The sequence below is a fragment of the Buceros rhinoceros genome, unplaced genomic scaffold (genome assembly GCF_000710305.1).
Source record: "Buceros rhinoceros silvestris isolate BGI_N320 unplaced genomic scaffold, ASM71030v1 scaffold2858, whole genome shotgun sequence".
Lineage (NCBI taxonomy): Eukaryota > Metazoa > Chordata > Aves > Bucerotiformes > Bucerotidae > Buceros > Buceros rhinoceros.
The window spans coordinates 7,169-58,929 of NW_010424906.1; the positions used below are offsets into that span (position 1 = coordinate 7,169).

At 44.6% G+C, this 51,761-nt stretch overlaps 1 protein-coding gene across 1 annotated transcript; it reads right to left on the reverse strand.

Moving 5' to 3' along the window:
- Positions 1–21,057: 21,057 nt before the first annotated feature.
- On the reverse strand, positions 21,058–39,234 carry PRCP (prolylcarboxypeptidase (angiotensinase C)). The gene is made up of 9 exons (XM_010140935.1): positions 39,193–39,234; positions 34,648–34,788; positions 33,635–33,736; positions 33,142–33,323; positions 32,279–32,436; positions 31,129–31,301; positions 28,700–28,864; positions 25,998–26,185; positions 21,058–21,330 (listed from the first exon to the last, which is right to left on the reverse strand). Exons 1-9 carry the CDS (start codon positions 39,232–39,234, stop codon positions 21,126–21,128), a joined length of 1,356 nt encoding a protein of 451 aa, XP_010139237.1. The 3' UTR covers positions 21,058–21,125.
- Between the last annotated feature and the right edge of the window lie 12,527 nt (positions 39,235–51,761).

The following is a 51,761-nucleotide window of genomic DNA, read 5'->3' on the forward strand; positions in this document are numbered from 1 at the left end:
TTCAGCAGTTTTTAATGAACTTAACTGAACAGGTAAACATGTTTTTCTATTCCCAGCCCCACCACTGCAGTGCTGGGCAGATCTAAGAAGGCCTCCAAGACCTAGAGCTGGACCAGGAATATGGTTTTGCCAGGTGACATGAAGGTCTAACAGATCCATGTCAAGAAACATCGGGTGCAGGGCAGCTGATGTCCCTCGTTGAGCTGTCATGGGGCAAATCTCAAATGAATTCCACGACCTCCTGATACCAGCACAGATTTTCTTAACTCTATTTATTTTTTTCACCATTTATTTTCTCCCCTGATGAAGTATGTCTGCAGGAAGTTTAATGTCATCAGGAGCAGGAATTGTTCCCAACACCCCTTTCTTACAGTTAGAAAACCCTTTTCAGTGTTGCAGCACAGTTTGCAGGCTGAGAAGACCACCGGTCTGCAGGACTCGGGGACAGCAAGAGTCCCTGCTCCCGCATGAAGCACTTCTTTGTCCCATCCTTGGCCACAATATGTTCTCCCACGGAAAGCTCCAGACCCTAAATCAGCACTTTACAAGCATCAGCTACCCAAGTTAACCTCTGGATTTTGGTGGGTTTGCTCTCATGCTTAGCTTTGGGCACGTCTTGCTGAACGGAAGACTTAGGCTGGAGCAAGAGGGGTTCAAAACCAGCCTGTGAGACCCAGCTACATTTCAAATGTTCATAGGATTAGTTAAGAGTTTAAATCCTAATATCTCACTTGTTTATAAATTAACCTAGATAAACGCATAATAAATCACTGTGCACACGTATATATCCAGAGTGAGGGTATACTGTGGTTAGGAGCTCTGCAAACAGCGAGTACATACAGACTAAAAATACTGTTAAAAAAAAAAGATTTTCAAAATAAAAGCTATAGCTGAAAAACGTCGGATTTGTGGTTACCAGAAATGTTTTCCTAACCAGATGTTTTCAGTCGTTTCTTAACAGAGCCACTCGCAGAATGTTCCCTGAATTATTCCATGTTTAGAAATGGTGTCTGGCTAAAAGAGAGAGGGAGACGAGGGAGAGAGTCGCACAAACTGCCATTATCATGCAAATAGCCCCAGAGGAAAAAGGACAGTGAAAATGATAGCACTGATCTAATTATCTGCAGGCCAATATAGCTAAGTCACTGAAAGAGGCCCACAGAAAAGGCTGCCACAGAAACACAAAAAACAGCCAGAAAACAATAAGGAACTTAGCAACAGTATAAAAACGGACTTCTTTCTGTGCACAAAGAGTAGTTTTATGAGCATTTTTCTTGCTTTCAGTTTGCAGAAAAGGTTAGAGCACATTTTAAATTCTATGCCAGGATTTCCCCCCCTCCCAGCCCCTAAAGATCCTTTGGCACGCCGTCATATCGCTGGTGGTGGGAATGCGGCTGCTCCTGCTTAGCGTGTCCAAACCACCACGCGTGTTGGGGGCTGCTGAGTTCGCGTGAGGTGGATTTTGGCAGCGCCCTTCTCAGGGACTTGGGTTTTGATCAAGACATTCAAGCTTTTCCCTTTTGGTGTATTAATCATAGAATCATGGAATGCCAGTTTGGAAGGGACCTCAAGGATCATTTGGTCCAACCTTTCTTGTCAAACACTCTTGTCTTCCTTTTGGTGCTCCCAGGGGGTTCCCAGCTGGTGGATGGAGGTTTGTGCAGTGCCCACCTTCCCTCGGGTGACCTGTGTGAGGGTCTCAGTGCTCCCTCCACGGGAAGCTGCAGGAGGAGCCCAGCTATTGCAGCCTGAGCCTGGGCACAGCCATCCCCACAGCCTTAATTCACCTCAGTAAGGACCTCAGTAAGGACCACGAGATGCTACCCACTGGATTGTCAAAATACAGACAGTGACAAGCAATTAAAAAAGCCCCCAAAGCCACCTATCCTGGCTGTCAAAGAGGACTACATGTGAGCTTCTTACCCACAGCTCCTCCGCTGTGGACCTGGCATTTAGGGGCATGATTTAGTAGTGGACTTGGTAGTATCAGGTTAACAGCTGGGCTTGATGATCTTAAGGTTATTTTCCAACACAAATGCTTCTGTGATTCTTGTTGACCAAGAGAAATGAGCAGCTCCAGAATAACTTTCCTGCGCTACTTTAGTGATCTTGCCTTGTGATTCCCCCTTTTCCCACTGACCTTGAAGGGAGCCCCCATGATCAACCTAATAAAACTAATCCTACCAGATCTTAAAAACTCAGGGCACCTGCCAACCTGCTCCAATGTCCTTTGGAGCTACAGGTATCAAACCAGCGCAGATCAGTTGCCCAAAACGTCCTGAAAATGCTTTTTAGCCACTCAGAGGTCACCTTACTCTCTTTTGAGTGGAAAAAACTCCCAGTCGGTAACAGTTTCTGTTGGTTCATGTTTAAACTGGGCTGGGACCAAAGCTGGAGAGACTAAAAAAGCACAGCATCTCTCTCTCCAAGTTCTCCTACTCCTATTTTTAAGCTAAACAAGCTTAATTAAATCTCAAAACATCCATAATTAGCCTTGCATCAGCAATGTACAGATGCTACAATAAATAGTTGACAGATGTGGTATGGCTTGTCCATATGGCTGGATGATCTAAGAGAATGAAGGTGAGGGAGGGCAGGATCTTCTCTGGGGTAGTGATTTCAATTATTCCTTTTGGGCTCCTGGAAGGGACTTTTAAGCAGGATCTGAACGAGAAATGGGAATTCAGCTTGGGTGTGGAGAGTCATCAGCAGAGGCAAAATTCAGTCCTGAGGTGGCAGCACAAGGAGGAAGGAGAGAAACAACTAGGAAACCCTGAGGCATGAGGGGATTCCGGCTACGGTCTCAGACACAGGATAAATGGGTGCTTTTGCCAATGACTCGAGCCAGTTCTGAGCCTGGCACCCCTCACAAACAGGCAGAGATTCAGGAATCGGAAATACAAACATTGTCTACTCGCTTTTGCCCAGAGACAGTTTATTTAGACCTGTCTGGAGGAAGTCTGGTGGTTTTTTTGCAAGAGACCAACTTTAAGTCATCCCCTTGCAGTCTAGTGTCTTCAGCTCTGATCTTCAGGTGAAGGGCACTAGGCCTGGACCTCTGCAGAGTGAACACATGAGGTAGATCACTATTTAAAGGCAGATTTTCCTTAGAAGCATGGTAAGGGTTCACAGGATGGTATGGGCTTCATGGAGGAAGAATCAGAAGGAGAAAGCAAGCTGAAAGACTCAAAGAAAAATATCCAAACAACAGTCTTTTGAAGGGATGGGCAGATCCACTTGATGAATTCAGTTCTTGAGAAAGATATGTCAGCTCCTAAGTGCTTAAAAAATGCATTGCGGATAAAGTTTCTTCTGTCCAGCCAGCAAGTGCTTCTTGCTCTCCTGCCCAGTCTGTGACCTAAGAGACACAGACTCTAACTAGTTAGTTGATCCTAACTGTGGATTCATGTGCGCATGACTTGAGTGGAGATCTATGGAAACTTGGGTCAGTAAAGGGAATTGGTCTGGGCAGCAGAGCCCTGTTTGGTCAGAAATCTGCTAACAAGCCACCAGCAGACTTGTGTGCATCTGCCCTGGTCCTTCCTTCTTCCCCGTCTCATCCCCAGATCACATCACTGTCTGGAGACAGCATCATGTGCAGGCCCATGGTGAACACCCTGAGGAGCTACTCCTTTTTTGATCTTGCCAGCTTCACCTGAACCCTAATCAATACCCCAGTGCCCTTCTCTGCATTCACCAAACACTTGTACCAGCTCTTCCTACCCTACAGACCCCTTGAAAACACAGACTGGAAGATAGCAGAGAAAGGAAGGACAGAAGTCAAGCTGGCATGAAGAGCGTGGTGAGCAGCTCTTCCTCCATCTCTGCCATCTAACTGCACAGTCTTTCTGTGTTTGAAGATGCAACGCACCACGGCAAAAGAAATAAATCAGGTAAAGGAAACTACCACAAATGCTAAGACAGAGAAATAAAAGGCAGTCGGCCCATCCATCCAGCTCTCCAGAGCACTCCTTGCACCTTATTTTGATGTTATAAAGTGTCCACAAAACTCACCTATTTCCTGGGAGAGATTTGTTAGCTTTTATACTACTAGAGTGGGAGCTGTCATTTCTGTGAATAGTCAGCTAAGGTTGGAAAACAGATTTTGGTGGCAAAATTGGCTCTGTCAGAGAAGTGTTAGTCATGGTGATTATCTGCCAGAGAACGCGAACAGGCTACAAAGTGATAAGAGGAGCTGTTGGCACCAGAGATCCTGTTTAAATTTTTTGTACAATGTACATGGAATTTAATTTATCCAGGCTTTGCAAACAACAACTGGTCGCTGTGTCGGATGGTCCAGCACCAGATCAGCAGCCTCCAAATTTGTACCCAGTCAGATTCACCTCATTTGCTCCATTGGAGAGAGATGGGAAGGGTCTGAGCCTTCTTCCTCACAATGCTGTGTGGTTTTTAGGTCTTCTATATAGCAAGTCTCTCCCCACTGACCTCTTTTGTGACAGTATCTATCCAACGCACATCCTCACTCCCTGTTGTTTTTTTCCCTGCTGCTTCCCAGTCCACTCTGTTGGAAAAAATGACACAATCAGAGAAATACCTGACATTTCAGCTGATCTAAATTCAAGATATCCTGAGTATTGAATAGCAGGCACGAAGACAACTGACAGGCAGGCCATAGCAGATACCTCAGGAAGGAACTAGATCAAGCACTACTTTGGTTAACAAGGACCATGGAAACTAGGCTTAATTATCGATATCTAAAGCCCACCCTTATCAATTCAGTATATAACAAGTTCAACTCCTTTCTGTATTTCCCAGCTGCAAAATCCACACCAGTAATCTGCTCTGATGGAGGTGTGGAGATGAGCCTCGCAGTCTGATGCCCACAGCCCATGATTTGCACCATGACATGAAGGGACCTGACATGTCATTTGCACCATGACATGTAGAAAGGTCCAGCAATAACACAATGGGGTAACGCTTCCTTAGGACTCCTCTGGATATGGGGAGAAGGGAGCCGAGACCAAAGGTGACTTTGTGAGGATGACCTGGGCCAGGCACCATCAGCCTTAGACGGGGCTGCCCATCTAAGCCCACCAGCTCTTCCCACGACCAAGCAAAATTATGACCTTCTTTAAAGTGCCTGGGACACACAGGTCCCTCTCTGAGCACGTGGAGGGTGTATCTGTACTGGTGGCCCAGGAAGCTGGTTTCCAGCCACTTTGGCCAATAGTCTGATTGCTGGCTTTCACTAATCCTTGCCCAAGTTGATCCTGCTGGCACTGGTCCCTAGTCACTGGCCAAAGAGATTATGGCAACAGTACACCATTAGTCCAAGTTGGGCACTTGGGGCCATAGGGCCTGCCTGGGAGGTATGTGTTAAGGCTTATACAGGACCAGAAGACACCATCTGAGCCACGAAGCTCAGCTACGCTGTCAGAGGTCCTCAAGCCATGAATTGGAGGAGGTTGGGGACAGTTTGGGGAGAGTGTTCCTCTATGCTCATCCCATTCTTACAGCTTTTATCAAAGGAACCACCTCTGTCAGGGACATGACGCTGCTGTAGCAGACATTTAGTTCAGAAGGAACTACAGAGCGTCCATTCCACTTGCCACTATGCACCCTGGGCTGTAGGAGATAAATGCCAGCAAAAGGAACTGCAAAATGCCATATCAGGAACTGCAATGTGCCTCAGGAAGGGAGGAGGGGACACCTGCCATGTTGGTGTCTGGGTTTCCACAATAGCAGGGAATTCATGAAGTAAAGTCTCAGATGATGCCACGAAATGCCCCAAGCTTCACTCCACAGCAGAAGGAAATAAAAAATTTAAGAGCACAATACAGAAGAAGCTGCCTTGCACCCCTCAGACTGATGTCTGATCAGTCAAGATCCTTTGGGACAGAGAGCAGAAGTGTTCATGCAGCTTCGTCCAAAGGCACCTGCACAGGATGTGAAGCCCTGGGTTCAGGTATCTGCTCCCGATGCTGCTTTGGTATTTAACATGAAAGACCAAAGTGCTGCCCCCTCTCACACCCACCTTCCCCATCTCTTCCTCCATCTGCAATGACTGATGGATGTCCCTGAGTCCCCTCCAGCTGCGACAGCAATGCTCTGCCTTCAGGATGAGCCCCAAAGACAAGGGCGATTTAGTCACTGGAGTTTTAGCTGGAGATAAGATGTAATTCCCTGCCCAGAGGGATGTTTCTTATTGGGCTATACATGGGAGGTCACACTCCTAAAGGTGCCTAATCCCTTCCAGTTTGTAATGAGACTCAGGGAATAGTGCTTAAACTCAGAGATGAGCTGTGATGGTAACTGTCCAGAGCTGGGAGACTTAAAGGAGAATGTGCCACACTTGGTCAGGTACAGCTAAGGTAAATCAAGAAGAAGAAATAATATTTTAAAAAAATTAAACTCCCCAAATACTTTAAAAATTTAGTACACTTTTATCCACAATTTCCAGTTTTTCTATTTGCCACACACAGTATTATACTTTTGCTTTTGAAAACAAGAGAGAAAAAGAGAGAAACATGAAGAAGCAGGAAATAGTAAACCACACAATTTTCTATCTTTCCAGGGAGACAGCCTCCCCATTTAAAAAAAAAAAAAAAGTAAAAGTAAAAGCAATCTGATTTAGAAATCTCAGCCAGCTCTTGGTAACGAGCTGCCCTACGAGCAGTGCAGTATTCCTCCACCCATCCCCACGGCAGTCGCACGGGCACATCACTCACGCTGCCTTTCCTATCCCTGACATGTGGCTCCATGTAATGCCGCTGCAGACGTGAGGGAGAGCAGCTCACGATCTCCCACTGCTGCCTTCCTCCACTGGCACCTCTTTCCTTGGCGAAGGTCAGGGTCAGCCTTGGCTGCATGCTCTGTGCACGTGTGTGCATGTGTGTGCATATGCAAACTCCCATGCTAAGCAAGGGGCTGCTGAGGTTTGACCTTCTCCCAAGAAGAGATGTGCACACCTCAAAACTTGCTGCTGTCACTGTCCTCTTCTTTTTTCTGATGCAAAACCTTGCCTAAAAGCAGTTGTGTAAAGATGTGATCAGCAGAGTACTTGTAACTGGAACAACCTGGAAGAAGAAAGGCTGCAGGACTGGTAATGAGGGCTCCTCATCCACCTTGAGGACACAGCCTGCTTAGGGAGCCTGAAGCTGCCAGCACATTTTCAGGAGCCAATCATTTCACAACCAGGGTTACTCAAGGGTAAGAGCACGGTGGTCACTGCACTAAAGTCCTGTTCTTCACTCTGGATTTGAGGCTACCGTGACCACAACAGGAGCAGAGAAACCCTGTGATGGCACCAAGCCACATGTCCCAGCCCTGGAGCAGCCCTGTGCATGCATCAGCAAACACATCAGGGCATCACCCTCCCGAGGTCCCACAGCTGTTTCTCCGGGAGCCACTTACTGACTTGCCTCAACCCAAAACAACGTCAGTCATCATTCCTCTTCCCGGCTCAGCCCCACCCCCGGTGCAAGGAAAAGTGTCGAATAATCCTCCTCCGTTCGGTGTGTGGTCTGGTTTTCTGTGTCGTCATGCAGACAGTGCAGAGACGGGGGGGTCAGGCGGGTCATCAGAATGCTAATAAGAAATCTGATTGATGAGCTGGTGCCTCGGGGATGAATGGGATACTTAATTAATGACTTCTGCTCTGTTTAAGAAAAAGTTTCTCTTAACTCCCATCCCTCTTTTTTTTTTAGAAAAAAAAAGGAAAAAACCCCTCTATAATCCCAAGTTTTCCAAACAACATAAAGGGAACTTCAAAGACAGACATGGTCAGTTTTTATGTGTTGGGTTGGTTCAGTGATTCTTTCCTTTCTTTGTTTACAAGGGCAGCCAGGCTTGATTCCAAGGCTGAAAAATAAAAGGCCGCATTGTTCAACCAGATTCTGGATTTTTACAAGAAATTTCCTCCTTCCCAGTAGGGCAATTAACTGCTTCATTTCTGGGCCCACAAGTGCCAAACCACGCCACCAGCCCTGTGAAACTCGGCAGCGGTCGGTTCCTGCCAAAACACGGCTCTGCTTCGGAAACAAGACGTACTTGGGGAGATGCTATTGCCCCATTGAAAGCTAACCGGCCAGCTAGGACTGCCGGGGGGTTTTCAGGAAAATAAAAGCCCTTCAGAGAAAATACCTGGTAGGCACTTAGCTTAGGAACATCAGACTGTGTATTCAGGGTGATTCGAATGGGATTTCAAACCAGCAATTAGCAATGGGGAAACAGCAACAGTTCAAATGATCTCTTTCCGGATTGATTTGGAAGGTTATTTCATGCTAAATGAACAGCAGCAGGAAAGAAGATGAAAAGGAAAATAAAAGGGAAAAAAAAAAGGAAACCCACACAAATGAATTTTTAAACTCTGAGGTCTTTTTTTTAAGGACCCGGCTCAGCTGCAGCATTCAGGGCAGAACAAGCTGCTCAGTATCAGGTATGGGCAGATGGGAGATGGCAACGAAGAGATGCAGGTGACGGATTGGACCCCTTGTGTTTCCCACCCAAATTCGGTCACTCCCAGCAGACAGCTCAGGCCACCACACGGGCCCAAACATCACAACACGCAGCCAGACCCATGGGCTCGGCAGATTCATGGGGGTCGAGCCCCTTGGTGGACCCAAGCGGGGAAGGAAGTAGCATCCCTCAGCCCCATGGGGGCTTCACCAGCCATTCACCTGGGTTTAAGGACATCCTAATTGCACTGCAAGAACAGTTGGGTAAGCGGGAGCTGCTCATGCAATTAGGGAAGTGGATGTTTAGCTGCTTGGTTGATCTGAAACCCATGGGAGGAAGAGATGGATCCTGACCAAGCCGGTGGCTGCCCCCGGCAGTGATGCTCAGCCTGGGCTTGCAGGACCTGCAAGCTGCCTTTTGCTGGGTTGGTAGAGCTGAATTTTGATGTCGCTGTCTTAACTTCTCCTTGCAGTAATCCTGTGTGCGTTTGACATAACCTGCAGATCTGTTCAGCTGTAGCTTTAAATACAACTAAAAAGAATTTCTTTTAAAGAATCAAGAGACCCTGAGGGCACAGAGTCTGACTCAGTCTAAGATTTGGACATGCAAGAAAATGAGCCAACTCCAGAAGAAGAAATGGCAGGCATGGCTTTAACCCAGCAGCCTGGTCTGCTGACTCTTTGTACTTTTTAAAAAATAAGGCATGAATTTTTAAAGTGAGTAGACACCTGCTTTGGCCTAAGGATTTAGAGTACCAGTTACTCTCACCAGCCTTGCCAGTTAAAATCCCACTAATGGGAGATTTAGGGTCCCTCATTCAGGTATTTCATTACCTAAAGAGCATTGACCTATCTAGAGGGCTGGGAAAGTTCAGAGTCACCTTCCTCCCTGTGGTCTTGACTCCCTGCAGCTGTGGTGTCCTACTCAATTTTGTTCAAGAGATTAATGCTACGGAGACGCAGCAAAGCAGGAACACAGAGTGCCCAAATGTTCTCATCTGGGACCACGTGGTCCATCCAGCTGTTATTTTCGGGAATTTGACTGAGTCCTTCAGCTCTTCCTGCTCAAAGGGTTAATAACCAAACAGGCTTTAAACAAGTTGGAGAACAAGAGGAAGAGGAGGAGAAAGAGGAGGGCAGAGGTGTGGGAATGGAGCAGGTCTCTGACCCTCCTGGGGACCTTGCTTCGGACACACCAGCTAAAGGAAAGGGAGGAAAAGAAACAAGTAAGAAAAGACCCAACAAGCCATGCTGGGCAGCCAGGAAAAAAAAAAAAAGCAGCGTTTACTGGGAGGTGATTTGCATTTGTATTGGGCACTTGGGGAATAGGGATAAAACACTCTTTATTTTTAGGGGGAATTCAGGGAATATCAGCAGCAACATCCGTGCACAAGCACAAAAGAGAAAATAGAAGTGTTTTGTGATCCTGTTGTTAGGCAGCAACAGTGATAGCATCAGAATAACGCAACTCTCACCCCTTTTTCCTGGGTGTCATCAAGAAAAGTGGCACAAGTGCAAAATTACAGTCACTCCTGGCAGTGGTGCATGTGGGAGAAGCCAAGGAGGGAGGGTGGATGGAGGGGTGGATGTCACTAGCAATTTATTGCTGAACTGTGAACAAGAGGAAGGGCCTGGAGCCTACACCTAACATCAGAGCTCTCCATAACTCCTGTCATTGATACAGGGGCATCTTTCTCTAGATCCTTCTCAAAGCCCCACCCAACCTGACCTTGAACGCTTCCAGTGACGGGGCATCCATCCAGTTATAGGATGTCCATACCTGCATTGCCCAAATACATCCTATAGCTTCCTGCTGGACTTCTGGGGCTCTCTAGTCTGGTGGCTTTGCAGGTTCAGGGGCACCTCTCCTGGGCAGGTGGACATCTATCAGTGGCCGGACCTCTGCTTAATACTGATCTAGTTAAACAGCCATCTGAATTCTGCCTAAGCTATGAAAGAGCAGTGAATTGGCCAAAGTCGTGACAGATGGAAAAGGGGAGCCACCCCATGTGCTTTGTTTTCTGGTAAGAAATGTGAAGGCTGGTCCCAGGCACTGCTCTGCTCTGTCTCCACTGGGAAGGTGACATCCTTCAAGACTGTGCTTTGGCAGCCCTTGATCCAGTAACGCAGTTATAATCCGTTCAACAATGGAGCAGCGAGTCTCATTACAGCTGTAAGCGCTTTGCTGGATCACAGACACAGACAGCTCTGTGGACAGACCCATGGTCACTCCTCATACGCCAGGCACTCCCAGCGGAGTTTGAACTGGTCCACCAGCGCACCGGTCCAGGGTATTGCCTACCACCAGGCAGCTCCACATGACCAGCTTCCTACAGTTCTGTGGAGATTGGCTCATTTTGCACTTTTAAGGACCAAAGAGAACCACTGAGTTCATCTCATACCCCAAGTCAAAGTGTTGATGCTACTGCTCCTGTTACAACCTCAGCCTGTGGCCAGGGTGATGCTCCAGGAGGGCTCCATGCACAGTGGAGCATCCCAGGCACAACAGTCTCTTCCCAGTCGCTGGTGGTGACCTATCTCGTACACGCGTGGTGGATCAAATGAAGACATGGGTCCACCACCTCAGGTAGCGCCTAAGCAACAGTGCAGGTCTATTACCGTGTTATGGGAACAGCTCTGAGGCAAAATCTCTTCTGCTGTAAACCAGCATCTGCTATCTATCCCCGAGATAACGTCCAGGAAGCCTTCTCTGATCCTGTAAATGCCCTTGAAAAACATTTACGTGCTCCTCCTCATGAGGAAGAGTCAAAACCAGGGAGGTTTATCTTGTCTGTTTGTTAGTGGTGGGTACCAGATCAAAGCAAGGTGGTACGCAGCCCTCTGCTGTCATTTCCCAGCTGAGTAACAACTCACAGGTTACTTCAGGCTTGATTCACTTCAGTCTTTGCCCACGTAATTCCTTATTGCACTTTTGCAACAATCTCTAGGCCACGTGGAGCTTCAGCGGGGTGAGGAAGGGTCACAAACCCACAGAGGTGATGCAAAACAGTTTAAAACACAGCTGTGGCAATGTTCCCCTGGTGACGCTTGCATTTCCTGGCACTCAGTCCCTACACATTGCAGAAGATGTTGCCCTCTACACCTGCTTGGAGGTTTTATATACGTCCTCTTCATCCAGAAAGTCTCCATTCACAAAAAGAAGTTTCCATTGCCATTTCTAGATGTTTTGGAGGATGATGGTGGGAGGAGAAGGGAGGGACAGAGATAGCAGAGGTCGAGCCCCCGGCTTACTCCACTGCTCAAATCCCGGGCTGTGGCATTGCCTTCCTTTTCAGCTGACCCAGTTCGAGCGCTGTGACTGCCTATTCCCACGCCACGTCAAAGAGAAGGTTTACATTGTTCACTGGATATTAATTTAAATTATTCTGGGGCGCTTGGAAACCACCTCCCTGCCCCCCACCCCGTTCAGTCTCCATGGGGACTATCACAGCGGCTGGGAGATGGAACTGAGCAGCCACGGACACACTGATCTTCCTCCTGTTCTGCTGCAAACTGCTGCCATCAATTGTCACTGTCGAAGGGGACACATTTCACTGAACGACTTGCCAGGAGAAGATAGACAGGTAGATTTTATAACTCATTAGAGGCTGGTACAATATCCTATTAACGCCATTTCCCATTTGTTCCTCAGGTTCACACGCTTGTGTTGTGGTCCTTTTCTTCACACCACCATCCTGCTGCTCGTTGATGGTATTAATAACACACCCAGCAGGAGGCTGTGCCCCCCGGGGTCCAGGCTGCCTGAATAATTATTGAATGACATTAGGGCTGTTCTGTAAATCACTTTGTGACCCAGGAATTCAGCAGGTTACCACTATAACTCAGGCTCTCGCACTTGATTGCACTCCCCTCCTGCTGCCCCAACATTTATTAGTCTAGTTTGTGTAACAAGTACTGACTTCATCTGTGGGAGGAAAGGTAGGAGCCTCCGCTCTCCTCCAGCGTGACCTGGGAGGGCATGGTCTTTTTTACTGGCCTTGTTTGTGGTGATTGAGAATGGGGGACTGGGCTTTCCAAGGAAAGAACGTCCTTCACTTCTTCTCCTGTCCTCTATAGCGCACGGTGAAATGCTGCGGGGCAGCCAAAGGGCCCAGTTTGCAAGGCTGGACACAGCAGGCTGTAACGGGGGACAAGAAGGTAACTCCTTTCTTTCTGAAGGAGGAACACTATTTTTTCCCCATGCATGCTCACACATACATGCACATTTCATGGAAGGGGTCCACCGTTCTCCCTTTGGACCAAAGGAATGGAGCTCTGCATCACCAGAGCTGGACTCAGCCAGCTAAGCCAGTGGATCTGTGAGATGCTTGGAGGAACACCAACAGGCATTAGACACAGCAAGAAGCTGAGCTGCTTCCTATCAAACTGATGCATGTGCAGGTGTGGAAACAGACCTCTGGGTGCTTGAGGAAGCCCAGTGTTGGAAATAGCGACCCACTGGACTATGCCTGCCATCACTCCTGAACCACTCCCAGCACCTGTCCAGATGTACTGGATCCCCTCCCTGGCTGTGCTGATCAACCTTAGAGCACCACTCAAGATCTGGGCAGTGAAATCACTTTCAAAGGTTTATAATTCCTCCTGAGGAAAAACAGACACCACCTCCCTGGTCTTATTCCGGTCCAGATTCCTCAGTTACAAAAGGGTGATATAATACCTGTGATATACCAACAGCAACCCAGTGCACAGTTCTGTCAGACTCATTTGACCGTACACACCGCTCTCCAAAAGACACCCCTTGCTGTTTGAAGGAAGGTGGCTCAGGCCACTCTCCTTCCCCATCCCGGATGTTTGGACAGTGCTGAAGCCTCTCACAGAAATGACTGGGCTGTGATGACTGATTTGTCTGACATCAGGCATTGCAGCAAAGCACATCTAACAGACCTGATTACATCACGGCTTTGAGGGCAGAGCCACGTGGGGCTTTCCTCCCTCGTCCTGGCAGACCGTCAGATCTCAGCCGCAGAATCCATGGCGGAATTGGTGCAGGGATGCAGACAGCAAGAAGGTAGTCAGGAAAGATGTCATCAATGCTGCAAATACTTCAGAGAACAAGTGCTTTCAAAACTTAGTCCAAGATATCTTCTACAAGTGAAGAAGAAACTATGTTGTTCTCAGGTTTCAAGTTCTTTGGCATTTTTTAGTCTTGCAGATGACACCAAGTTGGAGGGAAGAGTTGACAATACACTTAGGGAAGGGCAGCGATTCAGAGAGGTGGCTGAAGGAGGAGACAAGAACCTCACGGGATTCAACGAGAGCAAGAACAAAGCTCTGTCCCTTTGGGAAGGAAGAATTCATTGCAGTGGTGCAGGCTGGGCACTGACAGCCTGAGGAGCAGCTCCACAGAAAAGGTCCTGGGGTTTCTGGTGGACATCAAGCTGGGCATGAGCCAGCACTGTGTCCTGGTGGCAGAGACCAACAGCCTCCTGGGCCATATGAACAGGAACAGAGCCAGGAGATCCAGGGAAGGGATCATCCCTCTCTAGTTGCTGCTTGGTGACTACAAATTAAATATTACATCCAGTTTGGTGACTCTCGGCAGGAGATACTGGTTAAGTTCTGGGGAGGACCACTGGGATAGTTGGGGCTGTAGCACTTGACCTGTGGGGAGAGGATGGGGGAGCTGGACTCATTCAGTTTGGCAAAGGAACAGGTTTGGGGGCACCTAAGAGCATCCCCAAGTCCTACTGGGCCTCAGGAAGACAGAGTAGGACTTTTCATAATGGTGCACAGTGAGAGGATAAAAGCACGCTGGAACACGAGGTTCAGACTAGATGCAAAACTAGTTTTCTGCCATGCGGACAGTTGAACAAGGTGCCCAGAGAGGCTGTGCAGGCTCTGTCCTTGGAGGTTTTGAGGACCCAACTGGATATATCACTGAGCATCCTGGTCTGACCCCATAACTAACCCTGCTGTGGACTAGAGACCTCCTGAGGTCCCATCAACCTGAACCATCCTATGACTACTGATCATACAGCAGCCCACAGGGGAGATGCCAAGGCCTCATCTGTACAAATTACTTTCCCCTCCATCAGAAAATTCAGTTTGATACCATCTGAGACTGGTTTTAGGTTGTGCACTAAGTCCATGAATACTGTCTCTCCTCGGCAGAGGACCTAGTGCCAGCTCCATGTTTGGGGTAGCCAGAGGAGCACATAGGGCTACAGCTCAGTGACTGTTTCTGTGAGGAGGGTACACTGATGCTGAGGTAACTCTTCTCCCTGTGTTACTCTGCTGGGTAGTGAGAGGAGACAGTGCTTTTCACTCGTATTGGGAACAGCAGATGTTTTATGTGCTGTTTTGAGCATGTTTGGGTAACAAATTACAAAATGCAACCTGTTTGCCTCTGCTCTAAAGCCAAATCCACATGCCAGTGTCCCAGACCAACCCCTTGCTTTGTAAAATACTGTGGCAAGGTATTCTTTTGCTAATGGTTGTGGACAGTAGGATTTCCTAATGTTCCTAAGATCTGTGTATCCAGACAGACATGGAGAAATCAAAGATTCACAAGCGCAGCCCTATGAATAGTGGAGGAGCCGTGCAATGCCAAGCTGGTACCAGCTGCATCCCACAGCATCAGTGCCACATCCCACCACAGCTGTAGTCACCCCTGCTCAAGTGTCACCCTGTGACAACTTGTCAGCAGATCCAAACTTTTCCAAAGGGTTGATACGGAACACAGGACCTTCGGAAAATTCCCCAAAGCCATGGGTCCGTGTGGGGAGGGCTGCTCACCCAACACACAAAACCAGACAGGGTCCTGCCATCCCAGGAGCTGCGTGCAGCTTTCCTGCATGCTCAGGAAGGAGAAAGCATTTCTGTATTTCATGCTGAGGGGGAACGTGGTTTTGCAGGAGGGCAAAGGGTGGACCCTCTATTCAGGTGGCAGTCAAAGGGAGCGGAGAGTGCTCGGCTGCCTGCCGGAATTGGCCCCGTATTGGTTACACCCCCAGCTATTTGAGGAAAAACTTGGCCTCTCAAAGCTCTCTGCCTCTCTCCTGCGCCTTTGTATTCTCTAGAAGGTGAAGCGTAAGGATATAAAAAGCTGCAAACAAGTTCCTACCTCTGGAGACGAGGCATTTACTCTAAGAAAGAAAGACCAATTGCTTCCCAGAGCATTGTCCACCCACATTAGAGAAAGGATTAAGCAGATACATTCAGCTATTCTAACAGATTTTCTTTAAACCTTGAATACGCCTCTCACACTTGGTAAGATAATCACATTAGTTTTGTCATTAAAAGATCCCTTTTATAGAAAGTACCTAAACCGCTTAAACCACCCAGAGAGGTCGCATACATTAGAAAACAACAAGACAAACGGAAGGGATTTGCTATTCCCGGTCTCAGTGTTTCACTGCCCCTACTTTCTAAACTGGGGGATTGAACTAAAAGATTTTGCAAATCACCAGTGGAGGGGAAAGCCCCTGTGAGCTGGGCAGGAGCCGCCCCTGCCTGCCCTGAGGAGCCCCCGCTCCCCACCGAGGAAACACTCGGATATAGCCCCAAGCACTATGGAAAATGCTCTTTCCGTATGGAGATGCCCACACATTGCACCCGAAGCAGCATGACAGCCAGATGATTTTCCTGGGCTGCATATCTGGCACCCAAATCCCAACTGCAAGAAAAACAGTCATTGATGTAGTTTGTTACTGCCTTAGAGGGCACAAATACAGGGTGCTCCGTGCTAAAGGAGCACATTTGCTGTCTCTGCATCATGCCCCAGGAACCAGAGGGACCTCCATCATGGAGCTGATGCTATAAACCACCTTCTTCATTGGCCTTGTATTACTGAGAGTACACAGCGCGGACAACTGCCTTAAAACATGTGGATCAAATAGTTTCAGATTTGGTGGCGAGAGCGAGTTGAGCTGGGGTTAAAAATGAAAGGCTGATATGGGGCTTCAATGCTCGCATCTCCGCACCTGGAGACAGCGCTGTGAAATGGAGGAATCAGAGTAACAGAGGAGCACAAGCCTATTCGTACCAGTGGAAGCTGCAAGCAGACGTCCAGCATCTTTAAAATGATAAAACTGGGGTGTCTTTGGGGTTTTTTTGACAATAGAAGGTGGATTTTGACAAGCACTTAAGCACTATGAGTCTATGCCAGATATCATCCTCACTTCAGATCTTTTGCCATTGCTTCACTGCTCAGGTAACACAAAGTAACACATTTACTGCTAACCTGCACCGCCAAACCAGACCATTTTAGTTTTTTAACGTGGATAGTCTTAAAGTAGCTGGCTTTGTAAAGTCATTTCTGTAACACCAAGGCTTTGGTTTAAAAACACACGAAGAGGCTAGATGATAAAAAATCCAGTGGCTACAGTAATGGCACCAATCAACACCAACGACACTATCATAGCAAATGACAGAGACAGAAGTGTAATGGGATTCAAAGGGTCATTTATAAATTGTTCCTATTGAGTTACAAAAAAAAAATCACATCTGCACAGTTTCAGCTTCAGAAAGACTCCTATTTTAAGGAGCAGCATATTTCAGAAAGATGAGACAAACGTGTTACTCGCCCAGCTCTGCAAGGACCTGATTTATTATTCCAACAGCACAAACCTGGCCCCACAGTAATATTTTGGTATGTTCCTTCAAGCCAGTTATGGCTATGAGGGCAAGTACCATTGGGTCACAAGTCTGAGTAGTTTCAGGCATATTAGCTTTAAAATCTTTCACTTTTTCCTCTAAACACACAGTTTCACGAATGCATGCCCCCAGCATAGTGGTGATGTTCTGCATCAACAGGCGAGAGCAAAAAAAAGTAGGTTTGGAGTACACAGTCCTCCTTCAACCCCCGTCTATGGGCTGCACCGCATCCTCCTGATGCCAGGAAGACACAAAGATTCCATTAGTCCTAGACAGAGCTGAAATACCTGAGTGTCTGTGAGCACAGCCTTTAACACACAGAAAACTCTTTAGGTCATTTGCGATTCCTTAGAGATTAGATTCACAACAGCTAAATACCCTTTTAAAGAACAATGGCAGAAAAAAAAGAAGACCCCTTTATTTAGGGCACACTGACAGTTGCCTGCAACATAGTGGTGGGCAGGCAGTACTGGAGTCTCACTGTGCATACACTTTTCCTGTGATTTAGAAAATACCCAGGTCGCTGGAGGGACTTTCCTCTCTCTAGTCTCCTTTGATGATGCAATATTTGATGATCTTCAAAGTTAAAATTACCTATAAAAGCAAGAAGCAGCAGAAGTTACTTAGCTCCCTCCCAGGACTCTGCAGCCTTGGTCCTGCCCGGTTAATTCTTCGGGGCTGGTAAAGCAGCCCAGTAAAAACCTCCGCTTGCCAGGTCAGGGAGTGTTATGGATCTATCCAGAGAACCTTCATCATCACCGACACCCAGGAAGCATGTGTTTGCTTGGGACTGGAATAAGCTTTCAAAAACAAACTCTATTTTTCCCCATCACAGCTCGCTTGATCGCATTCGACATGGTCACCTACGGAGACCAACCAGCCCACGCACCCGCTCCTCACTGCAGGGCTAGACCTCCGCAGTGAGCAAGGACCAGGTGAGTGCAGACTCACTATCTGACATCCTGACTGCCATGTCTGCCTCACTGTGTGAGGGTGCCCTTGCTCTCCTCCCACTCCACCCCACTCAAGCACAAACAAGACAACGTTATTTGCAAAACTCTGAATCCGCCAAGAAAAAAATCCATGTCCTTGCAAAACAAAATTCAACTCCAGAAACCTGATTTAAATGTTTTAACACATTTTTATTGGCACAAACTGCAGTTTCACCAGTAAGACTCATGCTTTGGGGATTATCATTCTTTCTTTTGCCTTCTGCACTTTCCCCAATGAGTAGGAAACATGCATTTTAAATCCCAATCATTCATGACGTGTGCCAAGGACACACACAAGCCTGAGATGAATCGCCACAAATCAGCCATTTCCCGTGGCCCAGACTGGTCTCCCTTGCATTAAGCAAGCAGGAGAGTTAAGATGTCGATGGGGCAGCCAACCACCACAGCCCCTTGGTAGCTTACAGAGCTGTGTACATAGATTCTAAGATGAAGTCTGAATGATTAAGGTAAACAAGACCTAAAGTTTCAACTACTCAATCTGAGGGGGAAAAAGTAAAAAGGAAGAGCAATTAGAAATAACAGCAATGCATAAACTAATGCATAAGCTGGTCCAAGCAATAAGAATCTGGTCCAAAGTGCGCTAGAATCAGAGACTCACAGACAGAAACTGAATGGGAGAATAACATTAAAAACAAACTAAACAAAAACCACAAGAAAAAACCCCCAACAAACCCAAATCACAACACTGAACAATTTGTTTTAAATGCAATTTCTCAAAATTCAAACTGGCAGCTTTTGGGGTTTTTTGTTTGTTTGTTTTTTAGCTCCAGTGAAGGTAATGAACTTTTAGATTACTGATTCTGATTGAAACTACAAAAAGTTTCCAAACAAGAAGAAGCAGCTGTTTCCTGAGACAGTAAGTGAGCTGGCAGGGGAGAACAGGGACACAAGCCAATTACTGTATGTTCTTATATGCAGTGGCTGTCGATTTGGACTGTTCACAGCCCACTGCATATCCTGGCATCCTTCTCCACACAACACGAAAGTGTTTCCTAGAACTTGCACTTCCAATTAATCAGTGGGAGCAGTTGGACCAGGCTCTTGCTTGCATTTACAAACCATTCATGAACCAAATTTATATTTCTTCTTCCAGATTCCATTCCATGCCTCGCAGTGAACCAGGATGTCAGCACACATCAATTAACACGTAAGAAGATGCAGTGGTATGTCTAAAAAACTTGACTGTAACTCACTTGATTAGAAAACAGTAATTCTTGTTCCAAAATATTCAAGACCACCATGTCATTATGAAGTACGTGAGCAAGGGACTGGAGTGTATTTACAGGAAGGTACCAAAAATCGGAACTGTTGGAAAAGGACTTGCCAACAGCTTTTGGTTAACAGGTTTCAGGCAAGCTCTGCGTAGCTCTTCCTTTTTCCCCTGTGGGTTTTTTCCTCTCATCTTGTTTTCTAAGAGTCTCTTAAGTAACAATCTGGATCAAGAGCATGGTTCAGATTGCGGAGTCTGAACATAAATAATGTGTTTAATGCAAGACGAGGGAATGCTGCAAACTCTGTTGGAAAGAAGATGCACAGGAGTGTTTTAAAAGATAAAGTTTGAGTGTTGGGTGCACTTTGTTCCCAGATGATGGGAGGAGACTGGAAACAGAAAAGGCCACCTGGTGTCTTCGGAAAATACTCAACTATCAGGCATACGATCAAAGCTGAGAAAACTTTTCAACAGAACCGGAATTTTAAGAGTCTGGGGCAAGAAGCCTGCCCGAGTCTTTCTGAAATGGAGTTGTCCTTTAAACTCCAAAGAATCCTTTTCTGAGGAAGGGCTTCAGTGTGAATGAAGCCAAAGCTGGAAAATGAGGGGACTGCCCCAGCCATTTATTAATGTCAAATATGCTGTCTCATGAATCAGGGCAGTTTGTCTGTTTTGGAAGCCTTACAGAAGGCCCAGTGCACCTGGCCTGTTGAGCTCAGCATCAGGCTCCAGGCTGATCCAAGAGCATGGCTGCATTCTGTGTGCTGAATAGTTTGTCTCAAACATTTTTTTTTAAATAGGCTTTTATTAAAGAGCCATCAGCAAACAGATCATGCAGAATTTGAACAATACACAGAAGGGGGGGGAGGGGGGAACCCATACAAGGCACAGCCCCAATTATTTGTCACTTCTTAAGATCTAGACAGCACAAGTGTCACATTTGCTCTTCAAGAGAATAGCTTCGAAAGATTCCTCGTTTGAAAAAGCCAAGTGTTTGTGGGGACACGCACATATACACACAAAATACACCCTGAGTTTTCTTTGGCAAGAATCATCACAGTGGCAGGTATTTCAGGATTAGGACAAGCAGCGAAGGAAGAAATAAAACCCTCATGCAGGTTGTGCACATTCAGACAGTTACCAGCAGAGTGAGTCGGGGCCCAGCCCTGACCATTCAGTACAGCGCAGAACAGAAGAGCCACCCGAGGCGGCTTTGGTTAATAAGCTGCCAGAAAACTAAGGAAGGGAAAAAAAAAAAAAAAAAAAAAAAAAAAAAAAAAAAAAAAAAGATATTTCCTTCTTTTTCAGCATTGATTCCAAAGGGCAAGGGCTGTTTCATTTCCTTACAAATGGCACAGCCTTCCCTACCTTTCCACCAAACATCACAGAAAGGTGTGGTTTCTGTTCCCCCATTATCTCCACGTCCCTGCCATAACAGTTTACACCCACTGAGGACGTCTGAAATTCAATCCCAGTGAAGGCAGCAGGAGTTTCGTTGTCAACAGTGCTGCATTTAATCTACTGTATATACCAGCAGTCAGGCAATCACCCAGCGCAGTGAGGAAGGCATCAAGCCTAGAACAGGAACTCTTTACCACGAAACACAGCATTTGAGAAGAGCAGAAGTGGAAACCAAGCCAGAGCAGGCAGCTCAATGCACACTCTTCAACTAAGGTTTATTATCTGAGAACACTCTCCATCCATCTGCTACCTGCTGCTCTCGTGGGCACAAGCATTGTTAGCACTGTGAGGAAGCACAGGTGAGGAAGCAGGCGTGAAATGTCCAAATGACCACGTGATAAGGCCTGGTCCTACTCCCAGCAAAGCCAGAGGAGGTATAACGGCCACAGTTGTTGCAGCAGTATCACTTCAGTGCTTGTGCATGGCCTCTTCGATCCACTGCTTCATGTAGCAGATTTCCAAGGCACGAGCTTGCTGCACGGATTTGGGGTCCAAAGAGTTGTGGCTGCGTAGGTCCAGGTGATGGGCTCCATCCGGGATCCCAATTGCCACAAGGGAATCAGTGATGTTCTGGGTCACCCCACCTGCAGACCATGGGTCCAGGCCACCGTTGCTGTAGGAAAAAAGACTTCATTGGGGTACATTTGCACAGCAGTCAGCAGTGGGGCTGCAGCTCACATCAACATATCCACACTGACTTTCAATTAGTTTTGCCCGTGCACCAACAGAAACAGACTTCAGCCCTGTCTCAATGTCTTGTGCTCACCCCTCGGCTGAGAGGAGCCTTCTTGACAGAGGTAGAGAGCTATGAGCAGCTTAAGCAAGGTTACACTTCTGTCATTAATTATCTCAGTGTCGCCAGACAACATGAGAGCATCCGGTTCCTCCATGTTGAAGCCAGGACACTCAGATAACTCTGAGATATAACTCTGATAATAACCTATAATAGGGCCACAGCCTCTGGAGATAGATCTGCTGCCACCTGTAACTGTCATAAAAGGTTCACGTTCCCCTGTATGGAGACATGTCCAAATTCCCAAATCACAGCACTCTGCTTTCCTTTCCTCCTTTATGGGTTGCCATAAACCAATAACCAGCTGGACCCTTTAGAGATTAATTTTCAGGAAGTTCTACCTTTTGCTGCCTCAGCTGGGTGCCAACCTGGTTTTGCAAAGAAATGTTTGGATCTTCCCTTAGTCCCCTTATTCCTAATAACGACCACATTACAATAAAGCTTTTATCCCTCAAGAAACTGTCTACAATGACTTTTCCTCTGTGACAGGACAATTCAATGCAATTTTCTCCTCTTCCTCCCTCACCCCAAGTCAATGAAAGGGTTCCTTGCACCGTAGATCTGGCTGCAAGGAATGCCTGGTCCGTGGAGCAGGCCAATGGCTGAACAGGGATGAGAGTTTTGCATCTCCATTCCTAGCTTCGGACTTGACCCATTAATTCCTACTACACCTTATTTTCCTTTACTGCAAGGTTCTTCCCACATGTGATCCATCTTTCTACAAAAAGAAAGCAACATCCACTTACAGAACACCTACAGAACTACGCAAATCCAGATCTGTTTCTCACTTAACACACTGGACACAAAAGGAAACATTAGAGACGGGCTATTGTATGTCAGCGTAAATGTCTAAAAAATTCAAATTCAAGGAATTAAAATTCAAAATTAATCTAAGAAATTTAAACACCCTTGGACGTTAAGAGATATGCAGCTAGAAAAATACCACAGAAAACAATGGAAAGAAATAATTAGTGAAAAAAGAGTTTTGTAGAAATAACTAAGAGTAAAAACCTGATGGGTCTGAACTAATACTTTGTTTCTCCATTGAAAAAAAGGCATTTTGAATCTCTGTAGTTCTTTATATTCAGTGGTTCTAAATATGACTTACGAGAAGGGAAACATTTTGTATCTGCTAAACAAAAAGCACACAGAGCTGAGCTGTAAGCAAAAGCGTTTGATTTAAAAGGTCGCCTGAATCAGCAGAGCACCTTGGCAACAGGGGGATGAGTTGCTGAGAGACCCAAGATGTACATGAACTTGGATCTTTTGGTCCAAGTCATGTGGAAACTAAGCGTGCCATGAAAAAACAACACTGTCTCTGGCTTTTCTGGGAGGTTCTGGCTCTATTCGCTGCAGCTCCTGCCAAACAATGGCACCAGAGACACTGATGCAGTTTGGGAAGTGATACTTGCTGAGAGCAGGGGGGTGGAGAACTCACCACAGGCTTAACAGAGCTACAGAATAAGCTCATTCAGTACCAACTGGAATGGTTATTTCTGTCTTAAAACTAAGCATGCATGTCAGTACTCAGCTGCCTGTCTTACAGGACAGGAGTTTCCCTCATGTAAACAGAGGCAGTTAAAGAAAGAAAAAAAAGTCAGCCATTCCTTTCCAGCGGTAGCCAGGCAAGTAGGGCTTCAGAAAAAAGAAAAAAACCCAACCAAACACTATTGTGAAATATCAGCACACTACTGCTGTCTTCATTTCATCGCATTCCCTTGACAGCATAAATAAGGTCCTCCCTACCCCACAGCAGACAGGTCCCTTTCCTATCATCTCTTCAGAGGCTCCTCAACCCTCCAGCCCTGCCCACAAGGAGAGCTTTTGCAGCACTGTCTGTACATCCTTTTTTAACATGCCTGCTCTCCACAACTGCCAAGTTTCCTTCTATTAATATTTTTCTCTCGCCTTCTTTCTTCAGCCAGACATTATTCTGCCTTCTCTTCTTTCCCTCCATTCCCTTATTTTATGTGAACAACCCCTGCTTCTGCCCATACCTCCAGATCTCTCAAAACAGAGCCTTCCCTCTCTGCCTCTCCGCTGCCAGTGCAGAACTGGATAGGTGGGCGCCCTAACTTAGAAGCCAGGTATGATTCATCCAGATTAAAAAATACCAATTTTCAGACTGTGCACACCAAATTTTGTACTGTCTGATATAACCTAGGCTGAGTTTGACCACCCCAGTGTGTCGATGACAAGACAGTACCAACTGTCACCACAAGCATGAACCGTGTTAAGATGCATTTCCACCTCTGTGCAGCACTTCTACACCAAGTGCACAATGTGTTCCAGTACAAGTATCAGGAGCGGAAATGCTGAAAAAAGGCAAACAGGGCTCTGAAAACCCCAATTTCCTCAAACCACTATTTTACTAAAGGTGGACAGGCAAGTAATATCAGGACAGGCAAGTAATACCTGCCTACACCCTAAACTAATACTTTGTTTTTCCACTGAAAAAAAACCAAGTTATCTTGAATCTATGTAGTTCTTTATTTTTGGTGGTTCTAAATAAGACTTAGGAGAAATGCTTTTTATCTGAAAAAAAAACCAAACCCAAAACCATACAGAGCTCACCAGTAAAGCTGACCAATAAAATAAGCAATATGTAACCCCTCATACACTACATACCTCCAAGAAAGTACCAAAGTGGCACTGGAGGTTCCCACGTTGATACCACACAATGCACACGCCACCATGTGAAACTGCAGAGCGATGTGCTGCTTGCAGGAGGGGGAAGTGGCAACACCAGTGTAAGCACCCTGGCCAAATCCCACTGAGGCAGGAGAAACCCACCCCACGGAGTTCTCTTTAGATGGAATATTCTTCCCTTCCTGCGCTAACCTCTTGTGCGAGCTGCCTGACACTTGAAACGCAGTGCTTTGCCACACAGGGAGCTGCATCCCCTGGTAAACACGGGGATGTTTTTTGTAAAGCACTCTGCAGTGTTCCAGGATAAAAGGCTCTTATAGAAAATGTACAGTGTTGACAATGTGTGTGTTTGAAGAGAAACAAGCCAGCTTGAGAACCAAAGCTTTGTGTGTACAGCACTACTTCTTCATTCATTTGGTTGCTTTCAAGCTTTTCTCATTTCAAGCTCCTTCAGCTGGCATAAATTCCTAAACACTTATTTAGATTTGTTTGCTTGTCTGTCGCTTACAAAGTGGATTTCTACTGTACGGATCTGTGAAGCCTTGGAAATAAGCAACACTGTTTGTTTAACTTAATTTCTGCAATTTTTTTCTTTTTTTTTTTATTAAAAAGTTCTCTAAAAAAGGGTGGAATTTCTCACTGCAGAGCAGATATCCTGCTGGGACAGAAACAGCAGACGCCAACAAGAGGAAAGCCAAACAGACCAACACCAACAGCTGAAATCCGGAGAACAACCCCCAGTTCAAGGGAGGACTTTCTACTTTTAAAATACACACCTATTTACCAAGACTAATTCTGAGTTTTGTTTAAAGAAGTGGCAGGGTTAGGGGGGGTTTTGGTTTTTTGTTGTTGTTGTTGTTGTTTTAAAGCCTTTCACAATTTTAACCAGAGCACAGAGGAATGTATATATACCCAGGAGCTGCCTGCAGTGGGCAGCCAGTACAGCAAGTCAGACCTCCTGAAGCACAGGGCTCAACGGGTTTATTAAACGTCTCCCTACCACGTAACACCCTGATGAACAGCCTGAACTTCGCTGTTCAAAATTTTCTATTACCTCACAGCAGAAGTACACCTACATGAACCTCCCTTTAAAGACAAGAGTTTAAGCTTAAAAATAAGTGAAGGTGAGTAGAAAGCAAGCAGCAGGCACGGGGGTTTGTACTAGACTGAATCATTTCTTCCACTTGGTGTCCCCATACAGAGGTGTTCGAGACACACTTCTGTTGTATTACCGGTATGCCCTGCTGGAATGGAAACATCTCTGTATTTGGACCTTACACAAGTTTGTTAAAACTTGCCTAATTGACACTAAAAGAAAAGGGCAATTGGCAGTAACAGAGAAGCTCCCCAAGGGACTTCCCTCCCTCTTCTGTATCAAAGGGGAAAAGGAATGTCACGCCAGCCCCTCCGCAAGGCCATCACCCAGAGCAACACTTTTAGCGACCGAGATCCTGCGTTATAGCTACAGCTTGTTTAGACTTCCCTTTTATGTGGAAGAGACAGTGCTTTGGCTTCATAAAAGCCAGACGGATTTACCAGCATGGGAAATCTGGACGTTGGCCACAAGATAGGAAGGAACCCACAAGAGAAGAAAATTACATTTGGCAGAATCCCAACCCAGATTCTTCTTTTAGAGTCACACAGGCAGTGACAGAACAGTTGGTTTCTTTGGCCACTGCAGCTTGTCCATTCTACTCTGAAGAGCAACACAAAAGCATGCCCATCATTTATTCAGCTGGAGTGCTGGAGACAGATTCTTTTGCTGCTTAGGGCAGGCTCTCTGCACTGACAAACCAAAGTGGTGGAAGACTCCACTCTAGAAGCTGAAACAAGCTCACCTGAAGACAATGTTGCTGTGTGAACTGATGTTTTTTCCTCCAAACATAGAAAGAATCCAAGAGAGACGAGGTCTCACTCCCCACAGCCTGTAACACTCTTCTGAAAGTGCATCGAAGTCCCATTTCTGAGGCTCGAACATGTCATTGACACCATCTGTGCACATGGGCATCACCATCTCAGTGCAAGCCTGAAAGAAAGAGCAGGGCCAATAGGTATATTCCCGGGATACTGTCCAATAGCTGGTAGAACAGTATTTTAAAAAATAATCTCAAATAGAATTTGATCAGTAATTACCATCAAATTATCAGAGAACTATTTAGGTTGCAGAAGACCCTTAAGATCATTGAGTCCAACCATTAACCTAACACCGCTAAGGCCACCACTAAACCATGTCCCTAAGCACCACATCTACATGTCTTTTAAACACTTCCATGGATGGAGACTCCACCACTGCCCTGGGCAGCCTGTTCCAATGCTTTACAACCCTCTCTGTAAAGAAATTTTTCCTAATATCCAACCTGAATCTCCCCTGGAGCAGCTTGAGGCTGTTTAATCTCATCCTATTGCTTATTACATGGGAGAAGAGACTGAAACCCCCACACCCCCCCTACCTACAACCTCCTTCCAGGTAGTTGTAGAGAGTGACAAGGTCTCCCCTTAGCTTCCTTTTCTCCATGCTAAGTAACCACAGTACCCTCAGCTACTCCTTATAAGACTTGTGCTCTAGACCCTTCTCCATCTTCACTGCCTTTCTCTGGCAACCTCCTTTCAGGTGGTTATGCAGAGTGATAACGTCTCCTCTGAGCCTCCTTTCCTCCAGACTAAACAACCCCAGTTCCCTCAGCCGCTCCTCAAAAGTCTTCCACTCCAGACCCTTCACTAGCTTTGTTGCCACCCTCTGGACACATTCAAGCACTTCAACGTCCTTCTTGATGTGAGGAGCCCAAAACTAGACACAGTTTGAGGTGTGGCTTCACCAGTGTTGAGTGCAGGGAAACAATCACTTCCCTGCTCCTGCTGGTCACACTATTGCTGATACAAGCCAGGATGCTTTGGTCTTCTTGGCTGCCTGGGCACAACTCTGGCTCATGTTCAGTCAGATGTCAACCAACACCCCCAAGTCCTTTTCTGATGGGCAGCTTCCAGCCACTCTTCCCCAAGCCTGTAGCATTGCAGGGGGTTCTTGTGTCCCACCACAACAGCAGGACGCAGCACTTGACCTTGCTGAGGTTGGTCTTGTCACATCAACCCAGCCTGTCCAGAACCCTCTGTAGAGCCTTCCGACCTTCCACCAGATCAATATACCTGCCCAACTTGGTGTCATCTGCAAACTCACTGCAGATGCATTTGATCCAGATCATTTGATAAAGATACTGAGCCCTGGGAACACCACTTGTGACCTGCCACCAGCTGGATTTAACTCCATTCGCCACCACTCTCTGGGCCCTGCCATCCAGCCAGTTTTTCACCTAGCAAAGAGTACGCCCATCCAAGCCAAGAGCAGCCAGTGTCTCCAGGAGAATGCTGTGGGAAACAGTGTCAAAGGCTTTTCTAAAGCCTGGGTAGACAATGTCCACAGCCTTTTCCTGATCTACTAAGCAGGCCATCAGCCTGATCATCTGGTTGTCCTGCACATGCCATGTGACGATCAAGACAATCTGCTCCATAACCTTCCCTATCACTGAGGTCAGAATGAGAGGCCTGTAGTTCCTCCCCCAGATCCTTCTTCCAGCCCTTCTTCTGCATGGGCCAGAACACAGATAACAAACAAGTGTTTTATCTTTCACACAAACTGTTCTCTGACACCTTAGTGATACTGGCTAAAAAAGAAAAAAAAATTATACCCTGGAGTTTACGAATTGGAAAAAACAAGTTATTACCCTGTAAGCACCACAGTCCCCACCATGGCAATTCATCTTACTCAGTCTGCTTCTACTTGCCCTCTCTCCCACGGGCCTTCAGAAGCAAGCAGGGAACACACGGCACAGTGGATGTGTTGTTCTGGTGAGCCCAGCTGCCATATTTTTTGTTACCCATATGGTGTTTCCCCCTTTCTCAGAGAACAACTTAAAATGCTTACACATCTCCTGGGGCTGTCTGGAATAAATACATGAGAGACAGTAGCCCAGAGCAGATGGCCACAACCTGAGCACCAATTCTTAACACCTTGCTTCTGGAAACAGCTGTCCTGCTCCTCTAAAGACAGATTGTATATAACTGTGTGCATAAGCATCATAAATGGAACAGGGGGAGCAGAATGTCCGAGGACCCTTACCATGGAGATCTGTATTTTTGTTACCATTTGATGGGAAAGGTTGGGTCTCAGTGAGCTACAGGATAAGCAGCTTTAGTTGAAGGAAATTAATATCAACATATCTTGACATATTTGCTTGCACAAGGTGAACAGCTGGGATGGAGGGATTAGAAGACCAAGATGATGCTGCTGTGTATCATTTTCTTCAGTACAAAGGAGCTGAAACTCAGCTATTAGTTAGATAACAAATACACAAGCTAAACCTCCTGGGAAAGCTGCTTCTCTTTTGTGCCTTGTCTTCCCCACTACAATCACACTTTTATTTGTCATCAGTACAACAATTACATCTGGTGCAATATATCAACAGTTAAATGACTTGACAATTCTCATCAGCTCCAGCCCAAAAAACCTCATTGAGTCACAATTTAGGAGGGATAGAGTGCATACCTGATAGGACCAGCCCAGCTGGCCCAGATTTTTTGTTGCAGTCTCAGATATGTCTAAGCACGAGGCTTCTCCTGAATAATTGTAGTATACATTTACTCCCTGAAAAACATTCTGCAGCAACAACTTGTCAGAGAGACTGGGATCTTTCAAGAACTTGCAGACTTCCTGCAACAAAGAGAGAAGGGAGGGTTGTCTAAATCTGCAAGAAAAAAAGATTAATCTCATGGTATCTGATGGGATATCACTTTCTTTTTCAAGTACAGTCAGACCACTTCCAGAAAGCATCTTCCTACGCATTGATACACCCTGCACATTATCAAAAAATCAGTATTCCACCTGCATAGTGTGTGCTACTATGAGAAACTTGAAACTACATTTCCTGATTAAAACTTTAAAAGCAAAGCAATCTTAGTATTTCATTCACCAACCTTTTAAATCCATTTTCTGTTCTTTAAAATAGATAAGACTTAATAAAGAGTAATCAGCTCCTCTGTAGTGAAAGGTAACACATGCAAATATATAACAAAGAAGCTCCAGGTATAGATTTGGGTTCCCTGCAGTTTGCTGTAGTACAAATTGACACATCAATGTAAGGAAAGTTCTAATATTTTTAACTCCTTTTATACTGCAGCACTGCAAAACTCTTACTTCTTCATGTTTGAAAAATATGAGGTGGTAGAACAAGGCACTGTTTTGCTGGTGAAAAAATTAAGATCAATCTCAGGTAGAGTTTAATTCAAAATCTTGACCAAGGACACAAGTAGTGGGAAAAAAAAAACCCACAAAACAAACAGAAAACACAAAAGCTACTGCCCCAGAAAGCTTTTTCATCTTAAAACACTTTTTTTAAAGCAACAATATTCTTTTTGGCAAGGCTTTCTCTTACCCCCCTAACTTCCCATGGAGTTAGGACTAATACGAGAACAGTGAAGGGTAAGAGCTGTGAATGAGCTCCCAGCCCATCGGAAGAATGCAAAATCACTCTCTGCAGGGAGCAAAGGATGCACTGCAACTCCAGCACTGTTCAAGTACAGGGGCACAGTCACATGAGGACAACTCCCGTGGCCAGTGCAACTGTGCATCTTCCAAGAAGTGCACTTCGTATCCTTCCCTCCCCTCTCTTTTTCCCTCATTTTCATAGTGGAGGCTAGGAAACTGATCCCTCCCCTGCTCCCGACACACAACGTCAGAGCACAGCTTCCACTTTTTGCCATTCTAAGAAAGTTTTATGGTTTGCCTAGCTCTGCCAACAGTTCTTAACATAGCATTTAAAGGCTTGGAAAGCTTACTAGTTCATACAAATACACACTGCAGACAGACCGCAGAACAGAGGGCTGCAGACAACCCTGTGCCTGAAGCTCAGACTGCATGGCAGGGACAAGAGATAGATATTTCTGAGAACAGGTTAAGCAACATACATAAACATCCAGCTACACAAACACTCCCACTCCCTCTCCTTTCTAACCCTTAGAGTCCGACTAGAGCTTCTAAAAAAGGATCTGAACAGCTTAAATAACTCAGATTTCATACATTAGCACTGACCAGACAAGCTGCAGCCTTTTCTACCTTAGGTTTTGTTAAGGGTCAGTAAGACAGCTAGCATGGACAGCGGTGAAGGTGAGCACATTTCTTAGGTTGTATCAGATAGATAAGAAAGCAAAAGTAATTTTCAAGGTGTTCATACTGCCCTTTGCAGACAGCCACACAGGACACATTAATGCCTTATGAATATTTTATCTACCTTATCTGCCATATACGGTGACCCAAACCCATGCACGGAAATTCACCCAGGGTGTTAAAGGAACAAAAACACTCCAAGAAAACAGAAATCTTGGAGAAAGCACTGCAGATAAACAGAACGGCACTTGTGAAGGTTTCCGAGTGTGAAAAGTGGTTCTGCTTTGAGAATTCCCTGCAAGGAATACATTTGCGGGGATCCACACGTCCTCTCTCACTAGCTCTCCCACATCAAAAAAAGAGATAGGCTGAAAACTTGCTCTTTCGTTGCAAGCTCTGCCAGCTCAGTCTGGCATCGGACACTAATTACACATGCTTTTTGTGCAGCCTTTCATAGAATCACAGAATGCTCTGGGCTGGAAGGGACCTTCAAAGGTCATCTAGTACAACCCCCTGCAGTGAGCAGGGACAGCATTTCCACTTCTCAAGAACAACTCTGCAGGACAGCTGAGTTTTTTCAGTCATCCCCGGAACTCTTCTTCTTCTGGGCTCCTGATGCAACCTATTAGCCCTACAAGTGACAGTCAACAAAACAGTTGATGCACAAGAAGATATTGCCCTGGTTCTCTTTTTTTCGGCCATGTTGATTCTACAGAGCCAAAAATAAAGGAAAAGGTGGAGGCTAGGAGAGGAGAGAACTTGTTAAACCAAATGGTCAATTCTACAAGATTTTACAATTGATTCTCAATTACCTGTATAGGCCAGGCTGGCAGAGGCTGCAAGAAATCAGCTTTATAGGGATAGTTCACCATAGCCAAGTTTATCCATGTTTCACTCAACCAGGATTTCAACATAGCAGCATCCTGAAGATTTTTTAATGGGCTGCACAAATGAAATGTGCTGGAAAGCCACTGTAAACCTGCACCTTTAATAAAAAATAAAATAGTATTTAATGTATTGTGCCATTAACACACAGGTCAGTTGTGCTGCTGATTAAAAAAAAATCACTTAGCATAACTAATCTGGTGCAATTGTTCCACATATATACAATCACAGAGGTGCTAACTGAAATCTGATCTAAGCAATGGGAAATACAATCTGCATACTTCAGCATACGGGTATGTCACAGCTAAGACAACATCTAAAAAAATTAAAGACAGATTTACAAGACATTTGGCATTTTTTTGCATAGGACACACTTCTTCCAGTGAAGGAAAATCTTCAAACCAGCTAGCTCATAGTGCAAAGGCTACTAATAGAACTCTTGAGACTCTCCTGGCCTTGCCTTTTGGTATTTTATCTGGTCTAGAACTCATCCAACTCAGCTTCCTTGGTTTTAGTTAGCTAACTCATTATACCAGGCTTTCTCTTTAGGATACTGAATGAGGTAGCAAGGTTTTTTTTTTTAACTGAATTCCTTTGCAGCATAGTGACCTCATCTGATACAGAATCATAGAATTGATTAGGTTGGATAAGACCCTTAAGATCATCAAATCCAATGGAATCCCTAGCATTGAATCCATAAGGGTTGCAGTGATTTTCTAGATCTGAGTGGCTCAGTATTCAAACTATTTCTTTTAGAGTAACGACTAGATAGTCACGTTGTCAGGAAGGAATACAGCCCTTGAGGTGCTGATCTGGGATCACCTCCTGTCTGACCTCAGGGATATTTGGATCCGGATTCACATCAGGCCTGAACAAAATTTGAGATCCAACAAAACAGAAATTTAAAAAAAAACAATGCGAAGATCATCTGGCAGTTTTCAGTACTTAGAGTATCATTTCATAAAACCCAATATATATACACAGGGGAAAGCCATAACACAAGTTTGCTGATTTTATGGAATCATAACACAATCCTGAACATTACGACCCTTTGAAAGAGTATTGTTGAGGTCTTACCTGTTGCAGAAAGGTGGTTAATGGCCTTCCAGGAATTCCGGATGCTTTCTGAGCAGCCTGTCCCACTGTTTTTGAAATCTTTGGTCACTACAGTGAAAAAAGCGCCACATGGAACCAAATCACCAAACTGCCAGATTGGAGCAGAGGCCGCCAGAGCTCTGCAAAGGGACAGAAAAAGATCCTGAACCCCTGTAAAGTGAAATTCCATCCTCTGGTCAATACTCTCCCCACAGCCACTACCTAAGTAGCATCTATAATTCAGTTTGGACACTGAGCCCTGGGTGAACTAACCATAATGTTGCAAAACTGTTCCGCAGGTCTGCAGGCAAAGGCTGTCGAAGGTTGTAAGACCTGGACACTAGTGCAAAGATATCAGTATATACATAAAGTAGAAAATCTTGCTTACTGTGTTATTTTACATTGTCATCTAGCAACTAGGCAGACTCAACCGAAGGGAGCCCCTGCCCACAAAGATCCACCCTCTAGCAGACAAAAGTAGGGGAATTACTGTTGTTTCGGAGAAGGAAACTAAGGCATTGAAGAGAATGAACACCAGCCCCAAATCACCAAGAAGTCTGGTGATCCTAAAAAAATGTAGGTGCAAAGTCATTGTTCATAGTAATTGTTTTTACAAAATAAACAGATAGCTCTGATATTACACACCATCCAGGACCTGCCGACCTACAGCTGTCTTTATTAGGCAAACAGAGCCTTTTCCCAAATTCAAGGTAATTTAATTCCTCCTCCCAACACTGAAGAATTCAAGCCAGTTTGAACTATGGTACTTCTCCCAGGGCTGTAATATTTATAGTACAGAAGTAACAACTGCCTGCCTCATGTTGGAGCAGGATGAGTACACTCACCCAACAACCACATGGGGGTACTTCATCCTGAACCAGGCTGCAAGCATTCCTCCGTAAGATCCTCCTATAGCTATGACAGGACTGTAACGGGCTCCTGCAATGCTCGTCTTTAAGTACTCAACCAGTACTGCGAAGTCTGCCAGAGCTTGTTCTGATGTTAGGTAATTCAGATGCTTGGAATCCTGAGATGAAGAAAGCGGGTTATAGCCAGCACATGAGTGATTTCCAGCAGCAGTCTTTCTATTCCCCACAACACTCAAAGTTCTAAATCCATGCCTGATAACAAATGAAATATTCTTTGCTGGTGTCCCTTCAAGTGCTAGAAAAATCTCAGATTTTTTTTTTAATCCTAGAATTGATTGTTACAAAGATAGGAGAGTTGTGTGCTTCCACCATGTTTAAATCTTACTCTAACTGTCATTACATTGGCAAGAATTACAATAGGCAGAATTATTTTTGTATAGAACACATTTAAGGAAGACAAAACACTTACACTGAAAGACTCATTCCCAAAGGGCAAAGATTCTCCATAGTATCTATGTTCAGCAAATACTAACATGGCATTAAGTTCTTCAGCCACATCCCACATAAAACCCTGGTTGGAGGAAAACAGACATTTAAATAAGTTTTCAAGGTCTCTACTTTCAGACTATTGTATTCCAACTCTTATTATCTGATCAGGAAGATATTGCTACCAAAATACAACTAGAAAGACAGAGTGCAATGCAGTTTTAAAATTATCACTGAAGTAAGACAGCACAGATACCCAGAGACAGAGAGACGTACAGTGGAAATATGTATACTTTAATGCTACAAAACATTAACCAGTATTGTTTTGTGAGTACACGCAGACAGGCAAGGACAACTTGTTATTAGTTGTTGACAGCAGCTTGTTACCACCAGTTATGGAAACAAGCAGAAAGAGATCGTCCACTGACAGAACAAAGCATGTACATAGTCCTTGATTGCTTTCAGCTCAGCACGTCACATCCTGTTGTGTTACCAGACTTTGTATTGAAGTAGCTGAAAAATACCCACACACTCCATTCTGCATTTGTATTGGTCAGGGAAGTAAATTCTTCCACAGATCTTGTCAGAAAACAAGAATAATCTATCTTTGATTTTTCTTACAGGCAAAAAACCCCCAAACCTCCAACTGTACTTGGGGAATCTAAAGGATTAGGACAGGTGTAATTGGGTCCAAAATTTTGCATTCTTAGCTTGAGACACCTTACAGTGTTTCCTCTAGAAATTCTCTTCACTACTCCAGGAGTTAATACAAGTCCATCTCTTTGATTTCTATGGGCTTTGAATATGCCCCCGAGCCCACTAAAAATTTTTCTGTGCTTTTGTTCAGCTTCCTCTTCCTCCTGTAACAATCATAATAACCATTACAAACTCGTCTTTAAACAATATTCTGACACTGTCTCCCTGTTCCTCCTTTTTTTTTCAGTACACCATTACTGGAAAGAAGAACTGTAATTCAAGAACCTGCTTGCCACAGACCGTATTGTTGCAGAACCACGTGATGTCTCCTTCGTTGCCCGTATAAAATAGTATTGGTCCATTGTCTTTCTTCCAGTGCTGATCTGCTACTAGATACCGCTGCTGGAACGTACGATTTTCATCAAACCCAAAGTGATCAATCTGTAAGAACAAGAAACAGCATGTTCAGAAAGCTAAAATTGATCCTGAGTCTGCTGAAATGTTGACAGTTGCTTTGCAGATGAAAATAATAAAAGAGCAAAAAGGTTTTACTAAGATAAAAGAAGTGACATTAAATTAATTCATATTCCCAACACATCAAAATTCTTCTGCTTTACAAAAGAAACCAGCCAAAATTACAGGAGAAATGTTATTTTCAAAATGTTATTTTCAGCTATAAAAAAAAAAAATCCATGCCCTTTTTGTACTACCGTACTTAACATGAGATATTCTAAATATATTTAGGAAATCAGACAAATCTGCTGGGGGTCACAAGGCACCTGATGTAATAACACTATACCAACAAGTACAAAGAGTCATTGTCCTGCAGTGCTGTAAGTCTATAAAAAAATAAAAACAAAAAAACCCAACCAAAGCACAACACTACCCCAGAGGAGCTATGGTGCCTAATTACCATGTCTTCACAACCCATCACTACTGTTACACATCAGCTGATGTCCTGTAGCTCCTAATTTTGGTTCCCCTCAGCACAAGCATCATCTTTCCCTGTCCCAGCTTCTCTCTGGCGGTAACAGCCTGACACCTGCTGGCCGGAACATCTCTGCTCACCCAGTTGCCTTCTCAGATGAACCAACCTTTCACATCTCCTGTGTTGACAGCATCTGCAAGTTAAAAAGCAGCAAACCAGACACAGATCCAAGTGCTCGCTGCTGCCGCAGTGACCTAACTGCTGGGCAGGTTCCTCCAGGCAGCTCAGGACAGCCTAACGCTTGACCTGCAGGATCCAACTGCTCCACAGCATGCACTTACATCTGCTTTAGGTCAAACAGAGCACAGGAACTTATTTGAGATAGACAATCTGCTGCAGAGTGTCTTCCAAACTCTCTCAAAGCTCGCTCACTCTGGTCTGAGGTGAAGACAGTTGTGCACAGCTCCCTGCTAGAACAGCAGCAGCAGCTGAGGGTCTGTGCATGGTCTTGACAGACCTAAGAGACAAGGTCTTCACCCTGAGTAAGTCAACTTCATCGACTGCCTCCAGCCCAAAAAAACCCTAATTTATGTATGTTCTACAGTTTTGCTCAGCAGGACCATTTACTACTTATGAGTATGTGGTGATGTTATCGTGAGGTGTTTAAGGATAATTTCACTGAACTCAAGTGCTGACAACTTATGCTGGGCTTATTTTCATCTATTAATGATTAGTTTTAGTTTCACCTTCTACATCAAGCATAATCAAAAGCTATTAGATGCAGAATGGCAGAATAAGGTCAGGAACTGAAAAGGTCTTTGGTCATAAATGCTGGGACAACTCATCATCATGGCTTGGCTTCGCGGACAAAGATTTGGGACTGGGACAACTAACGAGAAGCAAAGGCACATGTAATAAAGGTCATGGTATATAACACTATTAGAAGGTCCCACTAATACATCTTTTGTTCCAGATCTGTTTGTAAAGGGGAGAAGTATCTTTTTCCACTTAACCTTCCTGGTTAGGCTGCTAGGCACACAGGAAAAAATAGGCTCGTGTCCTGTCTGCCTTTTATGGAATCATCTAAAATTAAACATTTAGCTTTAAAACCTGATTCTGCATCCTTCCTGCCTGAATCCAGTGGCAATTACGAGACTACACCACAAAACTTATTCAGCTTTCCTGAACTACAAAGCTATGTACCAAAACCTTCTCAGTTCAGGCAGTTTAGCGTGCAACAGGCAAAAAACATATGTGGGGGGGATTGGTGGTGAGGGGGGAAGCATCCTTTTGGCACCGGGCTGAGGATATTCAATAGGATATTGTGCAGAACAGATTAAAAAGCCCATCTTACTGTTTCTATTCCACAGGAGCTGGAAAATTAGGAGAGCAATATTGCAATATGAATATTTTCCCAAACAACAGATAATTTTCTTTACAGAGATGTTTTACTATGGTTCCCTTGTGATGTTATCTGTCAGTCTACTCCCACAAAACAAATCTCAGAACCCCAATGCCTCTCAATACCAAGAAGGAGAAAAAGCACAGGAGTTTAAGTCTTCCTTTGCCTGTTCTAGTAACCACATTGATCAAAGTGTCATGATTCTTCATCTTGACTCTGAGCCACGCTGCAGGCTCACTCACTGCCATCAGTCACGTTCTTCTTTTCCATTCCCATTCCTTCCCCAATCTGTAAAATTTTTATACCCTCACAGCAGCTAAACTGCCTCTGTTCATCATATTCATTACACAACAAATCGCAGACATGTGTAAGATCCCAGGCAGTACAGACACAAGTCACACTTCTCCAGAAAAAAATAAAATCACAAGCACCAATTACTCCACTGAAGAGCAGGAACCCCTTTACTGCTAGGTGATGGGGTTTCATACCTTGTAGTAACTTGTCTTTGCAAGGGTAAGACATGTAACATGACTAAAAAAACCCCTCGTGTTTGGAAAGCAGACAGAGAGATGTCACAAATGTTGGTTATTGCCAAGAATTCAAAGACATGCGGAATCCAGAACATCAGAACACAGTTTGGAGGTGTCCCAAGGAGTGTGTCCTCACAAGAGGAAAAAGTGCTTGAATATGTACTAAGTCAGAGGGAAGAAACACAAGAATCAGTATAAAATTGTGAAGTGAAAGCTTCGGACTTAAACAGAAAGCTGTAGTTCAAGAACAGCAGATGGAGCTGTCGTGTAGCCAAACTGCACCACAGGTACATGCAGGGCTCTGCATATCCATGGTTCTCACTCAAGTGCTTTATTTCACCATCCTTTACAGAACAGCTATGCAAACAAGCAGTAAACCCCACAAACTGTGTGAAGGACACTTTGCAACTCAAATCATCCAGATGTTTTTTTAGCTTTTTTTCTTACGTCAGATTTCCTTAAAAAGTGAACCCTAAAATTTCTTTTCCACGCTTACGCAAAAGGAGTAAGACAAAATAACCTGTTGGAGAGAGTCTTGAGGAGACCACAGAAATTATCAGGAGCACGGGCTGAGCGAGCTGGGGTTGTTCAGCCTGGAGAAGAGAAGGCTCTGGGGAGACCTTATTGCTGCCTTCCAGTGCTTAAAGGGGGCTTATAAGAAAGGTAGGCACAATCTTCTTGGCAAGGCCTGTTGCAACAGGACAAGGGGTGATGATTTTAGACTAAAAGAGTGGAGACTTAGATAAAGAAGAAATCTTTTACGCTGAGGGTGGTGAAACACTGGCACAGGTTGCCCAGAGAGGTGGTTGATGCCCCATCCCTGAAAATATTCAAGGTCAAGTTGGATGGGGCTCTGAGCCCTCTGGGCCTCTGAGCAACCTGCTCTAGTTGAAGATGTCCCTGCTCACTGCAGGGGGTTTGACTAGCTGACCTTTGAAGGTCCCCTCCAACCCAAACTATTCTGTGATTCTATGAAAAGCAATGACCAGACAAGCAGAATAGATCACAAGAACAAAAGAAAAAAGCACTGTAGTGCTTACAATACCTTAACTGTTGGTTCAAAGTAACAACAGTAAAGGTATACTAAGATATAGGAGGTTTTTCTAATTACAATTTCCATAATTACAATTACTGCCAGGATGTCAGAAATACAAGGTCCTGAGCAACCTAATACAACTTCGAAATTGGCCCTGGTTTGAGTGAGAGATTGGACCAGACGAACGCAGAGTTCCCTTCCAAAACTAAAGTGTTGCAGGATTAATCCAAACCAGTTACACAGCCTAAATTTTTAAGCTTCTGTAAACAGAACTACGTAGCAAGTTTGGTTAGAAATAAGAACACAGTCATCAGCAGCAATGTTTCACAAGTTGAAGTATGATGTACATAAAACACTAACACAGAAACAGTCATTCTGGTACTACTAAAAGGAAAGATAAAATAGAATAAGGAATACTGAAAATAATAAGTTATGAATAAGTTTGAGGGAAAATATTGTCAGCTCAGTTGGGCAGGATGTGGATACTTTGGAGACTTACAGCTGTCAGGCAAAGAAAGCAAGTATTTCAGTTCCATGCACAAAAATCACGAACCTTGTTTGATTAAAAAAGGAATCACTTTCTATTTTCCTGCGCATCTTTGAGTCCAAAGACCCACACAGCATTTGGGGAAAATACAAACATACACAGGACAGATTGCTGAAGAGGCAGCCAGCGCCAACAGCAGACGGCAGCCACCTCCCAAAGCACGGCTGCTGCGAACTGCACTCTGGGTTGATGAAAAACAGCAGTAGGCAGGACGAGCTGGTGTGTCCAAGAGGCTGATGAGAGCTCCAGCCTGAAGGCTCAGGTCAGCAGCTTTGATCCTTTAGCTCAGAGAAACTTTCCACAGCGAAGTGCAGCTGAGTGGCACAGGACAAGGAGCCTTCTCCAGACTGGTCCACTGAACGAACCCACATTGGAAGGAAGGGCCAAACCCCATCTTGCTGCCTTCTGCTTGAAGTACACAGCACATGTCTTTGATGTGCACATGTGTTGTGGGCTTTTGCTGAGCTCTCAAAGATGACTTATCTCAGGGTCAGGTTTTTAATGTGCTTCTTTGTGGTTTTGGAAGTCCATTTAGAAGAAAACAAGCCACTCTGCCACACATCCCCCCCAGGGAGCAGACAAAAAAAGGCACAACAGATGTTAGTTATTTTACAGATGTTTGTCTGCTTAATATACTCCTGGACAAAGACAAAACAGGACACGTGAGCTAAACCCCCACTTCCTTCTCAGCAGCACCTTAAGGTCATTAGCGATTACAGAGACAGGACAGCAAACCTGAGTCTTCAACAAAAAACCCTGTAATTTACAGGGTAGCTTCTAATGAGAAGCATTTAGTATCATCTGAGGCAGCAAATCAGCACCTTGTGGTTTCATGCCTTTGAGTTTCTGGCAAGATTGTGAGCGTCTGGAAGCCTTTCTGTCATGCCTTGAATTTCAGTCCTCAAGCAAGAGTTTCATTTTCACAAACTTGAATATTCCATATGAAATCAAGTCAGTTGTTTTACTGGTGAGAAGCCAGGGGATTTTAGGAGTCATGCTCCACACGTTCATGGAGTTGTTTAGAGTGCTCATCCTGTCTGAATTATTTCCTGAGGACAGCAAGATACAGGACAGTCTGAGGATATCCTCCTGCATGAACAACAGTGTGGGCACTGGCCTCTTTGGGATTTCACTGATGTGTTTCTATTCCTGGTTTTACCCCTGACAGGCTGTGGGACTCCAGCCCAGGTACCTGACCCTGTTAGTTTTGTTTCCTCTTATGATCTTTGCTTCCTCCATTTAATTGGCAAGTTCATGAGGGCAGGGACTGCCTCATCACCTTTGTACAGCATCATATTCAAGGGGGGACCAAATTTTGTTACAGGTACTACTACATATAATTAAATATTCAAGCTCATAAAAACCATTGCAGCAGTAGAGTACCATCTGAAAAACACAAACTCACACACTATTTATGTCTTCATAGCACAGGAGACATAGAACCAGAAACTAAAGCTAAATAAAATCCCTCCTATTTGTTTCCTCCAATTGCACATTTGTGTGTATCATACCCTGGCCAGGACTGAGGCTTCCTCTCACCAGCAGCTGGTTGGATCCTCTCATTTAGTGCAGAAGAAAAGGAAGAAAAAAGACAAGAAAATCAATGTTAGCTTTGTTTTATCTTCTCCATTTTAAATGCAAGGAATAAGGTGCTTCCTTGCTCTCTAGGCTGATACTTCTGTGAGGGACAGCAGAAACTGAAGATTAGCACCAGTCTGCTGAAATGTATAATCATCCGATGGTCTGTGGAAGGGCAGGGAGATGTGAACTGCACCTTTGTGCGTCAGGCTGTGTTAACCCACTAATTTGAAAGTCCTACGTACAAATAATATAAGAAAATTGGAAGAGATGGACTCTGCTTTTGTAATCTTCCACACTCCCCATAATTCAGAGATTTTATTAACTAGATTTAATTTTATTTTATTAATCTGTCACATTTAACAAAACAGATAACGACACACATGTGTTTTGCCTGCTAATTGATTCCAACTTCTCTTGTACTAGCGATGACAGTCAGAGCAACTGTTACCAATTTTTCCTTGGCTGGAATTAGTTTTAAGCCAAACATGCTCCCCCCAAAACAAATGCAGACTTAAGATCTCTGTAATGGATGGATCTTTTCCACTGCAACTATGTCCTTGTGAACACATTGGCCTTTGACAAGATTCACACTTTGTGTATTTTACTGAAGCTGCTTTTATACTGCAGAAAGCACATCATCTGCTCTTGCAGGGTTGCAACTGTTAAAGGAAGTCTGCTTTTGGGACTCATTTATCACTTTGGTGATTAAAGAGCATTTGACCAGGAAAGCCTCAGACAGGAACTCTACCCCTGCCCTGAGTCACACAGCTTGGACAAGGCACTTGAAAAGGCCAAAGAACATTTAAATGGCTACAGGACACGCTGTAGGAAAATACCAGGCTACTCAGGTCAGCCCTTGTTAGAGATAAACTGTTCCCAAACAATATATGATGAAATATTATTTCTACGTAAAACCTAAGCAGTTTTTTTTTCTATGGAAACCTAAGCAGCTAATGAGAACACAAAGTGGTTTCAGCTTCCACAAACCTTGAGTAGCTTTGTGCTGCAACTGAAATGCCAAATTCTGCTTACCATGTAAAAAATGGACTCCATAAACACATTTAGGCTTTAACTAGGTGTAAAATCTGCCAGCAGTCACAGTGACAATGCAAGTCCTTGTTAAAACTCCTCCAGCTGGAAGGACAGTTTGAAAGGTCCCACAGGCTCTCCCAACATTTTCTGCCCCAGACTTGAGGGTCACAAAACTCCAGCCCAAAGGAGAGAGTGGGTGATCAAGGCAGGAGATTGCAGGAATCTCTTCAGTCAGCTTTCCTGCTGCTGCTCCTTAATCACGTTCTCCATTCCCCTGATACTCTGGACTTCTCCAAGCAACGGAGAGGCCTGTGCTGCTGAGAATCAATCAGCTACATAAATTTACAACAAACTACCATGGCAATAAACACACCAAACGTTAACATCACTGATGCTTCCATTCAAAGCATTATTATCCTGGTAAAATTCTTCCACGGGACAAGGGATGGGGCAAGGCATAGGGAACAACTGGGTCAGAGCTAAGTTACCCAAAGTTCTTTATTTCATAAGGCTGAAATAAGCTCAGAGAAGATGTACGACATCAGCGAAACCAAAGTTACCCCTGTGAAAGGTCCTGTAATGTTTCCCAGCTGCCTTCCAGACTGAATTACAAATCCATCACATCTGGAGGATTAACTTCAGAGGGAAAAAAACTGGACATGAACCTTCAGTATGTCACAGCTTAAGCAATGTAAAAATATTCCAGCTTTGCTGAGAGCATCCTAGTGTAGGACTAATTGTTTAAACTGAAGATTTCAAAATAAGTTTGACCTTCTTTTATCATGGTCTTCATTTGAATGGTTTCCTCAGTCTTTTTTTTTATAAACAGACAGGAGGAAGAACAGCATTTCAGATTCAAGACAATATTTTGATTTAGTCAAATTGAACATTTTAAAACACCTCTACCCATCCCCCCCCCAAAGGACAGAACTTTCTACTTTGCCAAATATTTTTAAAGGATCGACTCAAGTTGCAATTGTTTTACTTCCCAGATTTTCAGAGCTACAAAGACATTGCCCCTGTTCTACCATTCTCCCAGCCTCACTACAACCATTTGTATTATATTTTCTACAGTTAATCCCACACGAGACAGGGGATCCAAGGAAGATGAGACAGATGTAGTGAAAGCAAACAGGAAAACCGTCCTGTCACCCATCCAGGTATTCTTCTAATTAGACAAAGCACAGGCAAAACAGAAAAAGCTTAGTGCAGAGACAGCAGTTGATTTGTATTAAAAGTCACTGAATACCTACATAAGGTCCAGTGCTAGGGATTTTACACATGCCACTGTGGGTCACTTATTTAATAGCCATCAATTCTGAAGAAAACAAATCATCAAAACATCAATTAGTCATCTAGCCCTTGTGCAATAGCAAAAATACCACATGGCAACTGCTGCTCTGACAAGCCTGTGACATATCTGAGCGCTGCAGACCCACTGTCTGTGTGCAGGGCTCCCAGACATTGTAGATGGGATAAGACCAGCAGCATTCAAGAAAATAACATTCCTGGCTCCCTGCAGGTGAAAAGTTTTTCTACAGATTGCTCTACTTCAACACAGAAACATCCAGGTCTCTTGTCACAACCACTACAGAAGTTTTCCAGTGGCTGAAAAGCTTTAGCAAACATAAGCACCCAGAATTGAGCTGGACACAGATGCTTTTCTTCTCACAGCAAAGCAACAGTTTCCTCATATAAATAGAGTCTCTCAGATTTTTATCCAAAATGATTTCTATTTTCCTTCTTTCACTTAAAAATAGGAGAGAACATTTTGTTAGGAAGTACCCCATTCAGAACAGACTCTGAACAACTTCACAGACAATGCTAAAAGCTATTTGCCATCATCTTGTAGGACAGGAGCTCCTGCTTAGGAGTCAAGGGAACTCTGCATTCCCCTCCTGGTAGCAGCGATTGCAGAACTGGAAATGGACCACTTGTAGGTGCTGACCATTTACCACTGCACAGGAAACACGACAGAGAAGCCAGCACCTCTAGAGTACCATGTGGTTCTGAACAGTTTTTGTGGAAGACTCCATTTTCAGGGAATCCCATAGCAGGGCAAAGCAAGCTGCTGCTTTGAGGCACAAACCAAACGTTTTGTTAACTCTAGCTTTGCTTTCACCCACTTCCTGTAGTTCAGTCTGGCCTCAGTCCAAGTCAAGGGGGCCTCATAACCACCACTTTCTGTTCCTGTTGTCATGAAGGGAAGTTCCTGCTCGGAAAGTACCATCTGACCCTACCTCTGACTGTTTTATTCAGACTAAGTCCCTTCATGGATGCTTTTTAGAAAGGGGTTTTTGCCTCACAATGCAAGAAAAGCTACTCCCTTTGGAAGCAGGATAAGTTAACTAGGAACAAAAGGAGACACACCACCAAATGTGACCGTGTCAGCAATCAGAGGAAGGAGCTAGTGCACAGCATCACAGCTCCCTGCACACCTACATCTGGTGCAGACAGATCTTTCAGTGAACCCTCTCCTCTTCAGGTGTCCTGGTTTAGGATTTTGTCTCCAGGGCAAGGGGAGCTGCCTCCCCCTTGTTTGGGGGAAAGGAGGTTTGTCACCTTTTGTTATGGCATGCTCAGGTAGGGTGGGGGAAGGGGCTACCTGCCCACAATTCACCCCCGGCTCCAGTTCCACACCGGCCCTGGCAACCCAAGCTATGTCAATCACCGCCTCTTCAAATAACACTACAAACAGGACAGGGGCAGCAGGGGTTTTTCTCCTTTGGTCACGCTCATTTTGTTAGAAAGGGGAAGGATGAAAGAGAGAACCACTGAACCACTAAAGCAGTCACCTGGGCAACAAGAAGTTTGCTTCAAATATATGCTGGAACAGTAAAGGTCTTCCATGTGGCAAGTAGATTTTAACTTCGTTGATCACTAGTGGGGAGAGAAGAAGATAAAAAAAAAGAGGAACCAGGATACAGGGACCTGGGTTCCCCACCCGTCACACTGAAATAATTAATCACCAGCAAGGGAAGAGAGGACAGGTTGAAGAACTGAGAATGAAGGCACCGCTGGAATGCAGAGACCTTGATCCCCCCTGAAACATGGTGCTGGGGAAGTTGGCCCAAGCAATGGACACACACACACACACAGAACGGAAGGCGGCCATGCCAAGTTGTCTCCTGTGGGGTGAGAGAGCTATGTGTACAGAGGAATTTTGTCCCACAGGGCAACATGGAACTTCATAGAAGACGTTAAAAGGACTGCACCCCCCCACACCTGTATTTCCCCCAACCTCCAGCACTGACCGCATGTGTAAGGGCTCATAGTGGAGGGAGGTGTGTGTGTATATATATAGAGAGATGTACGTACGTATGTATGATCTCACTGTTCTCTCTTTCTCTCTGTCTTACCCTAATTTAATTGATGATTTGTGGATTTTGCTGTTTTGAATTTAATTAATTTCGTTCCTCCTAGTCGAAACTGCTTCTTTGCCTGCAGCCACAAGTGGTGTATTAAGCCCTCCATTCATTCCTACCTCACTTGAGTTTATTTTGTTTTCCTCCCAAAGGAGATAAAACTGCTCTGGGAGCAATTCTCGCCTGGGCTGCTTTGGTTTTCAACCAGTGACATCAGGAAAGAGACACGCTTCTCTGTTCTCTACTCTACAAACACCTTTTCCAGCTAATCTTCACCTAATGGCTCCCTCTTGAAGCCTGACACAAGGGTAAGCTTGTACATAAACTGTTCATCTGGGCTGTAGGAGCGAATAATGGAAAAAGCCCTTATGTCAATTTGAAGACAGAAACAACAGCCCAAAAGGATTAGAAATCCTGTTCTTTGCTCACTACATGTATTTGGAGAACAGCAGCCACACCACAACACAACTAACAGCATTAATGCCGCTTGGCAGTAGCACTGTAACAGCACTGAGTATCAGAAATTTCTCCTTGCATGCCAGGGCTGAACTAGAGCATAGGAGACAGCAACTAAAAATTTAAAATAAACAAGAAAATTATCCCCCTGCACCACAGGCAAGGAGGACAGAATCTACTGACTGTCTTAGAAATGCAGTTCCCATTCTTCTCTCCGTATTTAATTCTCTGAGTTCGTACACCTGGAAAACAAAGCAATGAACCATTTTGTTCATTGCTTACGTATCAAACGTAGCAAAGTACAGCCTCGTTTTCCCCATTATATCTCTTACAAGTTTCTCTGCTTTAAATATGAAATCTAAATATTCCAGAATGTATGAAATAAAGAAAAGTAAGGTATTTCTTCAGTTTTTGAAGATTTAAAATTAAATAAATCAAGTGCGTCATCTGGTCTGTCACCAATTTGGTATAATGTTACAAATCACCTGCACATTCTACAACTGCTTATGCTTTGGCTGGTCTTGATCTCCTTAAAGTCAGATGAGGAAATCAATACAGAACACATTAGCATCAAATTCCATTTTGAACTTCATCCTCCTCCCTATCTCCCCACCCAGCCCCCTTCCCACGAAAAGCAAACCAGTCAGATCTAAGGCTCTGAGAGGACTGCGAGAAGCTCATGGGCCACTGGTACAAGCCAAGATAAGTTCAATGAAGTTAACGGGATTTCTCACGCACCTCCGGCTTGTGAACAGCTTGCTACTTCAGCCATATGCAGTTCTGTTTACTGTTTAGTCCTTTAGACTTTCTTTAATCAGGACAGTCTATGAGAAATCCTTCAGTGGCTATTACAGCTTTTAATCATTAAAGTTAAAACAATACTGATTTTCAGAGACAGAAACAACCATTGATGCTTTTTGTAGTCCCTACTATTAACTGTTCACTTGAAGGAAGAGGCTGCAAGTTGTGAGGAAATTAAATGTTTCCTGCTTAATTTGAGGAGCTGATGTCTGCATTGTGACCCACAGATAAGTAGTGCATAAAAATAAAAATTCACTGACAAGCTTTAATAAGTACTTCCTTGTTTTCCTGTCTGCTGAGCTATTGTTTCTGCTTGTAGACCTGGATAATAGCTTACAATCCTGTTCTAAATCACACCATGAAATCACTGAGTAAGAGTTGCCAAGTACTCCTGTGCTACTTGATGAGTAAAACATATTCCAAGTAATTCACTTCAGAGACAAACGTCAGCATCACTTCTTCTCTGGCCACTGACATAACTTTTAATTGGTACCAAGGGGATCTGTAAAAAGCACTTTGTTTTTTCCTTCACCAGAAGTTAAAAGTGCTATTGTATTATGGTGCCGTACATGGAAAACAAACCCATCTTAGCCATCCCCGACATCCGTAACTGGTCCAGGACACCAACCTGAGTCACCATCAGATGCTGAACAAGCTGCTAACCAGAATTAAAAGTGATAAACCATCTTAATAAGCGAGTTTTAGACCCATGATTGAAAACTACTCCATATTCAACATTAAAGGAGCTTATATGTAACTGTTGCATATAGGTTTTTAGTGACAGACATTTACATATAACAGAAAATGTAAAAACTAAAAAATGCTGAATTGGATTAAAGATCTCTCGTTCTGTAATTGTAAACTTCCCTCTCATAAGTACAACAGATGCAACATTTAAGAGCAAAATGGTTGGACTCTGTTATCTTCAAGGACTTTTCTAACCTAAATTATTCCATCAAAACTGCCCCCACAGTCTGGATTCATTTGACAAATTAAGACAGCATCATCATGAAAAAGGAGATCCAACCTCTTCACTGCACTTTCCTTTCCTCTGTGAATTCATGCAGTGACTGACTGAAGTAACACCCTGTTTCGATGTAGTACTGATTTTCAGTGAGAGCATCAAAACTCAGATTCACTGGCTTCCTCTACAGAAAGAACCATGTCTGAAAAAAAAAAAAAAAAAGAATCTCTTCGCTTCTCCTTTGCAGTCTTTCTCAAATTCTCTTTTCTGGCTTGAAACTTGCATTCTAATTTTCACACTTGCAATCAAGGCTTTCATTTTCCATGCCTCAAAACTTCAGTCTGTAACACAAAATGGGGTATTAAAGACACCTGATATAGCCAGAAAAGATCAAATGGCATTACTTTTTAAACTTCATTACTTTGAAGTTTCAACATAGCTTCCTTTTATATACACACACAATATGAAGTGCAGATGTTTTAGAGCACAAAGAGTGCATATGAACTTGCTAAGCTATGAAATACTGACATAAGTGTGACATCTAAGAAGTTATTAAATGCAGTCAGAACCCATCTTCTGGAAATGGTGACACAATTGACGCGTATTAGTTCAAAAGACAATCTGATTGAAGGACCACGCTCATTAACTTGCTGAACAGAAGTTAATTTGTACTTGTTATGTTGGTTCTTAGACAAATTCACAGCAGTTCACAAAGCAAGTGATGTGCTTACAGAGTGTGATCGGAGTGAAGGGTCTCACATAGCCATTAATCATCAAACTAACAGAAGAGACACCGCATCCACTCTCTTTCCTGAGAAGAGAGTTTATCACTGAGAAGCCTTCAAATACCAGGAAATTTAAGGCATCATCCTTCCAGCAATAGGGCACTCAAAGCACCACAAGTCTTCAGGCTAGGAATGCAAAGGTGCAAGACAAGGAACACCTTCAATCCAAAATAGGAAGAGTTGTCCAGGACACAGAGGCCAGGATGCCAGCTAAGATCCCGGTCGCTCTGACACAGGCATTGCTTGACTTGTTTCTCAATATTTTAGATTACAGCTCTGTTGCCAGAGATGTTTCACATTTAAAATAGTGAACAGGAGAAAGTTCAACGTAAATGAGTGTTGAGCTGAACTCTGAACCCGTATTTCTCCCTTTTTATGAAAGCAGACTTAAATATTGTTGTTTCTCAGTAAAGGCTAACACTAAACCCTCAAGCAATGCCAAGGGTCTATAGGCCTTCCTGCCAAGAGGCTCCATTTAGAGGTTGTAATTCCACACAAAAATTCTCAGCTTCTGAAATTCACTTCTCCAATGTGCAACATTTTTCAGAGTAGGTATTTCAAAGCAACAAAATTCATATGAGAAATCTACTTAGACTTTCAAAGTTTTCTTTTGTGGAAGTATTAAATATTTAAATAATCTATTCAAATAGAAATTTTAATATAAATAGGCATAAGAAATGTTTCGTTTGTGACAGCGTATTATGTTGCCGTATCATGAAGCAATATCTCTACTGCATGATTTTATATACACAGTTACAACTGATGTTGAAACTATCAAATGGAGAAATAGAAACAACACAGGAACTTCAGCTAAGAAGAAAGGCTCAGCAGCACAGCTCAGAAGCCGATGATTCATGGCATAAGAAACTATAATGTAAATAATTAAACTTCAACAGCCTTGGGAGGTAGCAAAGTATCACCACCCATATCTACTATGTTAATCATGGCATTTATGATCCACTGCAGAATAATAATGTCATTACAAATTCCCAGAAGCAGCACTCGGTGCATGTTTTGTAAGGCCTGAAGGGTTTGCCTGGCAGTTGTGCAGGCTGTGCTGCTGATAAAAGGCAGTGTTATGCCCGCCGTGTGATCAGACCTCTCCTGCTAAGCCCACACTCTTCAAGTGGCAGGCAGCAGCACTCAAATCTTTGATGAATACCAACACTACACAGATATACACTCATCTCCCACGATGTTCAACAATACTAGTAAGCCTTTGGACAAGGAAAGCAAGGATTTCAAAGCCTGTGCATAGGACCCCTCTGTCCCGCAGCAGCTGCTCTCAGCCAACATGATTTTCCTTGAAGTATGAGGGGAAGAGAATGTGGAAAAGACTGAAGGGAGCAAGACGTAGCATCGACTTTACAACAGGATGTTACTGGGACTCTTTCCTTTCTTCTCTCAGTGATCTATCTCCCCAAATCCAGAGATCTCAGGTACAAGACAGCTCTGCCACTCTCCTGGCAGCTGGAGGGCACTTGGGCTGCCTCTGCCCATAGCTGATGAGAATAACCAGGTGACACCACAACCCAGAGAGGGGGTGAGGATGGAGATGTGAGAGCACAGTGACAAAGGGTGGTTCAGATCACAACACAGAATTAGCATCACTGATACTATGACAGCAATGTGTAACAACCAACGTGCCAGGACAATGAGGTGTCACACTTAGAGTTAGGATTGGTATCCTGGCCAACGCTGACCACACACTGCAGGAGGTATCTGCAGTATGCTGGGTACCAAAACGAGCTTCAGGGCTATTAGAGATGTTAATGGAGGGACCCAAATCTCAAATCACCACCTGAGGGATTGAAAAGAATTAGACCGAGATGCTTTCAGGATTCAGGGAATCCATGATTTATGCAGGGAGACCACTGGAAGATGAGAGCTCCCACACCATCCGCAGACAAACATACTCTCAATGCATGCATTTCTCACTAAGATTGTTCCCAGCCCATCTCACACCTCGGATGACAGGAACCTTGATGCCAAAATTATGCTACAGCTATTCAGGATAATCTTACAAGAGTTATCTGTTTTCTTCCTGCCTGTTCTCTCTGAACGCGTAATCTCCCCATTTTGCTGATTCCATTATAAGGTCACTTTCTACAGAGTTGGAACAGGAGGTGTTCAATCCACATATCATATAAGATGCTTGTGAATTCAACATCTTCTCCTTCCCACCACTCCATACATAGACCAAGGCATGAAATTCAGGTGCAGGCTACAAGCCTGATTCTAAGCAAACCAAAAGAATACTAGAAAAATGTCCTCTCCCCTTACTATGCTTCCCAGTAAGAGGAACCATTACCTCCCCTGCAAAAACCGATGCTCCCTAGCACATAGAAAGGAACTGTTGACTGTTTTTCTGATGAAAAAAAACCATATAAACAAGCATGATTTCAAGTTTTCTGCAAGGGGACTGCACCGGCAATTGTAGCCAACATTGTGCAGCCCTCTGTTCCATCCACGTGCTGTGGATTTTGCCAACAAATTGCGAGGTGGTAAGGTCAGTAACAGAAATCTGTTCCATATTTAAAACAAACGAAACCACACAACTTCTATTTGCAGATACTATCAGGGTGCAAGTGAGGTCCCCCATGCCCTCTCTGCCAACGTGCTTTGCAGCATGTTTTGGAATACAGGCTTTGGTGCTAGGATATGGTGTACAGATATGGTGTATAGTGCTTCTCACTTTAAAGAGCCGCAGCTTAGCTGGAATATTCAAGACCTGGGACATTTTACCAAAGGGACTGAGCATTGCAGCATCCAGAAATCTGCAAAAATACAGTACTGTCCAGTTCAATCTGTGGCTAACTCAAACTATCATGTAGGTTAGAGAAGACCTAGATCTTAAGGAGATCATCAAATCCAATAGCAAACCTAACACTGCAATGTCCACCCCTAAACCATATCCCTAAGTGCCACATTAACATGTCTCCAGGGATGGTGACTAACCTCTTCCCTGGACAACCTGTTCCAAAGCTTGATAACCCTTTCAGGGAAGAAATTTTACCTAATAACCAACCTAAACCTCCCTTAGTACAACTTGAGGCTATTTCCTCTTGTCCTGTCGCTTGTTACTCAGAGAAGCAACTGATACCCACCTCACTACAACCTCCTCTCAGGCAGTTGTAGAGAGTGAGGCATGTGGGAAAAGAAAACGGCCTCTGAATCCCCACAGAAACTACCTGCCTGCAGCTGCACTCAGCTGCACTGCAGGAAAACCTCGAAGTGGCAAAAACTGCACTGGCAGCACCTGCTAGCCTGGCAGGGAACTGGCATGGACCTGGCTGGCTGGATTTCATAGAATCAGAGAACGGTTTAGGTTGGATGGGACCTTCAGGATCATCTAGTCCAACCCCTCTTCCATGGCTAGGGAGACCTTCCAATACACCAGGTTACTCAAAGCCCTGTCCAGCCTAGCCCTGAGCATTTCCAGGGATGAGCATCCGCAACTTCTCTGGGCAACCTGTTCCAGCACCTCACCGCACAGTGAAGTCTTTCTTTAATACCTGAGCTAAACGTACTCTCAGTTTAAAGCACCACCCTTTATCCTATCAGTACGGGGCTCTTGTAAAAAGTCCTTCCCCACCTTCCCCGGAGGCTTCCTTTAGGTCCTGGAAGGCTGCTGTAAGGTCTCCCCAGAGCCTTCTCCAGGCTGAACAACCCCAACTCTCTCAGCCTGTCCCCACAGCAGAGGTGCTCCAGCCCTCAGATCATTTCTGCGGCCTTCCCTGCACCTGCTCCAACAGCTCCACGTCCTTCTTGTGTCAGGGACCCCAGAGCTGGACACAGCACTGCAGGTGGGGTGTCACCGGAGTGCAGCAGAGGAGGAGAATCACCTCCCTCGACCACACGTCTCTTGATGCAGCCCAGCGCGGCATCGGCTTTATGGGCTGCTGCGAGCGCACGCTGCCGGATCGTGTCCAGGTCTCCAGCCACCAACGCCCCCAAGCCCTTCTCCGCGGGGCTGCTCTCGCTCCG

What these genes read in the sequence shown, in the direction of transcription:
- PRCP (XM_010140935.1), bottom strand. Translation starts at nt 39,234, where the DNA reads ATGTGCACATCAAAGACATGTGCTGTGTACTTCAAGCAGAAG. An exon ending in TTGGGAATGAGTCTTTCAGT is followed by an intron (nt 33,324 to 33,634) that starts GTAAGTGTTTTG and finishes TCTTCATCTCAG; the next exon opens with GATTCCAAGCATCTGAATTA. An exon ending in CACAGCAACATTGTCTTCAG is followed by an intron (nt 21,331 to 25,997) that starts GTGAGCTTGTTT and finishes TTTTTCCTACAG; the next exon opens with CAACGGTGGCCTGGACCCAT.